Source organism: Acartia tonsa, chromosome 3, assembly GCF_053477335.1.
Source record: "Acartia tonsa isolate MP-2025a chromosome 3, ASM5347733v1, whole genome shotgun sequence".
Lineage (NCBI taxonomy): Eukaryota > Metazoa > Arthropoda > Copepoda > Calanoida > Acartiidae > Acartia > Acartia tonsa.
This window is the reverse complement of record NC_137262.1, coordinates 26,588,274-26,649,221: the sequence shown is the minus strand read 5'-3', so window position 1 is coordinate 26,649,221 and position 60,948 is coordinate 26,588,274. Positions and strand designations below refer to the sequence as shown.

Sequence of the window (60,948 nt, the reverse complement as noted above, 5' to 3'; positions counted from 1 at the left end):
TCAATTTCTGTTACCGAGGCCTAGAAAATAATGAATTTTAATTTTGTAGTTAAGCTACTCAATACAGCTGACTTTGTTATGTGCATATCTTAAGGTCTTAAGTTACTCTGTCGTATTGCGAATAAAGCAACTGTTAGTACAATTGCAAAATTTTCAGGGATTTTAAGGGATAAGACTTTTAAAAAAGAATTTTTACGACTTTTGTTAGTTGGTTGACTGTCTATTATTAATAGGGATCTTAAGGGATAAGATAAATTGAATTACATACCCCAATAACGACAAACAAAATATAATTATTTGAAAAACTTAAAATACTACTAGTTTCAAACCAACCAATAAAATTCAATAAAAGTACCCAAAGTATTTGATCCAACGAATGTGATTATAAAACTTTTAGTACAAATAATATGTATCCCTCTCCTCTGTGAGGTATTTGCTTAAAGAGTACATATAAACAATGTTACTTTTTTTTATACCTGAGAGCAAATTGAAGTCATATCTTTTTATGGATTTTTAATTTAATAGGTACACTATGAAGATTTTTTATAATTTTACTTTATTTATTTAAAAAGTGAAAGATACCTAAAATCTCATCCTTAATCATAAGACCTATAAATTTGAAAAACGTATGTAAATTGTTTCATTTTAAATGACCACGGAGCTAGTTACATTAATGTTTTTTTCAAAATGTCACGAAGAAAAAAAACTTGCCTATTAATTTATACAAATGATTGTTTACTAGGCATTTTCAAAGCTTCAACTACTGCTGTCAATTAACTGAAAAGCTTTTGTAAAACTTGCTTTAAACTCTGATATAAATCCTGCATTCTTGATTCTGAAATTTGGAAAAATATGTGCTTTAAAAGAAAAGCAGCTTGTTTTCTTTACTTTAACGAGAAAAAAAATATTTAGGTATAGAAATTAATTATGTAAAAATGTAAATAGACTAAATAATACCACAAACTTAAAACTTTTATTGTTAAAATAATGTAATTTAAAATTTTACAAAATTAAAGTTTGCAATTTCTGTTAAATTTGAATCCTGGTGTGCAACAGAATGCCGCGGAACATGATACAACAGAGTTACCGCATTTACATTTATTTAAATCTCCACATTTAAACAAAACTTAATTGTTAACCACTAAATTCGACGCAAAGTTTATTTTTTTCTGATTATATGAATTCTAATACAAAGCTTTGATTCATAAAAAAAGCTTTGATGATAAAATTTAATAAATATTTAAAAATGACTCAATTTTATTATCATTTCAGGGTTACCGCATAATATTTTTTTATATTTGAAATAACGATTAGGAGATAAAAAAAAATTGAGGTATTTATTTTTAGTTTTTATAAACCATAATTTTTATAAACTAAGATCAAGTAATCAAAAAAAAAAGGATTTCAAAGTATTTTTTTCTTAGTTCTATTTGGTGAATTGGTATGAATAACTTTTTTGTGAAATGTCACAAAAATTCTAAAATTATAAAACTAGTGACATGTCACAAATAATTTTTTAAATTGTAAAAACTAGTGACATGTCACAAATAATTTTTTAAATTGTAAAAACTAGTGACATGTCACAAATAATTTTTTAAATTGTAAAAACTAGTGAGATGTCACAAATAATATTTTTGGAGGGAATCATTTCTTTGTGAATTGGTATGGATAATTTTTTGTGAAATGTCACAAAAATTCTAAAATTATAAAACTAGTGACATGTCACAAAACATTTTTTTTTGGAGTGAATCATTTTTTTGAAAATGTCCCAAAAAATTTTAAAATTGTAAAAACTAGTGACATGTCACAAAAAAATATTTTTGGAGAGTACAATTTTTTTGTGAAATGTCACAAAAAAATTCTAAAACTGTAAAAACTAGTGACATGTCACAAATAATATTTTTGGAGGGATTAATTTCTTTGTGAAATGTCACAAAAAATCTTAAAATTGTAAAAACTAGTGACATGTCACAAATAATATTGTCACAATTATTGTGACATGTGACCAACATTTTACTGGGCCCCAAACGATTTTGGGGGTGCCGTAGGCACCCCCAAATTTTTTTGAACAATACCCCTCCCAAAAAAAAATTACCCCTACCTTGGGGGTGCCGTAGGCACCCCCAACGATTTTGGGGGGGGTATTTACCCCCCTCGAACCATTTTGGGGGGGGTAATTACCCCCCCCAAAATAAATGTTCTTTAAAAAAATTTTTGGGGGGGGGTATTTACCCCCCCCAAATTGAATGTTCCTAAAAAAAAAATTTTACTGAAAATTTTTTTTTTGGGGGGGGGGAGGGAGTAATGCCCGCCCCCCCCCCCTAAAAAAAGTCATAGTGTGACTCGAGCCTTGAGGTGTAATATATTTTATGTTCCTCGTTTGGTCTCCTAATAGTTAATGAAAAGTATATCCTTATGTTTCAATTAAATCAGATCTTGAAGACAACATTTAAACCGGCTTCCAAAAAACAGGTTTCTTACGAATACGTTCATAGCAGACAGATTGTTATTGTTTACAAATTTCATCATACACGCTAAACAAGAATAAAAAAGTGAAGTTATATTTTAATTGAAAAAAAAGATTTAAAGTTATTTTGGTAAACTGTGTTACCAAAAATAAAATAAGTAGTACATTAGTCGTTGAAATATCAAGCTTTATATCATTGCAAACTGTCAGTCAGTCATAAAATCTTTAGGGTAGGGCAGGGCCAAGTCAGTTGCTAGGCGAAATTGTTATTATTTTGACATATCTTTATTAAATGACATTTATCTCCATGTTCTAATTGATTGACAGAAAATTACATGAAACATAAGTTGTTTGTTGTTAAATTGTTTCTCTCTCTTTTTATTGTCTTTTACATAATTTGCATCGTGGCAACGCCCCTTAAGGGGCAATTCGTCGTATTTTTAAAATGGCTTTTGATAGTTTATTTTAGGATAGGTTATATTGGTTTAGGTGATTGCCCCACATGGTTAAGCAATTGGCCCCCCGCAGGGGCTAGAAATAGGAGAGAAGCTTGTGTGAAAAAAACGAAGAAACGCCCCTTAAAGAGCGTTGCCACAAAAGGGACTATACCCCAATATAGTCCAACCAGTTAAAACAGTTCTTAACCATGATAACAAAAAATTTAATAGTTTGATCATGTTTCATTTGCTTGGGCCTTTATAAGGGCTAAAACCATCCCGGGGATCTATGATGTAATTATAGAGCACTGAAGATTCCATAAAATAGATACCTAACTAAATTAAATATTTCATTAAATAATGAAAAAGAATTTCTATAGGCGATTTCTTTTGGGAGGATGTCAGGGTGTCTCAAAACTAGTTATAAAACTTACCAGGACCTATAAGACGCTTCACTTTAAAGTATAATCATATTGGTTCATTGGTTAGTGAGTTAATTATTGTATTTTTATGTTCTAAAGAATGAGATACTACTATATATTTGAACTAGCGGCTTCGCCCCTAGCCTCTAGGGGCTTTGTCCCAAGAGGTTTGATCAACCTAATTTTTTGTATTTTAGATTTAAAAAGAAAAAGTAAAAAAAAATTTTTGGGGGGAGGGGGTATTTTCATATTTTGGGAGGGTTAGGGGTTTCCCACCCCCCAAAAAAATAGCTTAAAACCATCACAGGACCAGTAGGTATATTCCCTGAAGAGTAGAGCTCAATCGGTTCAGTGGTTACTGAGATCTTAAGCTTCAGACGGACAGACAGACGGACAGACAGACAGACAGACATCGTTCTACTTTGTATTATAGATAGTAGTGGCGCCCTTAGCATCTAAGAACTCGTGTTTTCTAAAGGGTAAAAAGGGAGGAGAAAAATAGCCTAAAACCACTCAAAGGATTGACCTATAATAGTGTGGAACCATCATGGGATCTATGTGAAGCTTTCCTAAAAAGGAGAACTCAGTATTAAAAGTAATGAAATCTGAAGCTATAGTCAAATAAACCTTACTTACTACTTTATGTTATAGGATAGTACTTATTAACTTAATAGATTAGGTAGGTGCTTTTTTTACATAATTAAATTACCCCCCCCAAAAATTTTACCCCCGGGGTAAATTAGTTTGGGGGGGTAATTACCCCCCCCAACAGACTTTAGGGGGGGTAATTACCCCCCCCCAATCAAATTTTACCCCCGGGGTAAAAATTTTGAGGGGGTAAAAAAAAATTTCGGCGCGCTTCGCGCGCCATTTTACCCCCCCCAAACACGAATTACCCCCCCCCCCTAAAATTTTTTACCCCCCCCCCAAAAAAAAAGCTTGGACGCCCCTGCGATAAAGTCATGAAAATCAATAAAGTATAATTTAATAAAATATATTTATAATCATGAGACATTATATAAACATCACAGGTTAGACGTAAATAAAATATAATTGTTTTTAAAAAGATCATTTACAGAGAAATTTTTTATGGGAGTGAACAAAGGACGCTAAGATAGTGCACCCTAAATTAGAATAAACAAAATTAATTCTTATTTAGATTCCCTAATGATTTTTAGAGAATGTTATTTGTAAGACACAATCAAAATTCAATCTGTTGAGCCAACAAATGACATAAAGCGAGATAATCAACTCAAGATAACATACAGTCCCCTCCCTCCTTCGAATTCAATCTTAATGTTTGGCTAAGCTGTGTGTTTTCAGAGCATCGCTGCAACCAAATATTTGATCACAAAATGCACATTGATAAAAATTTGTCAACTTGATTTGAGCTGTATTGGATAGTTTTTCTGGCGAAATAGAATAGTTATGAACTTCTTTGGTTGCGCTTGTGCTTGTTAATGTTTCTGTATGAACTTTTGATATATGATCAGAGAAAGTTCGTTTGGTTTTCGACTTAAATGAACATAAAGCACATTTAAATTCAGAGATACAATCATCTTTGGTAAAACATGAACTTTTGTGTCTTTTCAATCTAACTCTACTCATGAAAAGTTTGTTGCATGAATTACATTTGACAGGATTGTGTAGGTACCAGTTGTGCTTGCTTAAGTCTTCGATACCCATGAAATTTTGTGAACAAATCTAATTTATAAGAAAATCAATAATGAAAATATGAATTAGAAAACTTCTTAAAAAGGAAATATTTAATTTTAGAATATCAAATAATTTCTTAGTGGAGTTAAAATGCAGTAATTCTTATTTTTGAAACGTTTCACATTTTAAAAGTGAAACAAACAAAATATTTATGGAATTTAAACAACGATTTTCTTTTCCTGACATTCGAATGTATGTATCTTGGAGTGTTCTTTGTATGTTTCATAGGAATCTGAGGCAAGTCCACACTAAAAAAATGTGATAAATGATTTTTGGTACATAACAGTGTAAAGTTTAAGATGGAAAATTAAAGTTCATGAAAAGATTTCTCATGAAAAGATTTCAAAAACAAACCTTTTTATTGTAATAAATTCTTTTCAACCACAAGTACAATTTCATCCTTTTAAATTGCATAGCGAATAGTTATAGATCGCATCGTATTATAGACAGCTTTTCTCAGATAGTATTTATTTCATGATTTTTTTATTATCATGAAAAGTTGTCTATAATACTATACGATACATAATTATTCAGTTAGGCTCAGATCCGTTTCTAATCCGGCAGACACTATTTAGTTTCGAAGCCATACTGGATTTAGTGTAAATTTATGAATGTAAACATAAAATTTCTGTAAATTTTTAAAGTAGTATAGATATTTATTGTTGTTAAGGGTTTGCCATAGTTGTTAATCTTTACTTGCATGGATGTTGCCATCCTTGTTATGTTATACCTGTTGACAGAGAACTCCAAGATTGTGATTAAGAAACATATGTCTATCCAGTTCATCAAAGGACTTAACACTTTCATTACAAGTTGGACACACACCATCATCAACACCATCAATAAGATCAGTATGGACAGCCTTTTTGCTTGATTTTCGCTTTTTATTTGGTTCTTTTTTAGTTGATTGATCCAAAGTAGTTTCTTCAAAATGATTTAACAAAACATCTTCCTGTTTCGATTTCAACCTGAATTATGAATACGATATGAATTGAAGAGTATACATATTTTACTAGGTACTATTCTTTTTTTAGCAACGAAACTACTCTGTTATTCACTTTGACTGTCTAACAGTCATTATGTCAGGCCATATATGAGGAAAATGCGACTTTTACGGCTGCTAAGATGAACAGCTGAAAATGTGGTGTAAAGATTCCCAATATCATTACCAATGAGCAAGCAGTATATAATTTACTTGGTCCGTCGCCGGTCTGTCACTAATAATAAAAAAATAAGAATTCGTGATTTTTTGCTATAAATAACTTTTTGGGTTTTGACCAATGTATTTAAATCACCTTTTCCGTATTTCTATCAATAATTTTTTGTACTTCGCTACTTATGGATGTTGTTATCCTTTTTTATGTATATATAAAACTAATAACTAAACATTACGCTCAAATAAGGATAAACGATCAAAGTTACTTAAAGGGCGAATATAGGTTCGATATGATATGAGCTTATATCAAAGGTGCAATTCCATAGATTATAAATAACTTAAAAATATTGACATATTCAATTGTATAAGTCTGTTTATAGCTTAAAACCCGTCAATCTCGAAGAAAATATTTTGTAATTAGTGTGGTTCCCTAAGAACTCAAACACCCTAGCATCACACAAGGCTTCGTGGCAAGGTTGAATTAAAAAGCTTTCGTTAAATGATAGTCGTAATAACGTGAAAACCAATTAATCAGGGGTAAATATACCCTCCTTCTACCTTCATAAAGTAAATTATTTAAAAGTTAAAAAAAACATCAAATAATGTAAAAAGTAAAAAAAAAATAATCGATAAAATTTTCTTGGAGGAAGAATGATTTCAAATCCCTGTTTTTTTGTGGCCGTGTTTGTGTGTTGAAAATGCGTACACAAGGGTTGTTTATATCATCATGAATTAATCAAAGATCTCTGTACAGAAAATAAACTTTAAGACGTATTATTTACCCTGTCAATACTCCTGACGCCCTTCTACGCAAATTATTTTTATGCTTTTTAAAAAATTAAATAAACTAGTATATAATCTAAAATAATAAACATTTAAATTATCTTTTAAGGTGCGTGCCAATGTAATAGTCAATCAAACTTAAGCAAAATAGTCAAAAAAAAGTCTTGTAAAGGGCTAAAATAAACGATTTTGTCGGCAATCTCATTTATTATATGCTCAATTGAAACAGAAAATTGCAAAATCTACTTAAGGATTTTTTTGAATTTTTAAATTTGGCATAGATATTCTAAAAGTATGTAATGGCACCTTTGATATAAGCTCATATCATATCGAACCTATATTCGCCCTTTAAGGTACAAAAACTTAGAAATAACCTATGTTGTGTAGATCTGGAAGTTAGTAGAACCATGCTTTCAGCGGCATTGCGCTCAGGTTCGTTATTTTCAGAGGCATTGGGCTCAGGTTCGTTACTTTCAAAATTAACTACATCCATTGGTAGTCTTTTTTCATTATTATCATCAGATTGTAGCAAATCATTACTTTTCACCTGATAAATAAGTCTGTTAATTTTTTTTTTACTCTTAGGCTATACAGAATTTTTTTTGTATACTCAGAGTGACCACTCAAAAGGGGGGGGGCGAAAGTGACACTTTTTGAAACCAAAACCAAGAGTCAACAAAGGAACTCAACTAAAAAAGGGGTTACAGGTCTGAGATTTTGCATGGCAGTTGCTTTATAGGGGTGCAATATGGAACTGTGAAAAAACGGCGGCGCAACCGCCGAAAACCGCCGTTTCCCGCCGTAATTTTTGTTGCCTTTTCTCGGCGGTTTTCGGCGGTTGCGCCGCCGTTTCTTCACAGTTCCATATTGTACCCGTATAAAGCAACTGCCATGCAAAATGTCAGACCTGTAACTCTTTTTTTAGTTGAGTTCCTTTGACTTTTAGTTTTGGTTTCAAAAAGTGTCACTTTCGCCCCCCCCCCTTTACAAATATATAGTACATTTATAGTACATAAAAATTTTCATATAGTACCATATAGTACACAAAATTTAAACTAATATAGTACCATATAGTACCAAAATTTTAACTAATTATGTAGTAATACCATATAGTACCAAATATTAAAAAATAGTACCTATATATCTTATTAAATAAAGTAGTAAGGGTTTTATGTCTGAAGCTTAAGATCTCATTAACTACTGAACAATTGGGTTAGCAATTTTAGGTAAGCTTCACTGAGGTTGTATGTAGGTTTTGGGCTATTTAATTTTCAGAATTTAGGAATATACATACTGATAGTTTTCCTTAAAACTGAGGACTTTTTTAAATGAAATAATAAGGTTTTTGTGAAATGATGAGGGAGCATTAAACAATTTTATAATTGGTGGAAGAACCAGGGAGTAAGGGAGGGGACAATGGGCAATTAATTCAATTTAAGAGGGTTCGCTGAAAAGCAATGAAAACTAGATTTATCAAGAAAATTTTACCAAAATTGTAAATTGTAATCTAATTTAGAACAAAATTGGTTCTAAGAAAAAAATCATTTACTTGAGAATTAAATTATCAATACATCACAATGTAGTAAACATTCTGTAATTAATCACTAGAAAAATCTTGTTTAGAGCTATGTAAACCCTTTCATATATTTTTTACTGACCCCTAAATTCAAGCGGTTCTTAGATTATTTAATACATGAATATCACAGTAGAGCTTCTATACATGAATTGACATTTTCTTGGGAAAATATATTTGTTTAAACCAGCCTGTCTGCTAGAAATTAGGTTTATTAATACTTGTCTGCAATTCAAATTTTTCTGTCTGCATATCTAAATCTAACTCAGCTAGTTAGCGGGGCATTGATGCGCTAGTACCCAAAGTGAGTCAGAATCTGCTGTATTCGTGCACATTCCCTTTAAGCCAGTACCCAAAGTCTGAGACTCTTAAAAATTGAATATTCGATCCATTGTCCCCTCCCTTACTCCCTGTGGAAGAACCGAACACTAGAAGACTTTTTTTCAAATAAGTCCTAAAAATGGACATTTATTGCGTAATTAAAGGGACTGTGAACGTAAAAATTTCTCATCAGATTATCAAATTATGTCCAGGAATGGGGAAAAATTTCCCGACTATATAAATGTGCGGTTACTTGTCTTTTTTCCTTCTATAGCTAACACTAACATAGTTCTCTATTTTTCACAACAGTTAAGCTGACTTTTAACACAATCCTTGCTCTAAACCAATGTATAGTTATTATAAATTGATAAAATAAGCAATATTTTTTATTGAATACCAAATACAATAACAAAGCTAGAAACAGTTTTTTTATTAGTATCCAAGTAACTTTAAATGGCCCACCTTTAATTAAAAATTTGTAAATAATAAAGGTGCAATATTTATTTATAAACAGTCTGATAAAAGTGTAAACTAATTCTCCAAAGTGGGTTATTTATTGTCCAACACAATAAAAAAGGATATTATTATTTTAAATAACCTCTTAGATTCAACCCTTTGTAGACAGTGAGTGTTGATAGGACGTTTTTGGTTGATCAGTGTAGTGAAATGTGCTTAGAAAATGTTAAGATTTGATAATCAGATGAGAAATTTTCATGTCCACAATCCCTTTAAAGATGTCGCACATAAAGGTATTAATTAAAATTTACAGTGAGGATCTAAACCTATACATTTCACCGACTCAGAATTACCAATTTTTTTTATAATTCAATGGGCGTGCTGTTCCAACCAGTTCCTTTCATGATATAATGACTATTGATACTCAAAAAAAGTGTTCTGGTTGCTTTTGTTCAGCAATATGTCAGTTTTGATTTTCATAAAAAAGGGAAGGGTTCCCTCTGGAGGAGAAAATTTTTTCTTCTTTCAAAGTATGGCTTTATTTACCTTCCTGAAGAGTAGATTAAGAATCAAAAAATGGTTTATAAAAATATTGACCCTTGAAAAGTTATCCTTAAATAACTCAAAATCTGCTGATTTTGCTAAAACATCCAAAATTGTCAGTCTTTTGAGGATAGCCTTTTCTATGATCAAAATCTTTAAAATTCGTTTTTTTAAATTCTTTAATATACTCTTCGGATCTACTGCAGTTCACGGTAAAATATTGCTGGTAAGCAATATTTCCAAAAATCTATAAATTTTAAAGGCTGCTAGCTGCCAAACGGCTGAACGTACAAATCATGCCCGCACACTGTTTTAAGCGGCATAAGAAGGTCTACAAATAATCTGGAAAGCCATAAATCAATAACGCATAATTATCTCGCAGTGCTGAGAAATGCGCGAAAAAGACCTATTTTACGCGTTTTTTCTTCAGTGAAGCTTTCCCTGTGCATAATTGGATCTTGGCTATTCCAGATTATTTGTAGGCCTTTGTAGGCCGCTTAAAATGGTGTGCGGATATTATCTGAACATTCAGCCGTTTGGCAGCTAACAGCTTTTAAAATTCAAAGATTTTTGGAAATATTGCTTACCAGCAATATTTTACCGTGAACTGTAGTAGATCCTACTCTTCAAAGCAAATTCAGGAAGGTGTATAAAGCCATAACAAAAATTCTTTTTTTTTATGAAAATCAAATTGACATAATGCTGAAAAAAGCTACCAGAACACTTGTTTTGGTGTCAATTGTCATTATATCATAAAAGAAATGGGTTAAAATAGTGCGCCAATTTTTTTTTGCATTTTGAGTCGGTGTACTATTCATACACCTCCAAGGTCCTACCCTAACCCAGCAGGGCATTCTTTACTTAACCTAACTTGGTCATCTAGCAATATACAGGAAAAGCACTAATTAAAAATTTAGCCTATGTATTTAGCCGCTTCAGCAATCATAAAAATATGAAGAACAAAAAGAGTTTTATATCTTATAAGAAATAATAAAAATTATTGAAACAAAAAAATATATGATCAAGGTGATTTTAAGAGTCATTGCATATTTCAAAGCTTATAATTTTACTTTACATACCCAAATCACTACTCTCTATATTAGTATGTATTAGAGCTGAAAGTACATTGTAATATTACAAACAATATTATAATACTTTGGTTGGTAATAAGTTTTAAAATAATATTAAAAAATTATTACCAAAATTTTAACTCATATAGTACATATAGTACCTAGTTTGTCATATAGTACCATATAGTACAAAATTTTGACTATATAGTACATAAAGTACATATAGTACACAGTGGTCACCCTGTATACTCCCTTATAGTGCAGTGAAGGTGTCTAGTTGAGCAATTTTGATAAAATTGAAAAGAAGAGCTTAAGGAAGAAAACTCTTTCCCCTTTTTTTCCATCTATGTAATACATAAGGGGGTGGGGGTTATTAGTGCTCAATAGGCACTTTGTGTGAAAGCACCTTAAACTTTGTGTTAAATTCTGTTTTCTTTTTCTTTTGAAAGGGGTAGGGAAATAAAATTATCACCTGAACATTTTCATCATAGGCACTTGATGTGTTTGGTGCTTCCGTTGTTAACAAATGTGGGACCAGATGTTGATCATGTTTAATAAGAATATCATCCCCATATTGTTCATCAACAATAGTAAGAAGAAAGTTGCTGTCACCTTCATCCTGCCATTTTTTAGAGGATTTGTTTAAAATTATGTAGGTACATATAACTAGAAATATTCTTTTGTAGAGGGTGACCAATTTTGGCTTTTTTACTTGCATTTTGACTCTTTGAAACTAAAAATTTTATATTGGAGTGAATTTTGTAGCACAGTATAAAAAACATTTAGCAACAATTGGTTTATTTAGTTTTTTTAGAAATTAACATGAAATCTTACATGTTCAAGAAATTGCCTATTAAGAGAACAACAAAAGTAATTTTTTATGAATGTAACAAGGAAATGTCTGTTTGTTTATATCAAAAGATTAGGCAAACCGCTCAACTGATATGGTTTCCAAGCTTCTTACAGGCCCAAGGAAGGTTTGTAACTATTTCTAGAAAGAATATCTCCACCATCCTAAGAGAAATCGCCCCTGGAAAAAATACTCCAAATCTTTTTTTACTTTTCTTTTTAAAACTAAAACTAAAGACTAGGATCGACACATCCCTCCCACCTCAATTCTCTTCCTCAAGTGCCCCTAGAGGCGTAGCCGCTAGTTTTCAATTAAAATGCTAATAATAAAAAATCTTCCTTCCTCAAAAATGACTTCATCGTCATTTAATAGTTGTGATGGTAAAATAGACTTGTCAAAACTAAAATCTCCAGACAAACATCTTCTTAAAATTAATTCCTGTTCCAAAATTTTTTCATTTTACAATCATATACTTCCAATTGTTCAATTATATCAAAAATAAAATTTCGTCTAAACATACCAACATCCGTCCTACTAGTTTTGCAGATAGACATCAAATTACTGTATAGAATGATTGGAAATTATTTCCAATACTTTTGACCGAAAAAATTTAACACTAAAAAAATGGCAAGGTTACGTAAATTAAAAAAAAAATCAATCATATTTCTTTCTACTTTTGGCAGATAAATATAAAATTTCTGCACATAACGTCAAGAAATTATTTTCTCGTATTCATTCGAATCCGGTGGATAAGAACCGGATCTCTTCCATACGAAAAAACTATGTCTAGCATCGTATTATATCCACCTTTCAAAGGAATATAGAAATGTACAATCATAAAATTAAAACCAGTTTTTTAGCCCCGAGGTGCCGAAGGCACGGGCTGTTTATAATACGATGCGAGAAATAAATATTCTAAAGCTTTTAGCGAAAAAAATAGAACGGTCGATGAAAATCTGCCCAGAAATCACGGACAGACACAGAAAACTTTATGTTGTTTGGAGGTCTCAAGGCAGAGCCATACAAATAACGAGAAATCACAAGTTTAGAAATTTGAATTGGTGGAAAAAGTAAAAATTACATGCTTTTTTCAAAACACGTTCATTTTTTTCAAGACACAAACATTGGAAATATTATCTACCTATAAATTAAAGGGTGAGCAAAAAAAAATGCGTAGATTTTTAAAATTTAAATTGCGCGGCTTGTGTTAATAGTAGAAAAACGTTATGCATACCGCTAGAACCGCTATGAAGTCTATTTTTTGGAAATATAAAAACGATTCATGTGCTACGTATAGTTTAGGAGCAATGTGGTAAAATGTCACAACTGCCTTTAAACTTGACTTGCGAGTAAATCATTAAAGATTAAAGTATATAAAAAAATATGTACCTTTTTAAAATTCAAATTGCGCGGCTTGTGTTAACAGTAGAAAAACGTTATGCATACCGTTAGAACCGCTATGAAGTTTATTTAATGGAAATATAAGAACCATTTTACTGTACTTCTTATAGTTTAGGAACTACGTAGTAGAATGTCCCAACTGGCTTAAAACTTGACTTGCGAGTAAATCATTAAAGATAAAAAAAGGGTGTGCAAAATGCGGACATTTTTAAAATTCAAACTGCTCGGCTTGTGTGAATAGTAGAAAAATGCTATGTATATCGTTAGAACCGTCATAAATTATATTTTTTGGAAATATAAGTACGATTTTTGTGCTATTTCTAGTTTAGGAGCTGTATTGATAAATGTGAGAAACGTGAAAATATTTTTTTTTGAGTTTTAAGTCAGTTGGGACATTCTAACACATAGCTCATAAATTATACGTAGCACGTGAATAATTCTTATATTTCCCAAAAATAGAGTTTATAGCGATTCCATTGGTATGCAAAACATTTTTCTACCATTAACACAGGCCGAGCAATTAGAATTTTAAAAATGTACGTATTTTTACTTGCATAACCTTTAATTCAATCTTTTATGATTTACTCGCAAGTAAAGTTTTAAGCCAGTTGGGACATTTTAACACATAGTTCCCTGACTATACGTAGCAGAGGAATCATTTTTATATTTTACCAAAAAATAGACTTCTTAGCGGTTCTAACGATATGCGTAACATTTTTCTACTATTTACACAAGCCGCGCAATTTGAATTTTAAAAATCTACGCATTTTTTTTTTGCTCACCCTTTATAACGGATTGATTCCGACAAATTATACTAGGAAATAGCTATAGAAATTACTAATAATAATAATATATTCTATCTGATGTTATTAATGAAAATATTCCTGAATTGAACTTATTAATTTAAAGTCAGTCCAACTAATATTTTCTTTGCCTGCTTCTCGTTCTATCTACAAATGGATATGTTATAAGTGGATATATTGATAGGGGAAAATTTATCGTCAATTTAGGTTGCTAATAGTGTTTTTTTATTTGTAAGTTCATTCATCCAGTAGGGATGGGGGGGGGGGTGATGGGACAAAGGGGGTGGATTCTGTAGATTAAAATTATTGGTCGGAAAGTTTAGACATTAGTTTGGAGCAACCAATAAATTAAAAAATATTATCCAGAGTTATTGGGCCAATAAATTACATAACGTGGTTAAAAAGCTCTGAGTACCCATATAATGTCCCCTTTCTCCCAGTTAATAGGTCTAGGAAAGTTTGGACAGTGACGCTGCAAAATTCTATTTAATTACCCAAAGCTTTTAGCAAACAAATAAGAAAATGTTGTAATAAAACTTTGGATACGTGGTTATAAAAATTTAGGTACTAGTGTAGCTGTAATTTATAGTCCACAGTGTCCACTTTCTCCCAGTAAATATGTCAAGGAAAGTTTGGACATTATTAAAGTACCCAAAGTTTTTAACCATTAAATAAGAAAACAAATTTAGGTACTAGTGTAATTTACAGTCCACAATGTCCCCACCCTCCCTGGGAAGTATGTTATCACTATACAATATACATTATAAAATTATAGTCAACCCAACAACAGAAAAAATATTTGATGAGAAGAGAATTCTTCGCTTACCAATTTGTAGTAATTGTAAAGTCCAGAAAATTCAGTTGCTCTAAAATATAAGAACAAATTAAAAGAGCTATTGTAAAATTAACTATCGGCTGTACCCCTAGATTTAAGGTATATAACCCAAGTAGGAGAGTTAGAAACCTTTTTCATTGGTCTTGCAGAATGAAGGGAGGGAGCAAAATAGCTTGCTAAAAATGCCCAGAACCAATATCATCATGCTTCTATTTCCAGAACAGCAGGAATTTAAATTTTCTAAGGGGAAGAAATTCAAGTAGAACCCTATCTATTTTAATCATATAAATTGAATAGGTAATGCATTTAGAAAGGGGGAGGGAAATAAATTCAAACAAGTTCAATAGTAGTTTAATAGTGAAGTGAATGATCAATTTACCTGGTTCCCAGATGTAAAAGAAATGTTCCTAGTCTTAGTTTTGGATAAAGTTTGTTGCTCTGTCCTAGTTCTAACAAAATCTCTCTAAGCAAACTTATGGCAAAATCTGATAGACTTGGAGATTCTTTGTTGTTGAGAACACCTAACTCTGTGTCAAAATAATCTAAATAGAAACGAAAACCATTACGTCTAATAAGATTAAACCTAAATATAAAAAATTATATTTCACATCCTTATATAAATATAAGTAACATAATGTCAGTCAGTTTGTTGTCTTTAGGTTGTGATCTTGATAACAACTTTACCGATATGGTTCTCCTTTATAATGAAGCTTCTTACACGTCCAGGGAAGTGTTATAACTATTTTGGGGGAGGATACCTTCCCCCTCCCAAAGGTTAATCGACAGACTAACGCAGAAAACACATAGAGCAGCTTCTCCACAAAATAAATGTTTGATATTTAAATACTTATCATTTAATCTACATATATATCAATCTTACCTATTGTTTGGTAGAACGACTTCTTCTTTAATTGAAGAATTGAATCACTTAAATCACTTTTTACATTGACATCTATTTTCATTGGTTTCTTGTATAAAAACTTTTTTAGAATTGGATTTTTTATGTTATTGTCAACAATCGAATTATTATGGTTTAAGTTTCCAGTTTCTAATTGTTTTTGGATGGCTGAGTTTGATTCGTTGTGACTTTCAACTTTGAATTCAGGATGGTCCTTAACAAAAACAGTTAAGTTTCACCATAGTTTTATATGAAAAAAACCTTGAAATGTTAGGCAAGTATTATTTGGTGCAATATCATCAAATGTTTTGATGAGTTCAAACTGTTGTTTAAAAGCTTAATGCAAAAGTATATTATTTTGATTAAAAATGTATATTTAAAAAAAAGAATTGATAACTTGTAATATTGTGAACAGTTTGATTATTGTACTTTTGCAATTTACAGCATTTTTCTTTTCTGCCGTGTTGTTTTATTTTGTGTTTTGAACTTAACAAAGCGTTTGTTGATATTGCATCAAAAAATGCTTTACATTTCAAAGTTTATTTCATATAAAACAATGGTGAACCCTAACTTTTTAGTCGATAAACCAAGTATTAAAAATAAACCTATTATATTCACTAAAAAATACTATGGCTCAATGCTGGAAGGTGCTTAGAATCACTTGCTCTCGTTCGTGGATAGTTCCCTTTGCTTAATTTCAGGATATTGTTTGAGAACATACTACATTTCCAGGACTTGATTATAGAGATGGTTTGCTAAAATTATTGTACTATGTTGTCCAAGGAATCATTAATCTACAATTTAGATGAATAGGATATCTATATCATGTAAAAATTAGTTGTTAAAAAATATTAAATAACACGATTTTTGGTAACGATTTTAGAGATAACAATTCTAAATCATAGGTATTATAAGTAACAGAAAAAATCAATAATCAGAAATAACACAGTTTCAAATCGATAGGACAATTCTAACATGTCCAAATTAACGGTGGTAGCTATGTTAATTCTATGTTATAACAAGGGATCTTTAGGGATAATACAATAGATGTTAAATCTATAGGCATTTCTAATGATGATAAACAAAATTTTCCTTTCTTCACTTAAAATTATTGGTTGATAAGTTTTGATCAACCAATTAAAATACCTAAAGCTCTTAAACCAATAAATGTAATAATTTGTATATGAAACTTTGGGTACCAATGTAATTTAAGTCAGGTCCTCCCCCTGGTTATACCTAAGTAAGATTTGTATATAAAATATTTACCTTTAACCAAGTATTGAGTGTCTTATTTCCAGGAATGCACAATATACTTTTCTGTCTAAATAAGCATAAACTAATATTATTTAGATAACTCCGTAGACCTTCAAGAATTTAAAACAACAAACCCGATAAACAGCACGATAAAATAGATTTTTGTAACCAACATTTTTAAATATAAAGTTGTTTTAGGCCATACATCGAACATTCATCTCACAGAAAACAAGTACTAAATCTTCATTAACTATTGGCTACGCTCCTAGAGGCCTAGGGGGAGGAGTAAGTTTCCATTAATTTCAAAATTTTATTTTTGAAAATTAAGCAGTGGATATTTTTTTAAGTTATAAATCTTTCTTGGGCCTTTATGAAGTTTTACTGCATAAAAGTTGAACGATATCGATCCAGCAGTTAGCAAGATACTAAGCTACAATTTTATGTAAAGGCTTACCTGACAAGGTGATATGCCTCTCTGGACATGGACCTGAGCTGTGCAGCCAGCTTCATGTCATCATCGGTGAACTTGCGGTAATATTTCTTTTCAGGCTTCATCAGTTTACTTGCCTGCCACACGAGGTATCAGAGTAATGGATATAGAATTGTTGGATATATTGATAGGGCATAACTTTTCGTCAATTTAGGTAGCTAATATGAACCTCAGTAGGACGGAAAAGAATTGGGCGGGGGGGGCCTAACATTATTTCAGCCAACTGGGAGTATCACTTTACTAGAGTACATTAAAATCTGGTGCAACATCCAACTAAATAAATCGATTATCAAATAAATCTTTCATATAACAATTATCTAATACATAGAAATCAGGGGTTTTTAAGGGATACGAAATAGACGATAAATTGATGCATATTCCAAATAACAAATTATCCCTTCTGTAGATTAAGATTATTTTTACAGTTTGAACAACTTTATCAAGATTTAGTAAAACCTCCTCAAAGTTTTCCAGTCAACAAATAAGAGGAATTTAAGGACCAGTATAAATTACATTCCAATGCCTCCCCCCCCCCCCCCATTAATAAAAGTTAACTCTGATGCCTGTGCAGTTGTGCAGTGTTGTTCTAAGTGACTTCGAATTACATTCTTCTTATACGCTTTAGATCTATTTAAACAAATAAGTTTTAAAACAAATGATATTAAATAATTAAAATATTATCTGCAGAAATAATCAAGGTGAAATTTAAAGTGCTTTCCTCTAAAAGTGCCTTCTTTTAAATTAAATTTAAAATCCTTACTAAACTCATGAGGGGAGCCCCAACACTGCAGTGCCCAAACCCTGTGAGATTAACCAGTTTCCAATAAATCCTAACCTAACCTAACTTAACCCAAAGCAATAAAAAACAACCCCCCCCCCCAAACCAGCAATTTTCAATTCATCTCAAAAATATTCTGCGCTCTTTTCATTACCTTAATGTTCTTAATTCATTTTTCAAAATTTTCTTCTCATTCTGCGCAGCTTTTATATGTTTTTCCTTTAAAATATTAAAAAATTACCTATGTTCTTGAAAATATAAAAGTTCAAATATTTCAATGTAGAAAGAAATTTGTTGTTGTTAATCTAATCTCTAATCCAATCCTAGTAAGGTTTTTAGTCTTTAAGTTTAAGATCTAAGATTTAAAATGCTTGTCTGAATTGGTTGTATTTTTCAGGGAAGCTTGACAAATGACTTGGTTTGGTTTTTGGCTATTTTCTTTACATCCACTTCCTTACCCTAGGGGCTAGGGGCTAAGCAAGTAGCTCCAAAAAAAGTAAAAACAAAATCTTACCTTAGAATTTATACTGTTGAGTTGGACTCCGACTTTCAACCTTAATTTCTTATTTTCTTCTTCTAATTCTGTTATATATTCATCCCTGTTTGATAAAAGTGTTTATTCCTATATGAAAGTAACAGGATGTCTATCTGTGAATGTCTGTCTCTTTGTACTTATCTAGCTAAACACTGGTCCAATAATAATGGTTTAATTTTACGGAGAGATTTCTCATTGGTCCAGGGAATGTTTATAATTAATTTTGGGGTAGCGTCGATCAGGGACGTACATATCGGAGGGGATAAATGGGTTTTCATCTACCTCAAACTTTGAATCCGTCATTTCTCCCTCACCCCTTGAATATTAAAAAAAATACATTATATTACCTCCATCAAAACTTTGAAACTCTTATTATGGTCCTTATAATGCAAAGCTTCAACGTCCCTGGAGTGGACTATTACCCCCCCACCCTTATCCTCCCATAAGTGTCCCTAGAACTGAGGCCTTAAGGAACATAACTGCTATTGAAAATGAAGATATTTGAAAAAATCATATTATTTTTATTTTTATCCTGTCAACTTATTAAAAAATTGAGCTTAAATTAAACACTATGATACCTAGTCCTATCAGTATTTTTTTTTGTAGTTTCATATAAATCAAAATAAACAGCATCCCTGACATAACGAAGTACATCACCATCCCCACACCCTGTCTGAGTATAGGTTTTACCAACATCAACATTTCTTTCAGTGGGAGCTTTTACTGCAGCTAGCTTTTTATAAACTATGGTAAAGCTGGCATTGGAGTTTACTTTCGTTTTTCTTCCAACTTTTGTAATTTTCTTTGTAGATTTTGGTTTACTTCCAAATTTAAAATTTTCAGTGTCCACCATTTTTAAAGTTCTGAAAAAAATATTCAAAAGTATAAAAAAAAATATTTGAAAACCTTTTTAGAGAAGGTCAATCATATTATATTTTCTAACAACAAAACATTGATAGGTTTCTGCTGTGAATCCAAGATGTGTTCCACAACATTTTCATACACATGAGTTCCGACCAGCCTTGTAAGGTTAAGATTCAAATCAGTATAATGAATGTTTTCATTAAGAGGATCTATGTATTCAAGTTTCAAGTCTCGTAAGGTTTGTGATGATGATCTTAGAACTTGGAATACAATTTCAGGTTGAACATGGCGGGCCATAAATCTTGTCAAGCTTAGGGTAGTTTCTGGACTTGTGATGACTTCACCTTCATAATCAACTTCAATTTCATTAAGTTCCACCTCTTTAAGAGTTGATGCTGATGATTCAATTAGAATTGATGCTAGTCTGGTACTGCGTTGGCGGTAAAAACAAAGTTTCTTGAGAAATAGTTGAGGAACATTTAAGTCGAAACTAACAATATCATTTATCTCAAACAGGTGTAACTCCTCTAAGGAGTCCTTGGTAGCTTCCAGTAGAGAGGTAACACACTCTGAAGACATTGACATACATTTTAATATCTTCAATTTGGGCAACTTTGGACTGTTCCGCCCTAGGATTGTAATGACACCCAGATCTAATTCTGTGAGCGTGTCTTTAGCTGATTGTATTAGAAATTGAACTAGCCAAATGCAGGAAAATGTTATAGAAAGTTTGCTCAAGTTTTTGAGGACAAGATCTCTGCAGGAGTACGTTTGAAAAAGGTCATCAAGAGAATGAACTTTAAGATCCTCAATAGTTGAATTTGATGCCTTTAAAAAGGCTATAATTAAAGCTTTTGTGCAAAAGTATGCTTCAAACTGTTTCAATTCTAGCCCAACTGATTCAATTTCCATTGCTAAGTCATAATTTCTCCAATGGAATAGTTTTAACTTTTCTAAAGTTGTTTTGCATGTTTTTATCACATTGATGGCATTTGTTTGAAGATTGGTTTCCAATTCTTTCAATTGCAATTTCAAATCTTTAAATTCAGGATTCTCAATTTCAGTTCTTGTATCTGATCTCATCCATATTAAGGTTTCAAGAGTTGTGTTACATTGTTTCAACACAGACAGTACATCTATTTCATGTGATTCAAATGTTTTGAGCCGTAGTTTTCTGGAGATTTTTACTTCTAAACTAATTAGTTTAAGATTTTCAAGAGTGTCAGCATGCTTCTCAATAAAGCCTGAACATACAGATTCTAAACCAAAGTCAACAAGCTCAGAAGTTGCAGTATAAACATAAGAATAATTCTTAAGGCTAAGACTTTTGTGGTTGCTTAGCTTAATAGTTGGATCAAGCATAAAGAATTCTGAGCCAGAAACACACATATCAAGCTTAGTGATATTATCTTTCCAATGATTGATAACAGTATCAGCATACATTAGCAACCTTTCCAAGTAATGTTCACCATAACTCATATTATTAGGATCCATTACAACAGAAAGCTGAATCTTCTCTAGATTCCCAGAAGCTGCATGTCTCAGTTTAGCTTTCATCAAAGGTAAAATTGTATCTTGATAATCCTGTCTCTCATCATTTAATTCAATCTTCCATTTTCTCATGTGTTTTCTATCCAGGGCCATGACACGATTTTCACAAGTTCTAGAGGCAAGTTTAAGATTCTTTTTATCAGCTGGACTCAGATATTTGACAAGTAAGTGCTCTAAAACGTCATTGGGTAAGAGACCAAGCATACCATCTCCAAAATTGTTAATACTTTGTAAAGGAACATGATCAAGCCTGGGAACTTTGTCACCCTTCTCAGAAGTCTGGTTTTCATTATCATGAAGTCTCTTGGTCTTCATGCTGACTGACTGACAATCTAGAAAGGAAACAATATAAGGGGGGGGTTTTAATGCAACCATCTCGTAATCAATGTATAAATGGCACTTAAAATTCGAATTTTGATCTGAAATTTTGCATGAGTAATCCTTGGTAGGTCTATTTTCCCTAAATCGAAAAAAAAGATTAAAAAGTAACGGCTAAAGGCTCAGCCGTTTAGCCGTTTTTTGGCTATTTTTAGGGCAAATTGGTCATAAATTACGTAGAAATCAACTTTTTGAAACATATTTTTGCTTTAAATCATGTGAAATGATACAAAAAAAAACATTTTTTAGATTTCTAATACCAGCAACTACCGGCTATAACTGTTTGAAAACGTTTTGGATTGGAAAAGAGCATTATATGGAGAGAGGTTTCGTGATGGATTTCGCTTGAAAATACCCAACAAATGGCTATACGTATGAGCCGCCAGCCGTTAGCCGCTACTTTTCCAACTTTTTGTTCGATTTAGGGAAAATAGACCTACCAAGGATTACTCATGTAAAATTTCAGATCAAAATTCGAATTCTAAGTGCCATTTATACATTGATTACGAGATGGTTGCATTAACCCCCCCCCCCCCCTTTTAATAACACTTATTAGATATATCATCTAAAATTAAAAAAAAACAAGGTTTTTAACTAGTGATGGGAATCCGGATCCGGAATCCGAATCCGGAATTTGCCCAATTTTCGGCCTATTTTGGAATCCGGATCCGGAATCCGTTTTTTATAGCGGATTCCGGATTCTAAATTGGTAGGCTAAAATTACCGTCTTGAGTTTTTTCTTACAACTCCCTCTTAAATTTTTTTGTACATAACAAATTTTAATAATTACTAATGTGATGTAAATGTTTAACACTTTAACACTTTAAACAAATCAAGGCTTCAACCAAGTAACATAGTGTTAAATTAATGAAAAAAGCTATCCCTCTGTGACGGACGGCCTTTTAAAATACTGCTAGAATCCAGAATCCGAATCCGGAATCCGCCAAAAATAAGAATCCGGAATCCGCAAGAATCCGTCACTTTTTTTGACGGATTCCTTCAGAATCCGGAATCCGAATCCGGCCCAAAAATTCGACGGATTCCCATCCCTATTTTTAACACTTTTTACCGTTCTCAACGGATGTGGATAGAGCAGGCAATTCTTAGTTAATCCTGTTTTGACCTGAAAGCTCAATCTCTTACCAATTATTTGTGTAGGTCGATCTTTACAAACCTACTGAAAAATTTTCAATAAAAAAAATTCGGCCGTCTTCGAGACCTAATAACTAATATCCTTAAAATTTATCTCACAAAAAAATCATTTTTTACATTATTGTAGCCAAGTTAGGTAATAACAAACAACTTTGCTTTTATGTTTTTTCTTTCATCCGACAGGAACGTGGAGAAAAATGTCATTTTATGAAAGTACATAGGTCAAAAATTACCGGATCAACCCAATACCGAAAATAGCCCCGGCCCTCCTTACTCTAAGAGTAAGCACATCTGTAAGTGGAGGGCCTCATAAAAAATTAACCTTTTAATAAAACTTCTAAAATGAAACCAACATTACCTTCAGTATTCAACAGTAATACAATCTGTTTGATCTCTATGTTTCTTTAGTATTCAGCCATTTCAAAAATTCTGAAAATAGTCTCCAATAAATAACATTATAAATCGTTTATAAGCAAAGTAACATCCAGAAATGTAGAACATGTGAAAGTATTTAACGAATAATTAATAATTTAAACTAGAATATTTTAATTTGTGTAGGTACTAAAACTAAGTATTAAGGTATATAATTTTTTAGTAGCTAATGTACTTTTTAATTTACTTTGTCTGTTTGTCAGTCAGTCAGTAATACCATCAGGTAAATGTGATTTTCTCGGCTGCTTTTGAAGAAAGATAGATAAATCTTTAGTGAAGATTCCTTTTACATATATACATCTATGTTATGTCCCTCTGTCTAATATAAAGCTTACTTTTAAAAGGTTTTTCATTGTTGAATTTTTGCATATGATATATTTTATCCGTTTGTCCATTCCATGATTTTTCTTAGCTTAGCTGCCTATAGATGTTGTCATCCTGGTTTAGTATTTTAGATAAAAATGTAAATAAATGAGTTTTCCACCATTCTTATGAGGCCTGATCTCATTTTTCTGTGACATCATCATTAGCCTCAACTTCAATAGTAGTTACAGTATACTCATCAGCAATATCCTGATCTGCTTCTCTCATTACTTCTGTCTGGGTTATTCTAAATTCAGGCAGCACTTGTGATGCATTTATTGTTGTTCTGCTTGTAGATGGAGATTTGGGGTTAGGATTGTCCTTGTTTCTCACAGCTTTATGACTAATATGGATTCTCATATGTTCCCTGAATTGTAACAAGATTAGTTTTAATCAGAACTGATACCTTTTTGAAATAAAAAAAATAGTTGCACACAGAGTAAAAACCCCAAACAATGTCTAAAAAATATTTTCTTAAACTTACAAGCTAAATAAAAATAAAATCTAATTAAAGTGGCTGTGAATTTGCAAATAACATTATATATATAGGTTACCCCGTCCCATTTTAGAAAAATTTTGTTAAAATTTTTGCCCCCAGCCATAATATGGTTGATTTATGCAAAATAATGACCCATGCAAAATAGTTTTTCTGTAATGCAAAAATTGCGATGGTACAAGCACTGCAAAGTTTTTAAAATTTGCAAAAAGACCTGTTTTTAAAGCTCTTGTACCATCTCAATTTAAAAGATTTTTACAAAATTTCAATTCTAGTGTGTCGATATAAACCTGAAATTTACCAAAAAAAATGGGGACAGTCTCAATTTTAACATATGAAGGACAAAGTAAAAATTGCCAAATTGCATACACAAACAATAGGGTTTGGCCGGATTGGACGGATACAGATATTCGACTGATTTAAGATGCTGGATATCCGGTATTCAGGTTTATATTGGCACACTAGAATTGAAATTTTGTGAAAATCTTTAAAATTGAGATGGAACAAAAGCTTTAAAAACTGTCTCTATGCAGATTTTAAAAAGATTGTACCATCTCAATTTTAAAGATTTTCACAAAATTTCAATTCTAGTGTGTCAATATAAACCTGAATACCGGATATCCAGCATTTTGAATCAGTCGGATATCCGTATCCGTCCAATCTGGCTTAACCCAATTATTAATGTATGAAATTTGGCAATTTTTACTTTGGAAAATTACTTGCTGCATCTTTGTCCTTCATATGTTATAATTGAGACTGCCCCCATTTTTTTGGGTAAATTTCAGGTTTATATCAACACACTAGAATTGAAATTTTGTAAAAAATCTTTTAAATTGAGATGGTACAAGAGCTTTAAAAACAGGTCTTTTTTGCAAATGTTAAAAACTTTGCAGTGCTTGTACCATTGCAATTTTTGCATTACAAAAAAACTATTTTGCATGGGTCATTATTTTGCATAAATCAACCATATTATGGCTGGGGGCAAAAATTTTAACAAAATTTTTCTAAAACGGGACGGGGTAATATAGGTAGATAACTGACAATTGAAGATAAATCTTTAAAAATATTGCCTAAAAAATGACAAATATTACTTTGGGGACTTTCATTTAATTTTTATTGGTTGGTTCATTACTTTGTGTGTCAAAATGTTTAAACCACTCAAAAGGGGTAATTTTGTGTATATTTTCCTTTTGGATATCCATTCATTTATCGGCCATTGTCTTATGCCTTTAGTTCCCTGGTAAGAAAGGTAATTAGGAAGGAGGAGAGTGGGGGCCTTTTTGGCTGAGTGAGTGAGTGTGTGTGTGTAATGTGTATGAGTGTTAGACTTCATAGTGTGTGTGAGTGTGTAGATACGTGTGGTGTGACAATGTGTGTGTGTTGGTTATTATAAATCTTTCATTGGCATAAAAAAAGAATATTAATTTTTATGGAAATATTTTAGTAAAATGACTAATCTTTTGCTGTAAGTGTGTGTGGGTGTGTTAGACTATGTAGTGTGTGTGTGTGTGTAGATAAGTGGGGTGTGTTAATGTGTGTGTGTGGGTTATTACTAATCTTTCATTGGCATAAAAAAAAGAATATTAATTTTTATGGAAATATTTTAGTAAAATGAATCTTTTGCTGTAAGTGTGTAGCAAATATAATGTGCTTTCACTTTTTGCACAATTCGATTGAAATAATTTTTCTTTTGTCTTCATACCAACACAAACGTATCGGAAATTGGTTAATCATTTTATAAAATATATGGAATTTTGTCGACAAATATTATTAGAGGTTTATTACCAAAATATTTCCTAAGTATTGATTTTTTTGTTTTTATCTGCAAGCGAAGAAATAGCTTATTATCTCATAGTTTAATTGTTGCTCAAATTTTAACATTAATTTCATGTGAAAAAATTAATTCGCGATCACTTTAAGAAAGATTTATGGAGGATTTCTTGCATTTGTCTTAAATAAGAACCAAGACATCCAAAATACCCCCTAAATGTTTCAGTTGAACAGAAGAACAGACAGACTAAAAGATTGCTAATAAAATACAACACAACAAATAATTACCTTAGATTAGAAGCATCCAACGTCTTAAATTGGCAGAGAGAACATCTAAACTGATTAACACCATGTGTTTGTATGTGCTTCTCTAGAACAATTTGATTTACATAAGATTTACTACATATAGGACACAAGTATGATTTTTCGGGTCTTTGATTTGTCAAATTTATTGGTTGTTGTTCTCTCTGAACATCCTTGTGCTTGTGGCTGGATTCGAAATGGTTCATCATTTGAATTTTAGATAATGATTTGAACTGACATCTTGTACATTTAAGTTCTTCTAGATGTGAAATCTTTTTATACAATTTATATGATAATAGCAGTTGCACCCCTAATTTTTAGAAGCTCCATATGTACCAACTAGTGGCTACGCCCCTAAAGGCCTTTAGGGGCACTTGAGATGGAAAGAGGTCATTGAATTCAACAACAATGTTTTTTTTAGATTTAAAAAGAATTAATTTAATTAAGTTAATTCTATTTTTTCTTTGGTTGGCGATTTCTCTTTGGGGGGTCTTTTTTAAGGGGCGATTTCTCTTTGGAGGGTGGTGGTACTCTCCCCCAAAATAATTATAAACCTTACCAGGTTCTATGAGAAGCTACCATGTAAAGGAGAACCATATCGGTTCAGTGGTTAGTGAGATCCCTTGGAACACACAGACACGTAGAATGTATATCCTGTTACTTTATTATAAGGATGGAAAGTAAAACAGAAAAAGAGCCTAAAACCGACACCAAAATTTAAATCTAAAACTTAATATTCTTCTTAGGAACTATGTCAAGCTTCAATAAAATAAAGAACGCTATGGGTTGAGTAGTTATCACAATCATAATCTAGAGACAATAATAACACACTAGGTACTTCATATAAGAGGATGAAAAACTATATTTTTTTTGGTTTATTCACAAATCATTGTGAATATTGAAATAAATAAGCTTTGATAAACATCACTGTTAGTGAAATCTTTTGGTACAGACACCCTAACTATTTTTTGGTGGATGATGAAAAACCTTAATTTTGACTGAAAAAAGGCTAAGATTTATTATGATATTTATTGTACAAAAACCTGTATTTTTATTTCTATGAGATTGGGTCATATGACTGCTCAGTCCATGTTTATGGGCACAAATCTGTTGTCATAATATTTATATAATAAATCCACTTTTCTACACAAATTATAATTAAGATAGAGCAAAATTGGGCTCACAGTAGTGTAGCAAAATTAAAATGCAATATTTTGTAGGTAATTTTATTTTTATTCGTTATTTCGTGGATTTTTAATCATAAATTCCTTAAGGCATACAGGACACTGAGTGGGTAAGTGTAGAAGGTCCAGATGTTTGTTTAGGTCAGGTACACTCCTGAACTGTTTATTACAATGTTGACAGGTGTAGGCATGCAGCTTAGAGTGCTCGTGGTAGCACTCATAACTTTCGTTTTCAATCTTGCACTGAAAAATAATAACATCAAGCTTTATTCGAGATACTATAATTATCCAAATCCATGGAGGGAGGGGACATTCGGCTGTTTATTACACTAGACCCCAAAGTTTTTATTTCATTGGCTTCCATTTTGGAACTTATTGAATTTTGATTGACTAACTTTAGTTTGAGTGTCCAAACGTTTCTACCACTAACTGTAATCTACAGATGTTACCCAAACTTTTATCAATACAATCCGTCATTTATTGGCTTAAAAACTTAAAGTACTTTAATACCTAAACCTTTGATTGGTTGTTTCAAACTAGCAATATAAAACTTTTCAATCAATAATTTTATCATCATTGGGGCTGTACAATTACATCTATTCATCGTCCACTGTCTTATCATTTAAAATCCTAGATATTCATACTTATTTGCTTATAAATTGTAATAAAATACTCACCAATTGACATAGAGCTCCTTGCTGATGTTCTGAAAACAAATGTTGATCTAAAAGTGAATAAGATTCCAGCTTTTTATCACAGAGTCGACAGTCAAGCTTGGCATTGAAATTGATTACAGCTTCACCAAATTCTTTAATTATTTCATCGCGTTTTAGCCTCTTTTTTGTTCGCAAGTCTTCAGATCTAGGAAAAAGTGCAGGTTAAGTCTCTGTATTGTCCTTTATACTAAAGTGAAAGAATGTCTTTTTTTGTATGAATTTCCAGAAAGATTTCTTAAACGGAGATCGCAATAAATTTCAGGGAAATTTAGTATTAACAAATTAAATCTGCCAATAAAGTTTAACAAAAGCATAAAAAAGTAATAAATCACTATCCAAATACTTTCCTGTTGGATTTTAAAAGTTTAATTTCTTGATAAATTAAGAAAAATTGTTTATGGAAAAATCCTATTTGATTAATTCAATTTATAATATCTGAATCTAAATGCCTAAACATTAAAATTTATTTAAAGACACTCAAACAAACCTTGTATCTAAATTCTTATCTGTCCTTTTCTTTGGAGATTTAAATGCATCTGAATGTAATTTTTCTGCTGAGAGACTTACCATCCCCTCCACAGCACTTTGTTCTAAACCTGAGATTTGCAGGAATTAAGGATAAAAGTTAGGTATGCAAACATATCTTTAAATAATTTAGGTATATACCGTTTTTACTAGAGATTAGGCCGTAAAGGCCTTTAAGGTCACTTAAGGTGGGGGTGGGAAGAAATAATGACGACCCCCATCCTTTAATTTTGATAAAACAAAAACATTTATTTTTTTTTGGGGGGGGGGATGAGGAGAATTTTTCTATTGGATAATGTTGGTCACCCGCCGGCCGCCTCCCTCCCTCTCAATAGTTATCAACCTTCCAAGGGCATACTAAAAGCTTTACTCTGTCTTACGCTAGACATCCTGTTACTTTTATATGAGGATTGGGCATTATTACCGATTGAATTCTTTATTCAAAAACTCGCAGCTTCATCATTATTTGTCTTTTTTTGTTATTTCAATATTTGTGAATATATGTTATCTATCTGTAATCCTGCCTGGTTCTAGTGTTGTATGACCAGTAGAAATATCCACATAGGTGAGTAGTACTGGGTTACCCTCCATATCTGTCACTATCATCTCGTCATCCTGGTTAGTATTTTAAGTTTCATAGTATATATTAAGATTACAATGACGTACCCTGTTGAGCCTTATATTCCCCCCCCCCCCCTCCCCCCGCCACTATTTATGAAATAAATTGAAAACAAACTCAAGGTTTTTTACTTTATGTCAGGGGTAAGGTTAGGTTACCTTAATTAACAAAATTATCTCTTTTTTAGTTATATTAAAATTATTAGTTGGAAAGTTATGATACTGCATGTTTAACCAACCAATTCAGAACTTATAAAAGTAGGTATCCAGGTTTCTGCTCTAACAAATGAGAAAGCTTAAAACTTTGGGAAACAGTATAATTTACAGCACAATATCCCCTCTCTTCCTGAATTATTGGGGTTAAAAATTATTAATATAATGATTTTAAAAAACAAGTAAAGCCCGTAGAGACTAGGCCTAAATCCAATGGGTAGCATTAAAAGAAATAGCACGAAACAGTTCCTTTTTCATGAAGTCAGGTAATATGGACGGATCATAGCTGAAAGAACCAGAATTCACTTTTTCTAATATTTTCTCTTGGAGTCTTAATAATAATTCTCTATCATTCCACTTTATATTCTCTTTTCCTGCTTCACGTTCTATCTAAATATAATAGGAAAATTGCAAAAGTAATAATTGAAGGCGGAGGGACTATTTAGAGATCCCGAAAATAAATTATGTAAAATATTTAGAAACAAAAACTTAAAAATATTTAACTCTAAACAATTATTAGGAAATTTAATTAGAATAATCATAAAATCTTTTTTTTCACGGTCACAAATGACAATTTTTTAATTGAAGGAACAGATAGGTAAAAATTATATTTTATTTTTACAAAAAGACATACCTAACCATTTGAAATACACAAATATTTGACAAAAAGGAAAAAAATAAGTACAAGATTTGTCTTAAGTTTAACTTTCCAAACAGGTTTTACAGTTTTTACAAATAACCAATCCCATCAGCAATTTACCGTGAACTGCAGCAGATCCTATTCATCCTTTAACAAATTATATTTTTTATTTAAACTTTAATAAACTTACCACTTTGAAATATTTTAATAAACCGGAGGAATTATCAGATCTCGTGCACAGATGAAGTATCATCGTTCCTAGTTCTAACTTTGGATAAAAACTGTCCCTGTTAATTCAATACTTTTATTAAGATGCAATGCTTTGCTACAAAAGGCCACACATGGTTATAAAAAAAGACGAACTCAAGAAATATCTTTGACATTGTGTTTATTAAAAACAGTGGCGTGTAATTTATTTTGCAAAGCAAACACCCTCTGTAAGTTTAAAGGGAGAGTACCTCTGTATCAGGGGGGTATATCATAGGGGGTAGACCCTTGTCGACGGGGGTATAAGGGATAGATATATAATTATACAACCCCCTTAATTATGCAAGGGGGAGGGACACATCCCCCTTTGCACGCATCTGGTTAAAATTGATACGGTAAAAGTCAGAAATTTTACCAAAAAAATATGTTTTGATCGTTCAACATATAAAAAAAATATTTGCTGATTTTGATTTACAATTCTCGGCATGAAATTATCTAATATAAGTGAAGAATGCCTTTGTAGTAAAATATAAATGATTTGATTAAAGTATTATTTCCTGGTTCCAAGGGCAAGCATGGCTTCTCTGAGCAAAGCTATTGCAAGTTCTATAGCAGTAAAGTCTGATTTGTCCTTAAGCTTCCCAAGACCAGTGTCGAAATAATCTAAAAGGAAACAAGGATGAAAATATCCATAAATGCAGTGGTGTGCAATTCATCAGGAGGTGAAAAAGATACGGCAAGTCTTTCAAAACCTATTGGTGAATATGCGAGATAACTAGTACCTACCTATGCTTTGATGGAAAGATCTCTTCTTAAGCTGTATAATAGACCCACCAACTTCAGATTTCACGTTAATATCAATCTTATCAGGTATATGAGTCATAAAATGTTTTAGTTGTGGATTTGATGAAATTAGATTAAAATTATTTTCATTTTCATCTTCACTTTCGCCACCATTCTCTTCCTCTTTCCTGCAACCAACAAAAAGTCCGGCATATTCTTTGTGTTCCTGAAACAAGATTAACAATTCTAACAAGATTTAGATTATTTAGTTTTTATGAAAACTTATTTCTTTTGTTATGAAAAAACTAATGATCCGTTCATATACTATACAGTATACATATAACTATGTAGGGCATTCAATCTTAATATGCTTTAAGTAAGAATAGGGTTCAAAACGGCCAAGATTAGAACTATACCAAAAACGCGAAGGCCAACTTTAAGAACAGTTAGACTTAATAAGCGCAATTTACTGGAAGCTTCCTTACAAATTTGCGTAATATTGCGAAAGCTACTATTCCCTTTAATAGGCATAAGAAATGCATGACAACATATGAAGCTAGATACTAAAATCAGATTATTTTTTACACCCTTTATTTTCTTTTTATAAAAATGTTAAGTACTTAAAAAAAAAGAAAAAATGTATAGTTTACCCTTAGCCATTGATTTAATACGGTTTTTCCTGGTATGGATAAAATGCTCTTCCTCCTGAAATAATGTACATAATCACAATTACAAAACTTTGTATTCTCAAATTAAAATTACTTACAAATAATGATGATAGGTTTTCACTCTCCAAAAACAATCAAATCAAATTTTTTTTACCTTTTTCATATATTTTGATCGAATTTGAAGGCACAACTGTTAATGCTTAAACAAATAAAAATTAGCTACCTAATTAATCTATACGCTTCCGGGGACATGGACTTCAGAGCTGCGGCTAATATAAAATCTGATTCTTCATATTTTCTTTGATGATTAAAATCCGGGTTCATCAATTTTCTTGTTTGAGCGGGAGTACAATGTTTCTCAAGGTGTGTTTTTATAATATTCTTCTCGTGACTTTTAGACTTTAAAGCTTTTAAATCCGTTGTCTTCTTTTTTAGCATTTCTTTCAATTCTTCAATTTTAGAGTTTTTAGATTGTATGGCCTTGGTTTGGCCACCCATTTTCTGTTTCATAGTTTTCATCTCTTTTTCTAGTTCCTCTATGTAACCATCTCTGTAGTATTGATTAACTCGGCCGTTACCAGTTCCCCGCTCTACGCAATGTGGTTTGTTTTTAGGGTCTAAAAAAATAATCAAAGATTTATATACAGTAAAGGTACTAATTTATAAAGGTACATGGGCTTCGCCTCTATAAGTCTCTAGAAGCACCTTAGTTGAGGTAAACAGGGGGGGGGGGGGGGGTATCGATCATGCACTTTTAGTTTTAAAGAAAAGAGAGACAACATTGATTTCGGGGGAACTTCTTTTCTATGGGCGATTTCTCTTGAAAGGGTAAGAGAAACCTCCACAAAACCTGTCCGGTGGTTAGCAAGAATTATAAAAATCAAACCAGACGTCAGACACATTGATGTAATATATACATGCATTATTTTATGTTTATATAAGAATTGTTAAACTTAAAAGTAAGGAAGCTTATTAATAATATTATAAGAAAATTATCTTGCTGAAATCTTAACAAAATATCATGGTTTAGACCAAAGAGACAAAGTGAGTTATAGATCTCTTCACCATAAAGGCAATCTTAAATAACAGCCGAGAAAATAAAATTTCAAAGCCATAGTTACTGATGGGCGGACAGACATACAAATACAAACTAAGTTACAAATATTATTGCAAAATCGAAAAAATACCTGAAAAATTATTCCAGTTCAATGATTCTGTAAGTTCGCTTAATTCGATTTTTATATCTTCGTCCATTTTATAAAATATTGTCAACTTTTCATCTGTAAGAGGAAGCATAGAACTCAAAATGAATCTTCCCACCAAACTCTAAAACCAGTTTTGCCGTAAAATAATCGGAGGAAAGGTTTTGCATGAAGTGTCAACACAAAAAATGATTTGTCCCAATTATTACACCTGTAATTCAAATCTACCAAAGAATTATTTGAATAAAGATTAAATAGTCGTTCATTGTCAAATACCTTATTATTCATGGTTAAATTATTTATTACTTAAAGAATTTTAACTGGTTTTTTAAAATTGAGAACAAACTAAAATGTAAACAAAAGAATGCCGCTGAATATTTTTATATGTAAATGTCGTCTTTCAAAGAAGAGTAGATAAGGAATAAGTGTTCGAATAATTAATTGTGAAACTTTTATTTACCAGAGATATCCCTGGATAATTACATTGGTACTCAAAGTTTTACAAACATGTTATCTTATTGGCTACAACACTTTGGGAACTTTTATATTAATTGGTTCTTTCCATTAACTAGTAAAGACAAAACGTTTAAAACCCAAATTTAATCTACAGAAGAAGTAATTTTGTGAATCATCATTTGGTATGTATATTTATCGTCTATCATCTTTTCATTTAGGATCACTGTCTAAACTACATGCTCAATGGGCATTAAATACTCATAGAACAGGAAATACATCTATCATAAACAGCAGCCAAGAAATTTGTATTTTTCAACACTTTATCGTTTCAGACCGACGGACGTAAAACTATATCGTCGCTACTAAATATCCTTGAATTCATATGACGAAATCAATAGTTTTATTGTTTACTTTCCCTTTAGCACCCCCCCCCCCCGCAAAAAAAATCTTTGCTGTTGACACTAAAATTTCTAGCTAAATTGATGTTTTAACTCATGTATCTAAAGGGATAAGACAATGGCCTATAAATTGATGTAAATCCCCAATTATGATACTCCTTCTATCGATTACAATTTAGGGTTAAAACGCTTGGACACTCAGCTTAATGAACCAACCAATCAAAATTCAAGAAAAGTCCCCAAAGTTATTCAGCCAAAGAATAAGAAAACATTATTATAAAGCTCAGGGGATTTGTAATAAACAGCCCAATGTCCCCTCCCTCCTTGATTCTAACTATACAAATAAAACAATGAATCATAATATGTTATTTTATTATGGCCTTGTATAATGTGACATATTTCTATAGGTTTTTTTTAAAGTAGCGAAGCTGCTCTAGAACTCCCTTTGTCTTTTCGTTCGCCAGCCCGTAACACATAAGGGGAAATGTGATTCTCTCGACTGCCATTTAAAATAGACTGCTCTGTTTTATATTGTAAAGATATAATATAGAATTATGAACATCCCTTACATAATTTACTTAGTACGTTAGTCTATCAATCACGCTCCAAAATTATGAAAATAAAAAGACACAATTTAAAGGTATTGTATTTTTTTTTGTAAATTTAATTATATTCTAGATTTATGACCACTCAACGCCTGCTCTAAAATTAACGTTGTCCCTCCAATCATGATTTTTGTGATTCCCTTCTTATGTATGTTGTCATCCTTGTTCTAGCAATATTCCGTTATCTATTTTACATATACACACACTTACAAGCTAAGCTATAACATTCATTCATTAAAAACTTTGTCATTTGATAAAATTATGAAATAACATTTTCATTTATGTCATGAAAATATTATTATTCTTTACCTATATGAGCGACAACTTCACCCTCCACTTTTAATTTCAAAAAGAACAAGGATAACAACATCCATAAAAGCGAAGCTCTGAAACGATATGACAGACGAACATTAGCTTTTGTTGAGTGTCAGAACTGAATATACAAAATATGAAAATATAAGGTTTGACAAAATTATACGTAAATTTGTTATAAAACTTCTTAAATACAGAATTCTGTTTAAGGACATACTGACATTTTAATACTTGATTATAGAGATGCTTCGGTCATAATATTGTACCTTATTGTAATAACATGTTTAAAATGGACGTACGGACATTCTGGTAACGATTATAGAGTTGCAACGCTTTCTAAATCGTACTACTACTACAGGAATCACCATGCAAAGTTTGAAATCGATAGGATAATTCTAATGACGTGTAGTAATAGCAAGAACAAACAGCTAAATATTCTCATAAAGTGTATTAATTCAAGGCAAGATTAACATACAATAATAATATTAATATTAAGACAACTGTTCACTTTTATGTTCGTGTCGTGTTGCAGAGCAATGTCTTGCTCCGAAACGGTTGACACAAGAACTAAAAGCTAAACTATAAAATACATGCATTGCTCTTAAATCAGGAAGAAAGGGATTATACATCACATTTCTCCCTGGCTTTAACATGAACCTGGATTTCAAACTGTAATATTTCAGATTAAATATAACAATAGGTTTTTACATGTTAATTATCATATATATATTATAAGTAGCGTTGAACGCTTATTAAATAGATAATAATTGATCTGGTATGACACCTGCCATATTTTTTTTGTTTCTTATATATATTTTTATTCCAGATCTTTAAACACTTCGTATACATTTTTTTTTTTTATTTATTTTGGTTCCTTAGAACTCTTTTTGTGTTTTTTTTTTTCCTTTTTTCTTTATGTGTTTTTTTTTTCTTTTTAATATTTTTTAAGAAAAAAACATTGATTAACATATAATCATTGAAAAATGCATTGATTAACACCTAATGCATTAATTACATAGTTATCATAAATACATGATATAAAAATAACATTGGTTAACATATAACCATCAGATTTAAGCATGGTATTATAGAGCATTAATATGAAACATTAATTTTAAACTTTTTTGAGACTACTACTGCCTCAACAAATATTAAATACATAAAATAAAATAAAATATGAATTAATACACATAAACTATAATTATTACTTTCTTTTTCCAGATGTTCTGCTCTTCTTGCCAGATTCTTCAATATCCATGGGCATGATAGCTTCATCATCATTCACTCCAAGTTTTGCGGTCTCATCACACAAGCCATCTTGAGACATCCTTGCCTCAGTATCACCAAGCATATGAAAACATCTTTCAAATCCACTAGTAACCGCAACCGAAATCGAGGTTGCAACGTTATCAACCTCCTCCTGATTATCCAAAATCTTTTGATGCTTACGACTAACCTCCTCTCCAAATTTATCAAGCATCATCAATATTCCAGGCGTGTGTTCCATCCTCATTTCCTCCCTCACTTGTTCATCAACACGCCATTGCTGATTTGACAATTCAAGGTCCAGACAAACAGGAATGTTCGGATTTAAGGGCTGATCCATCTGAACACAAACAGGATCCCCAAACCGAGTAACCAATTTGAAATCACCTTCGAACCACTCATTTACTTTGTGTTCAGGATTAAACTTCCACTCAATATTGGTTGTCAACAAACTTGTATAAACTTTTCCATCCAACTCCAATCTAATTTCCTTTACTACATTCTCTAAAGTGGTATCTGGATCACATAACAATATCTGCTTGGCTAGAGTCGGACGGAGACGCTTGCAGCGCATCTGCATTTCCCAGGTCAAAACTCTTGCGTCTACTTTATCATTCACCAGACTACCTGCATATGTGGCACTCACCAGGTTATCAATTATTTCTCTTTGACCATCCAATCTAACATAACGTATCTCAGCTGGCATCTCTCCACTGGTGATTAAACTCACCGAATTCACATTTACAATGCGTGGAATGTAGACTGATAAGTTCATGTATTCATTCACCTGAATAGAGTCAATAAACACTTTAGCACTCAAATCCTGTTCAGACTTTCCATCAAGCCAATCTTTCTGTAACTCGAACAAAGTTGTGGATGGCATTTGCTTCAGAATAAAGCTTACTTTATTCACGACATCTTTCCAATGTGCCAGGAGCCGGATAGCTGACACAACCTGCGTCTTCAACCTCAGATCAACGCTATTACCCACCGTTCTCAACACCGTCTGAAGGCTCATTTTACCATCTGCAGGTATGACGTCAATTTTTGAAAGTTGATGCCAATCCTCAAGTTCCCCCATATGTTTGATTATGGGTAACAATTCGCCCAACGTTTGACAGCTTTTTCTCTCATCTCCATCCAGGTATTCAATCTTAGCAAGCAACACCAAACTTGGTAAAATTTCGCAAACAAGCTTAGAGAGAAATATGGTTGCACTCAACTTATTCAAACTAGTTGTCTCGTTCCATGACAACTTTCTGTTTATAGCTTTAGAATGCTCACCAGCCGCCATCAGGTTGAGGTGTCTTGAATTCTGACTGGTAAAGATAGGGATCCTGTCCACAGGCCAGTCTATGGAGTTGATGCATCTCCCCATCTCTAACTGCACCGATAACATGTTCACTAAATTCAACTTAAACCTTGGTTCATTATAATCCTCAAAATCCTCTAACCCCTGATATTTAATAGTCTTATTAAAATCAGCAATAAACACCTTTTCATCGTTCAGAAAAATCTTTTGTCCCACATGTTCAGATTTTTCATTGGCAATGTGCAGAAGTTCGAGTCCCTGCCCCTGATTCCCAAGGAACAAATTGGCTGTCAACTTCAAAAATACCGGACTTTGCGAACAATTTAACAATTTTATATCCTCTACTGCAACAATCATTCTACTATATTCTTGTATTCCAACTGTCTCACCTTTATAATCCACCATCAAATGTCCTACTGCACATCCATAATCCACACCTAACTTTACTGGAATTTCAACCGCTGTACACTTTTCATACTTAGCAATTTCTCCCAGGTATATAATTCTGAACCCATGATGCATCTGTACATTTGATCTAACTTCTGTTTGAGCACATCTAGAAATACTAAAAAGTTCCATCATCCTCTCATTCCTTTCTCTGCTAGCCAAAAACATAGCATTCAAATCAAATCTAGCTTCCTGTTTTAACAAATCCCCAAAATAACTTCTAACAGCCGCCTTCGGTTCCTCTAAAAACTTGATACCCTCCAATTCTGTTACAAAAATGTTGAAATCCAGATGCTGCAAAGTAAGTTTCTCTGTTCCCATAATTTTAACTAAAATATTCCTTTCCAAGTTAGAAACAAAAAGTTGTTCATTCCACGTAGTTAAATTGAATGTATCTTGAAAAACTACCTTAAAATTACTGGCCGGTTTTCGTACTACATACGGAAAATATGGAGAAGTTGATGTTGCCCACAAATGATTATCTTCAGAATTCGCCACAATCGTCTTTTTATCATAATCCATAACAACATTTCCCTTGATCAAAACGGGTGTATTTTTTACTAAAATATGCAAAGTCCCAACAGCAAAACCTAAATTGAACCACATATTGTGCGCGTATATTCCCAGTGTCTTGCATTGAATATTTTCACCGCCAACATCCCAGAAAGGTGACAACGTTCCATTAACTGTGAAACTGTGAACAGTTGGCAAGTCTATGTTTACTTTAAAACTAATACCATCATGCTGATACTTGCCAGAATGAAAAATCCTTCTACATTCGTCCATACTCAACTCTACCTGTTTTTCATGTGGCACGTCTAGTACGTGCACATGACTCGCGGTACCGCAAAACCAGCGCTCCAATTTTAGTCTAACCTCACAACTAATGGCTTCCGACAGTATAAAATCGGTTTCTGCTAACCCCAATAATTCCACAGATCTGACCGGTTCCATCCTATCATGCAAACAGGCAGCTGATCTAAGTTCAACATTACTTATTTGAGAACAATCATAAGCTGCTAACCGTGGATCCTGTGACGTATACATACCACCAACAACAATCAAACAATAAGCCTGCATCACAACAACAAATAACAAAATATCCAAGTACCTGACTCCTCTATCATCCTTGGATTTCTTCACAGGTACTGGTCCAGCACGTCCACTCTTTGAACTACAAGCGTCAGGCGACCTCTTGCGCATACCACGATCTCCATCTCGTCTATTCCGGTCATGTCTATCACCACCGCCGCTTCCTCTCTTGTCATCACGCTCCCGACGGTTTTCGTGGTAATCTCTTCTCCTGCAAATATTATACAAATTATTACAAATATTATTTTTTAATCAATTTTGCGAGGTTCCTAGTTACTACATCTGCTACTGAATAACGTTCTAGTCTGTCTTTTTCTCTGTTTTGTCTATCCTCTTCCAATTTTTGTAATTGTACTTCATTTGTAGAACCTTTAGGACGACCTTTAACAGGAATAGTCTCAGACATTTTTTGCAATTTTGCATTATCTAACGATCTATCTAATTCATCCTCCTCAACATCTCTACCTCGTTTAACACTTCCCCTTCGTTGTTCCAAGTTTACAATTTTACTTTGCAGTTTTGGAAAAGTATCCTCTAAAATACTCATCCGAGACTCTAACTCTCTAGCAGATTCCATGTTAACATCCTCTACACCCAAACTGTTGTCTACTAAACTATTATCAGAGGCATAATCTCCATGAAAAACACTATCCTTACTAATAGTAGAATATGTAGAGTCTAACTTAGTTTTGTCAGTCATATCATTCGAATCTACACTATCAGAAATATGAGTACTTTCCAAAGTATCACTAAGATCCTCAACTAAATCATCTAAATTTTCATTATCCTGAGATACATTTGACCTTTGCTGTGACAACCCAACACCCAAAAAAGATTTCTCCAAAAAATCTGGTGTTACCTGTCCATCCTTCCGCCTTCCAACCACCTCTGGACTAGCGCCACAACTATTCTCCTCTTCAGAAACGCCTGAACAAGTTAAATTTCTTAAAGTATTGGGAAAGTCATAGTTTACTTTCAAGGTATTATCCACAGAGAAAAACTCATCTGTAATCACTAAGTCAATCTTTTCATCTGGAGTCAAGTCTAAAGTACTCTCAATAACATATATTTTATCTCTTGGTACAATTCTTACCCCTTTGTCTTTCAATCTACACTTTTCTAGGGGTTGAACCTCGAATAAACTATCAGAAATTACTTTTGTCACTAGACACGGACCCACCCATAGCGAGCAGAGTTTACGAGCTACACCAATCGTTGTGACGTCATAAAAAATATAACAATAGGAATTTATAGCTATCGGCCGACCTATCCTTTCTGTATTTTCTACCTGTAAATACTTCTCAGTTCTCTCTTGTCCAGTTCTCCAATTTTTGTCAAGGCACTCCAATAACTCTGAAAAATTCATATGTTTAATCTTCGAGCGGGTTAACGGATCAAATGAGTCAAGTGGAAGCTTAGGGTTTCTTAGAAACATCTTAAAATACGGGGAACATCCTAACCTCCGATTGAAAGAAGTGTTCATACAAAATTGTGTAGCTTTAAGTTTATAAGCCCAATCTCCATCTTGAAAACGTAAATCAGTCTTAAGAAACGAATACACCGATTGATTGTATCTTTCACTGTAATTCGAATTTGCTGATCTTGGAGGGATAAAAATTTGTTCAATTCCCAACCTTAAACAAACTTCCCTAAAAACTTTTGATTTGAAACTTTGTGCATTGTCAGTTCTGATTCTCTCGCATAGTCCCCAAACAGAAAATAAATTAAACTTCAAACATTCAATAATTGTTTCAGCTTTAACATCCTCAATAGCAAACAACCACACATATCTAGTACAACTGTCAACTACTATTAAAATGTGCTTACAAATGACTCCATTATATTCACACTCATTCAAAGGACCTAAAGCATCTATGGCCAACTCTGCCATAGCTTCCCCAGCCAAAGGAGAAAATTCTATATTATGATTATGTTTAGGTTTTTTACGTCTATTCAAACAAATGACACAATTTGCAACTGCCGCCGCTACATATTTAGACACATAGGGAAAATGGAAAATGAAGTGACGATTAATCCTGCTCAAAGTTTCCAAATAACCCCTATGCCCCGCCGTAACATCTGCATGAGCTAACAAGAAAACTTTATTGTACATTCCAATAGGTACCACTACCCGTTCAATAAATTGAAATTCTTTCTGGAGCCGCATAGGTGAAGTCAAGATAATTAAACCATCTTTATAACTCAAATGTTCAAAAAATCTTAATATTTGTTTACCATGATAAGGCATTTGAGACAATTCTCTGGACGTAGGTTTGACATTATTAACAATAAATTTCCTCACCTCAACTAAAACAGGATCCTTCTCCAGGCTACGACTGAATTCTCTCGCCTTCAATCTGGATGATATTTGACTGGCCGTCTCTGCTCCAATTCCTGCAATAAGACATAATTTAGGATCTTCCAATTGATATACAGTATCCAATATTAACTCTCCTTGTTCGTCTGTCGATAATTTAGATATGCTATCTTTACTATCCTTTAATGCAGTACGTGACAATATATCAACATTAGTATGCATCTTGCCCTGCCTATGTACAACCTCATAACTGAAGGTGGATAAAAAGTTTATCCACCTTATGGTGAGACCAACAAAATATCCGTTCTGCCTCCAAGTAGATAGATGTTTCAGTGCAGCTGAATCAGTTCTCACGATAAACTTCTTGTGTCTCAAATAACATTCAAATCTTTCAACAGCATTTACTAATGCACATAATTCTCCTTTATGCGCTGCATAATTGGCTTCATGAGTTGAACAAACACGTGACCAACACGATATCATCTTCTCTTGTCCATTTTGTTTTTGACTTAACACCGCAGACATAGCTGTAGATGACCAATCTGTATCCAACACAAATGGTTCAGCCTCCATCCTCCAATCCGGGAACGATTTACTTATTTCTTCACAGAACAATTCTCTAGTCTTTGTAAAGGCTTCCATACTTTTTTCATCCCATTCTATTTTACTACTGTTTCTGAATTTGTTCAATGGTGCCGTAATATCAGAAAAATTCTTGAAATATGAACCATAATAATTTATGAAACCAGTAAATCTTTGAATATCTTTACCTGTTTCAGGTACTGGCCAATTCTTAATCTTTTCAATATATGCTTGGTCCATAAATATGCCTTCTGCATTTATAATATGGCCCAGAAATTTCACTTCCTCTGCAAACAATGTACATTTTCCAAGATTAATCTTGAGGCCTGCTTCACAGAATGTTCGTAGTAGAGTATTCAAATGCTCCAGATGTTCCTCCACATTCATACTATATACAAGAACATCGTCCAAATAAACTAGGCAAAATGCCCTTAATTCAGGACTCAAATCCATTACTCTATCCATCAACTTTACAAATGCACTTGGAGCATTGGTCAATCCGAACGGAAGCCTCTTGAAACAATATTGCCGTCCATTAGAACAAAATGCTGTATATTTCCTGACAGATTCCTTCAAGTGCATTGAATTATACGCTGAAGTTAGGTCAATAGACGTAAAAATCTTCTTTCCTCCAAGTTTGTCAAATAGCTCACCAATATTAGGCAAAGGGTAACAGATCTTCTCAGTTATCTCATTTAACGAGCGGTAGTCCAGGACAAAACGGACTTTCACCTCGTTAGTATTTCCAACCTTCTTCTTAACAGCAAAAATTCCAGAATTAAACGGTGAATTACATTCTTCTATCACATCTGTTTCCAACCATAAGTCAATCTGTTCTTTTAGTTTCTCTGCATGATGAGGATTGAGTCTAATCATCCTATTTTTGAAAGGTTGAGCTCCAGGAACCAACTGAATATCATACTCCTCCAAAGTACAAGATCCAATATCCGTAGGATCAATCGATAACGCCTTGAAATTCTTTAAAAACAAACCAACTATTCTTCCTTTCAAAGAAACATTATCTTTTAAAAACGGAACTTTATCCAACTTCAATTTATCTTTAATAAAACGAATCTTCTTTAATGTTGTTGACACATCTTCTTTAACTCTGTTCTCTTGCAGCATTGCTATCTTCTCCGCCAAAAACAAATTTCCAACCAAAGTACCAGCAGGAACAGATTTCTTAACAGTTTCAAAATTCGTGATTTTAGTCATAATTTTACCGTTCTTTCCCACCTCAGTAATTCCTTCGTTTATCAACAAGTTGTTTCGGCTACAGTAACCTTGTCTAGGAGCTATATAACACAACTGTCCTTCAGGCATATTTCCCTTAGTTGAAACTTCTACCACCACTGTACTCAATGCAGGAATTTCTATTCGATTTTTCAATGAGCAAATCCATTTTTGGTCTTGTAACTCAGCTACATTAATCTCAGGTTTCTTAGTTCTTGCTTTCTCCATTTTCTCCAAAACTGTATGAACCAAATTCTTCACTACAATTTTCCGTTTAGCTACTAAATTCACACTGATTCCATGCATCTCAATCCTGTTGCCGTCTTTGGCAAATATCGTCTTCACGTTATTTTTGTTCAGCCAATAACTGCCTAGGTTCATAGGTACAGTCATGCCGGAAATAACAAAGCAATCTTCTTGAAAACTGTGACCTCCAATCTGAAATTCAACATTCCGAACAACACCATCAATCTTGATGCTGGAACCCTGCACGCCTGTTGCTTTCGACTCCGTTTCTTCAATTACACAATCAAGCTTTCTAGCCAACACTTGAGATATCAGGCAGCCTCTTGCATTGCCGCTATCAATTAAGGTCAGGATTTCCATGCCACCAATCTTCGTTGGAACATAGACTTCAGCCGCTCCAGCCGCCATCTCAGAATCTTCATGAAACTTATAAAACAGCTATCTAACTAACACCAGCAGTTATGAGGTTGTAACTATCCAATTGTCTATCAAATAACTATCTATCTGTCTACAACAAATAACAAAATAACTGAATAAAACAATTCACTCACCGACAATATTTCATCCACCAACAGAAACGTCCAAAATATCTCTTAATCCACAATCAACAAGACTTCTCTCCGGCCAACAGAAACTCCCCAAACTATTTGTTAATCCACAATCAGTAAAACTTCTCTCCGACCAATCTAAAATATTACAAACTTGTAGATGCCAATTGATGGATAAATCACTGTACATAAGAATTAATATCGATATTAATATATATATATAACCAATTTTACAAGACTATTTTTCGAACAGCAATATATATATATATAATGGTAATCAAATGTTAACAACATGAAACAAAATCTTAACAACTCACCATCAAATAAATAATGATGACAGTATCTCCCAATCACCACAAACACTCTTCTCAGCCAATCTAAAATAAAATACAATTATTTTAGATGCCATAAATAAATGTTTTCACTGAACAAATAAACTTGTAACACAATAAAAGAAGTTGTATAAAGAAATATGACATGATCAAATATTATCAATCACCAAGCAAATTAATCTTTCCAAATACCATAAGTTCAATTCTTTTGAAATTCAATAAAATATTACCTAACAAAACTATTATTGTCAGATTAAAACTGAGATGTATAAAAGGTTTAAAAGTCGAAATTCAACTAACTATATATCTCAATACCTGAGAGCACTTTGTTGCGCAGCTTTGCTTCTCTGCGCAGCTCAACTTTCTGCGCATGGCGCACTCCACGCCCGATAATCATTGCAGCTACCTCTATACACCACCCCATTTTGCGCATACCAGCTCTGAGAGATAGTGCAAATTTCTTTGCAAATATGGTCACTCCCCCTTTTTCTCAAACAAAAGAGACAGCTCCCCCATATCTGCGCATACCAACTCTGAGAGGTAGTGCAATCTTCGTTGCAAATATGTTCACTCCCCCTTTCTCCTCCAACAAAAGAGACAGCTCCACCATATTTGTGCATACCAGCTCCGAGAGACAGCCCCTCCCTTCCTTCATGGAAAGAGACTTCTCCACGATTATATCTAATGCATTATAACAATTTTGCTTCATGAAATTCTAAACTTCATTAAAAATTTTGCTGAATCAACATTACTAAATCGCAATATAATTGTTTTAAAATCGAATACTTTAAATCACAATAACTGACTCATCTTTTAAAACAATTTTCCACATTTCATCAAAATTTAATACTTTTCAAATATCTAATTTCACAATTTTATCAAATTTAATTCAATTTAAAATTCAATTTAATATTTTTCAATAGCAATTTTACAAAATTGTATTCCTAAGTCGTTTTTCATTTTCACTTTTTATTATTCTTATCTCTGTTAGACTCCACAACAGTCTGAAACAAAAATGAATTTTCCTAATTTCAACAAAACATAATCAAAAACTAAATTAATTATTTTGATTTCCATTATAACATAATCTCATAATTTCATATAGGCTTATAAACAATATGTTATCTTTTCATAATTCAAAATAAACCATCAAAATAAATTATCACAAAATTAGAGTTGCTTCGTTCACTCTTTATCATTAATTTTGTTTTGTTGTTGTTTATTTACAATGCGCATAAATCAAAACAATGCCGTGTAACAAGTAGAAAATGGAATAAGGTTTTATGATTATAATACATGCAAAACATTAAAACCATAAAATGTCATCTATAATAGCATTATTCCATGCCTCGACTTCCGCTACAAGATCGTCTTCATAATCGCTTGCCCCTAAACCATCGACATGCGCCACTTCCTTTGTATCCTCCCCTTCTTTCACCTCTCCTTCAATTTCACCAACCAATTTCTTTTTATCCATACTATTTTCATTCTTTTTAAAACTCTTTTGCCCCGTCTTATAAGGAACAAAAGGCTTGTTTCCCCACCGCAAAAAGTATTTTCCTTTAGGATTAGGCAACTTTTTATCTCTAATATCAAAACAATCCCTCATCATGTGACCCTTTCTGTTGCAATAATAACAAATAAAACCACCTTGAATTGCGCCAATTAAAGGAATAAGTTCAGCTGGTCCACCAAATTCATCAGCTAAATCAATTTCACATTGATTTATATCATATGACAAATTATCTTCATCACTAACCTGATCAATAGTTACAGGATTTGACTTGGAACCAACGCCACCAACCATCGTTTTAGCCAAAGCCATCTGGTTTGTTGTACATCCTCTAGCCATTGACCCTGAAATTTGATTAAATTGTAGCCCTTTAACAATCAATTGTGCTTTAACTATTAACTCTGTCCGAAACTTCGTTATCATTCGCACTTGTCCGTCACGCTCCAAATCCAACGCAAATTGACGCATCTGATTAGCCAATAGTGGAGATAAAACCACATTACACACTTGAGAATAGAAATCCATGAACATATCATCAGTTGGTTTCGGATACGCACGTTTCCAGAAAGATAGTATCTTATCAAAAAATGCATCAATCTTATCATTCTCATGTTGCTTAACACTCAAATACGCATCTTTACACACATTTTTCATGTCGGGTGGTAAAAATGTCTCTCGCATCTTACACAAGTACCCCTTTAATGTTAATTGTCTATTCTCCATATCAGCAGGTTTTAGTGTATAACCACAAGCGGTTCTTACACCCACACATTTATCAAACAAAATTTCCTTACACACTTGATGATTAGTCATATGATAACGTCTAGTAGTCATCCAAAATCTCTCCAAATAATCATCAAAGAAAATCACATCATCGTCAACCGCAAATTCAGGCGCATTTTTTCTGAACTGATCATCAAGTTTAGCACACGTTTCATTGTACCTATGCACATTCTCCTCCCCCTGCGAAACATACAGAGATCTATCTGGTACATAAACAAGAGATTTACACCAACTAACCTGCGAATCACTCAGTCCAGCTTCAAAAAAATTGAGAGTATTAAAATCCTCCGCATCAACCTCAGAAAGGGCTGGCCACCACATGAGAACTCCATTGTAGATATTATCCACAGCATCAACTCTAGACAATTCCCAAAGTTTTATGATCTTATCTTCATTTCCCTGCATACCACCAAAAATAGGCCGAGAACCACCAGCAAACAATTTAGGCTTCTCTTCTGATCCTCCAAATCCTCCAGATCCACCAGCCGTCCTCTGCCACGGCATAGAGTTATTTAAACCATTCTGCTGGTTATTCGACCCATTCTGCTGGGTATTCTGCTGGTTATTCGACCCATTCTGCTGGGTATTCGAACCATTCTGCTGGTCATTCAAACTATTCTGCTGGGCAATCTTTTCAAGAATTCGCTGCTGGCCAGTCATAAACTCATCCACAACGGTCACATTCTCAGTCTTGATATCATTATCAACACTAGGCTCCACCACCTTATTAAGACGATCTTCTAAATCGTCCATCCGAGTAGCCAGTCCAGTAACCGCAGCAACATTAGTATCAACATTATCCATCAACTCTTGAATTTTCGTCTCCAGTGGCGCTATACGCCCACCCAGCTCCGCCGCCACATTATCAAGTTTAGTCCCAATAGCATGAATCTCATTCTTGACCGTACCCCAAAAAGTAATCATGTACTCATCCTTCTCCACCTGAGACATTTTCCTCCATTCAGAAATGTCCATCCTGGTCACTACAAATATCCTGAACAAAAACCAAAAGCAAAGAAATAATACAATTAAAAGAAAATCTGAGCTATAGATTCGTACTACACTACTGCGCCAAAATGACGTGTAGTAATAGCAAGAACAAACAGCTAAATATTCTCATAAAGTGTATTAATTCAAGGCAAGATTAACATACAATAATAATATTAATATTAAGACAACTGTTCACTTTTATGTTCGTGTCGTGTTGCAGAGCAATGTCTTGCTCCGAAACGGTTGACACAAGAACTAAAAGCTAAACTATAAAATACATGCATTGCTCTTAAATCAGGAAGAAAGGGATTATACATCACACTAACATGCCTAAATTAACGAATAAAAGCTAACTATCTCGGACGGACGGACCAACCCTAATTATAGAAAAGCTTCGCTTTTAAAAAGTAGAAAAGTATACTTTATGGTGGGGGGGGGGGGGGGTATTTTTTTCTATGAGCCATTTCTCTTTGGAGGGTGTTGTTGATAAAATAGTTATAAGGTTTTCTTTGACCTTCACTTTAAATGAGAACCATATCAGGTAGCGAGATCCTTCAATACTCTCAGCTAGACAGACACAATTACAGACAAGCTTCTTTTTTCTTTGATATAAAGATAAATAGAAACTTTTCCTGCCTTTTGGTGTGTTTTTTATTGAAAGGTATAAAAATCATTTAAAATAAAAACAAATTAAAAGGATTTAGAGTTTTAAGTTAAACGGAGTGGGGACAAAACCGCGACAAACAAAACCGCGACAGGGACAAAACCGCGACATAACAAAACTGCGACAGTGACAAAACCGCGAAAGTGACAAAACCGCGACAGTGACAAAACCGCGACAATAACAAAACCGCGACAATAACAAAAATATAACTATGTAGGAATTTTTGTAGGAATACATGGCCGCAGCGCTCGGCCCCCTTGCCCATAACCTAACCTAACCTAAATATTGTAAAAAAAAATTTGAAAAATTTGAAAAAAATCTACCAACCACTTTTTGTAAAATCCAAGAAATTCTAAACTATAAATAAGTTAATGTACATTAAACATTCAAACATATAGGTTAGGTTAGGTTATAGGCAAGGGGGCCGAGCGCCCGCGGCTAGGCAGGCCAGGGGGCTGAGCTCTGCGGCCATGACCTTCTAGCATTAAGATTTTTTTTATTATAGATTTTTTTGCAATGTCGCGGTTTTGTCACTGTCGCGGTTTTGTCACTGTCGCGGTTTTGTCCCTGTCGCGGTTTTGTTATGTCGCGGTTTTGTCCCTGTCGCGGTTTTGTTTGTCGCGGTTTTGTCCCCACTCCAGTTAAACCTAAACTATTATACTAGACAAATATTAACAAGGATGACAACAAACACAGAAGCAAAGTTTAAAAAAATCATAGAACAGGACAAAAAATTATAAAAAAAATGGATGTTCAGTTTTTATACAGGTGCTTAAAATTCAGGATGTTTAACAGACTTTGCTTATAATTTAATGAATTGATAACCTAGGAATCGCAATTTTTAAATCAAATGTATAAATAATAAAGAGATAAGATGTTTAACTTTTTAAAAACACAAATTCGAATTTTCTAGTATTAACTGTAGAACTGATATACGCTTTCAAAATTGTCTTCACATGAATAATTAGGCAAAAATTTAATCAATAAGACGATTCTAACATGCCAAAATTCAAAATAACCCGTAAAGGACAGACGAACAGACACTTTGAGTGTAGAAAAGCTTCGTTTAAAAATTCTTATCTTTTGTATAGGTATGACATACTGCTTACTCAGGCTAGTAAGATACAGTGAATTAAAAATAATGAAATTATTAATTAAATGAATATTAGCTTTTTGATAGATTAAAGAATTGTCCTTTTAAATTGAATCTTTTCTGTTTTTAGGTTATTGTATGTATGTGTGCTCGTAATGTAAGAATATTAATATCACTATAATGAAGATTTCTATAAGGATAAGGTACAATATAAAATTTTTTTATTTGTTTTAAGAAAGATACTTGAGTTTGCTTATGTTAAGGATAATGGACTTAATAATTTATTTTCATCTCTAAGGATGATAATCACAATTATCCCTTCTGTAGATTAAAATTTGGACAAGGCTAGTATGACCTAACAAATAAAGATTCAATAAAAGTACCCAAAGTTTTTGAGCTAAGATTTTAAATCTTTTTGTACCACTATAATTTACAAAGCTACGTCCTGACTTTATGTTAAACATGCTGAATTTGAGATTTAACAACAAACTAATTATTTTATAAAGAACATTTAATTAAAAATTCCCATTTTGATAAGAAATATCCACTGTATGAATGGAAAAGTTATGAGAGATAAGAACATTGCCTTAAACAGCCTTAATATTATTCAGGGAGGGAGGGGAGTCCCCAAAGTTTTATCATAACTTTTTATTATTTGTTGGCTCATTTACTTTGATGACTTATTTTGATTGGTTGGTTCATTGAGATGAATGCCCTAAAGTTTCAACCACTAATTTAATCTACAAAAATAATAATTTTGTGTAAAATCATTGGATAATTTACAACTTTGTATCGGCCACTGTCTTATCCCTCAAGATCCCTGATATTATTCTTTAGCTCGACACTTAACTGCGAAAATACCTCATTCTGTTTACCATCCTTATCTTGCTACTTACATATTACTAATTCTTTTCAATATGTGAACAAATTAAAACATTTATTGCTGTTAAAAAAAAGTTAAGTCAAAACAATGTTGTTTTTATTATTGGTTATACAAAGTTTATTGGGTAGTGGAGCTACCCAAGGCATAAGTGAATACTCACCCCAGCTGGGCACAGTGTTTGCTGATGGTGGGGAGGCCGTGCTCACATGTAAAAGTGCTGTACCATGGTATCTCTGTATTTGGGAAGGACCAGGTATAAATAATGGTGGTTTACTCCATTTCGAATATGGAACACGATTTAAGAACAAACAAATGTATTTCGAAGTTTAATTTTATGTTAGGTTGAATAAAACTTAGAAGAGTCAATTTGGGAGTGTACCCCACTAGGCTTGGTGTATTTTGTTTTTAAATTTTAATAAGAGGGTTGGGGGGTTCTTTGGTCTAAAAATAGGTTTGAGTGAAAGCACAAAATAACAAATAAATAATATAATAATACATTTCAATCTAAATAAATATTTTGAATATTTTAAACGTGATCTGTAATACCTTTATGATATCTCTAGTTTTATATCTAACTCTAGTATTATATGGTAGTTAGATTAGATCAATAGCTTAAGATATTTTGATATGATTTTACAAATAAACGATAATTTTTTGTTTTTGTATTTGAATAAATTTTCTGTGTTTATGTAATAATGGGATGTTTGTGTTTCTGTGTAATCTCGCTAACCGCTGGAGTGATATTGTTCTCACACAAGTGTTCCTAGGTGCCTCTAGAGGCGTTGCTGCTAGTTGTAAAGTAAGAAAGAAAGTGTGATTAAAAGGTAGAAAACAGAATTATGGTTTGCTTTTAGCAAAGATTTTCTACTAATGGATTTAATCGTTATTGTTCTGTTAATCCTCAGGTGGAGTGACCTGTCAGTGCCAGCTGGGAGCCTCCTCTGGTACCTTGTGTGGAGGATATGAGAGGGTTACTCTGGCACTATTCAGTAATTATTCTTATTCTGTTCAGGTGGAGTAACCTGTCAGTGCCAGCTGGGAGCCTCCTCTGGTACCTTGTGTGGGGGATATGAGAGAGTTACTCTGGCAGGCACTGGTAATGTCTGCACTGCTACTGTGTCAGGCATCAGAATGGAAGATGCAGGTTTGTATTTACAGTTAAGATCCAAAACCGTTTAATATCAGATGGATTAGAACCGGTTCTAAGCTATACTGAAAAATAATGTATCATAACGTACTATGGATAATTTTATACAAGAAATAAAATAATTACCAGCTTTGAAGCGCGGTTTTTTGGCCCATTGAATTGAGGGAAAAAAAACCTGACTTTAATTTTTTACTATATGTGGAAATCTGTCTCTAATTTGACGCAATAAATTACTATTAAAGTTTATGCCATAAAATTAATCATAATATGTAAATATTTTTCATGCAGACCAAAACTGTTTACTGAAAAGCTTGGATACTGCTTGTTTTAAAACTATACAATGCTCTATGTTGAGAAAGCCCAATCTGTCCCAAATTTGGAACAATTTTGAAAAGTGCGATTCCTGTGATGTCATATAAAAAGGGAAGGGGGGAAGAAATCTCTTCCCTTTTCTCCCATCTCTTTTGAAGAGATTTTCTTCCCCCCTTCCCTTTTTATATGACGTAACTGGAATCGCACTTTTAAAAGTGATACAAAATCGGGACAGATTGGGCTTTCTCCTCTATGTTTATTGTTTATATTCCAACGAATTAAAGATATTTGTGTACCAGTATGATTTACATATCAATGTCCCCTTTCAATTTTTGTGTATGCTTAATTTAACCCATTAAAATTAACTAATTTCTTAATTGCAGGTGACTGGAGATGTATCATAATAGACTCCACCCCTGAAAAGAACAGAGCAAGCCAGCGTCTTCAGGTTGAGGTTGGCCACGCAGCCATTGTAGGATGGGTCAACATTGCAGGCTCTGTAGATCTTACAGAAGGAGAGAAGTAAGTAGAGTTTTGTTAAATTTTGTACCTGAAGTATTTTAGTCAAGTGAAACAAAACAAAATGTTATTAGTATAATAATAATGTATGGATTGGTAAAAATGAATGTATTTTCTGTAAGTTATTGTCTTTCATTTTGACACTAAAAAACTAGTCTTTGAGATAATTTACTAATTCTATTTCTTTACAACTAGCGGCTGCTCCCCTAGAGGCCTCTAGAAGCACATTAATGAGGGGAAGTTAGTTTGTCAACCTTCTTCAAGGGAATCTTCATATTAAAGGAACCAAATCGGTTCAGCAATTTAGAGATCTTTTAGAAAAGAAAAACAGACAGACATAAATACAAACAAGCATTCTGTTTCTTTAGTATATAGGATATCATTTTCCAGACATGAATGGACCTGCGAGGCCCTAGGGGGTTATCCAAAACCTGTGATAACTGTTACTGGGCCAGGTGGAGTTACAACCGGCAGACAGGTAAATCTCTTCTTAAATATGTGACATCAAATAAAAATTTAAATTGCATAATTAATACTCATAAAAGAAGGTGTATCAACTATTTTTTTTATAGCTAGCCGGTTCTTTTAGTAAGTAGTAGATGTAAAATTTTTCATAGAATTCAGATATGCAATCGGTTTTTTTGTAGACCTCTTATTTTTTAAGTAATTTAAGTTTTAAAAAAAAAAAATTAAGTCGATTTTAAGGTACTAAAATGCAACAAAAAAAAGAAAGAAAATGGTCATTATGAACAAAAATAGTAAGATCTTTAATTTGACACCTTACTTTTTCAATTCTGTCAGGTAATTATTGAAAAAATCGATTTTTTTAAACCCACGAGAATAAAAACTTTGAACTTAATTTTATTATTTCACAAATAAAAAAATAAGGGTTCATATATACCATTAGAATCAGAAAAATATTACGAATCCATTGTAAGCAAAATTGAAAAAAAAAGTTTACAATATAGTATATAAACTACAATAAAAGGAATTATATGAAAATATCATATTATGTTGTACAGGCAACGTCTTAATTCTTCAATTGAGTATAAAAATGGGAAGGGGGTAAAGAGGGGGTAAAAAAGGGAAGACAATAGTGTTGTCTGAACAAAAAAAATAATTGGCCATTTCTGTAATTTTTTAATTTTTTAATTTTTTTCAATTTTGCTTACAATGGATTCGTAATATTTTTCTGATTCTAATGGTATATATGAACCCATGTTTTTTATGTCTGTTTGAGAAAATATTTAGGTCTAAAGTTTTTATTATACCGAGGTTAAAAAAATAGATTTTTTCAATAATTACTCAACAGAATTTTAAAAGTAAGGTGTCAAATTAAAGATCTTACTATTTTTGTTCTTACTGACCATTTTCTTCTTTTATTTTGTTGCGTTTTAGTACCTTAAAACCGACTTAATTATTTTTTTTAAAAACTTAAATTACTTAAAAAATAAGAGGTCTACAAAAAAACCGATTGCATATTTGAATTCTATGAAAAATTTTACATCTACTACTTACTAAAAGAACCGGCTAGCTATAAAAAAAAAAGTTGATACAACTTCTTTTGGAGAAAAGAGATAAGAAACAAAAGTATAATCATCTTTAAACATAATGAGAAAGATAGTTTGTTTATTTTGCATTTAAGATAATGAGGCCAAGGCAAAATGGATTACTAATACAGCTATCAAAATAATACTGCAGAAATGTTGTTTGTTTATGTCTTTAATAAATCATAATAGAAGTTTCTCGTATTCATTCGAATCCGGTGGATAGGAACCGGTTCTCATCCATACAAAAAAACTATGTCTAGCATCGTATTATATCCAGCTTTCTACGAATATAAAATGTACAATCATAAGATTAAAACCAGTTTTTTTTAGCCGGTGCCTTTGGCACCTCGGGGTTAAAAAAACTAATTTTAATTTCATAATTGTACATTCTATATCCGCGGAAAGCCGTTTATAATACGATGCAAGAAATAACTATTCCTATCTTGAAACTAATTTCATAAAATCATAAACTTATCTTATACCAAATAATTATCATTTCAAAATTGGCAATACATTTAATAATTTCTATTTTAGGACACTGTTTCATCTGGTACTGCGCCATTGGTGGACGCCAGCATGGTGACTTACTACACTGGTGACCCATCTGATGATAACAGCCAACTTGTGTGTACTGCCACTCAATATTCTGGGGCAGGAGTTGTTCTCTATGAGAGCCAGGCTGACTTCTCACTTAGGGTGGCTCCAGCTGCTGTGGGCTGGGTGCTCAGCACTGGGGATATCATTGGTATCATCCTTGGAATTCTCATTCTAATTATTCTTCTTCTACTTTGCTGTTGCTTTTTCTTTTTCTACAGAAAAAGACAAGCTGAAAAAGGATCACATTTTGAAAATAATATCTTTATTGGCAAGGAGGGTGAAGGCTTTGTAAAGGTTGATGAGAGAAAAGTTTACAAAGAAAACTCTGGATATGATAACAAAGCTAGTGCAACTGAAACAGCAGTTTTAATTAGAACTGATGGTGCATCTGAAAAAAGAAAAAATTCAACAAGTAGTTCTAGCAGCTCATCATCAAGTGACGATTCAAAAAAGCATGTTAAAGTTGACAACAATCATCTTGCTACAAATATTATCTACAATCTAAACGATGCCAATTCACACTTCAATAAATACAACAACAACCTGAAACAAACAAATATTGACAAATATAATCACAGTCAAACTATAATTGGCAAAGCTGATAATACTTATGTCAAAGATAGCAATACAGTTGAGAAGACCTGTACAAGAGAAGAATCACAGATGAACACCCAATACTTTGAACACACTTACTCCTTCTCTAAAGAAAGAGATGTATTTGAGCAAAACAATGAAACTTTTGTAGGTATAGAAAATGTATGTGAGACAGAAGTTGTTCACAATAATGATAGAACTGATGATGATTTTATTACAGCTAAGAAATTGTCATCAAGCTCATCTTCTGCCTCATCTTCGAGTGCAAAGAGTAAGCAAAGTTCAGTGGTTGACCTAGTTGTTGAAAGTATCCAAGAGGCTGGAAACAAATTCAATATGGACAGTCAAAACAATGTTTATGTAGCATCAAATATTGGAAATACAGTGCATGTAAAAAAAGAACAGGAATTGAAGCAAAAATCAGAAAATATCAAGACAAGCTCATTTGGTCATTTTGACAAAAACAAGTCTAAAAAAAGGGTAACATCGATCCTGAAAAAGGACAAGGACTGGAGAAATAACCTCTCAAATATTGCAGAGGAAAGATTGAGTCAGATTGCCTCAATGGAAGACCTTAGAAAGTCACTTGAAGACCTCCAGAAATCACAGGAAAACCTGCAGAAGTCACAAGATAATTTAGAACAAACTGGACAAACCAAGTACATGTACTCCAATGTTCCCAGTGTTTTTGTATCTAAAGTTGATACAACTAAGTTTAATTCAAGTTCTACAGATAACTCAGAAGCTCCAAGCAAAAGAGGATCTATTCAAGTAGAAACCATAATTGAAGAAACACATGAAGAAATTGTAAACAATATTACAACAACAACAACTCAGGAGAAAAACTACAGAAGATATAATGATGAGCATTATTACATAGGTAACTCAGAGTATGCTGAAGTTGTACAGGAACATGTTAATGGAAAGTTTGAGGATGATCTTGGTTACTTTACAGAGAAGTCCAATGAAAAGATTACTGTTAATCCAAAAATTTGGAAGGTTGAAGAAATTGCATCACTTACTGAAACCCAGAGCATTTTTTCTACATCAGGAATTGGCAGAAGAGCAGAAACTCCTCTGAGACTTCCTGACACACCCCAGGATGACTCTTTCAAGCACAATTATATCCAAGAATGGATTTCAACTGAAAATGTTGCAGCTGAATTTTCACCATCATCCAATCCAGAATACGTCAACAAATTTGAATTCTCTGATCAGAAAGACAAAACAGCGGATCAAAGTAAGTCAATCAGCCTTGATATGACAGATAAATCAGATATTGAAGAACTAGATAAGTCTGATGAGTCTTGCATTGTAACCAATGAATATGCAAGAAAACCAAGTGTGGAATCATCAAAGAGCAGCAATACTTTTGAGCATGACCAAGATCACTTCATCGATAACCTGGAGTCCAGGAAACAAGAACAAGTAAAATATGCTACCAAGTTTACAAACCAAAAGAATGTACTTCAGCACATTGCAGAATATCAAAAGCTAAAGCAGGAAAATCAAAAGCAGACTAATCAACAACAGAATAATTTTTATGAAAACAACAATGTGACTCATACTTCATACAATTCAAGTACAAACAATAACTTTGTTCCACAATCCAGGACTGATTTCCACACAAACAAAATAAATGGATATGAAAAGGATGAAGTTCATGAATCTACTGTTGTCTCTTATACATCTGCTGAAAAAGAAGATAAACATTCCAGTGGATTCAATATCAACTTTTCTAAATCCCCAAGCATAACAACTTCAGAAAAAAGTACAAGAACCACGGGTTCAAGCAAGAAACAAGTTGATATATCTAAAGATACTACTTTCCTCAACAATGGAAAGAGAAGCATCTACCAAATCACTCAAAATGAGATCACCTTGTTCTCCAAGCACCCTGAAGGCAGGATAAAGATTATTCACAGGCCAATAGTGAACACTACAGCTAGAACTATGATCAAGTCTATGCCAGATTTGAGTGTCAGCCACATAGACATTGAGAGTCCTGAGGAAGAGGCATCAAACAAGGGTGAGGCTGAAGATTGTACTTCTGGACATTTACATATGACCAATGTTGGGCTCTTGCAACAGTCTCTTCCTATGAAACAGGCATGATTGTCCTCTAATTAATACTTCTATTCATTTTTTATATTTTTTTAATTTTGGAAATAAATTGATGCAATTAATAATCAATAAAGAATTTAGCATCATTTGTGTACACTAATTTATTTGTAATTTTTTCCTTCTTTCATTTAGTTTCTGAAGCTTGGTTCCAGTCACAGCAGCTCAGGATCCATATTTGATTGTGACATGAGATGTTTCACCAACAGTACTGATGTCTAGAGACACACAGCAAAGCTACTCTGAAAAACACAGGGATTTCAAGGCGTTAAGACAATGGATGATAAATTAAAAGATTATAAAATTTTGGATAACTGTGTAATTTGCAGTCAAATGTCCTCTCCCTCGATGAATAAATATATTATAGAACTTATACTAAAGTATATTATATATATCTTATGTACAGGCTTGACTTATTACCATAAAATAGAAATTAAAAAAAACACCAAACATGAAAGTTTTCTATGTATATATTGATAAATAAAGTTATTTTAAGCCCTAACAATATTTTCAGTTAAGATTTTTTAAAAATCTGTATAGACAAAAAATTATAAATTTAAAATGAAATGTAAAATATTGCAGTTAAAATTTATATGTTTAAAAAGATATTATTATATGTCTAGTTTTGATATTGTTAATTTAAGTTTTGTAAATATTACTCTTTCTAAATTAAATACCAGTGTGACTGTTTAAAGTTTAAATAAACATTACTTTAAGTTTAATTAATGATTAATGTTGTTTGCTTTGAAAAGGATTAGTAAAACATTTGTTGAAACTTTACTTTAAACAGTAACCCTATAAAAAAGGATATTTGTCTGTCAGTCTGTAGCTTAAGATCTCTCCTGGACCTACATGGTTCTCCTTTTTAATGGTGCCTTATAAAGGTCAAAGAAAGGTTATGGTGGAAGGCATCTTGAAAAATACCCCCCCCCCATGATTTTTTTTACTGAAATTGAAAGTGGAGAGTCGTCTTAACATTTTAGATTTAAAAGAAAATTTGAAAAAAAATATCTTTGGGTGGGGGGGGGGGTTGGGGAGGGGGTAGTCGACCCCACTTTTTTAATTTTAGTTTTAAAAAGAAATTTTATTTTTTTGGGGGGGGAGGGGCATTTTTCATTTTTTGGGGGGGGTTGGGGGTGTCTCACCTCCCAAGAAAATAATTATAAACCTTTCCGGGACCTATGTGAAGCTACCCTGTAAAGGAGAACCTGATCGGTTCAGCGGTTAGCGAGATCCTTTGCTACAAACAAACAGACAGACAAACAAACAGACATCGTTCTACTTTGTATTATAGATAAACTTATAAAGTATAAAGTTATATTTTCAAGTGCATGAAATAAAATTCTAAAACTGTTAAAAGTATTTTATCTTCCCCCTTCTAGTGGATCTAATAACATGGGATGAAATGATATATAAAAGAGTAGAAATATGGAAAGATACTCTAAAAGAATTTTATGTTTATATTATTTAATTAAATAACTAGAACCTAAATTTCCTCAAAGATTTACAGGTATTACCATAAAACCATACTTTTATCCAATATCCAGTCCTAAAATTGGACATTTTTCTGTTTAATTTCCGGGGGTATTTTGGAAAAGTGTATCATGATGTGAATACTTTGCAGATAAAAAAAATATTTGATGCAGAAATTGATCTTATTCTTATAATTAAAAGAAACAATAATAGATAATACATTATTAGTTTAAAGGTATCCTTATATAGAAGTAACAGGATAACTATCTGTCTGTGTTTAGCGTAAAATCTCTGAACTGCTAAACAAATATGATTCTTCTTGATAGTGAAGCTTTTTTTAGGTTCATGACAGGCTTAAACTATTTTGGTGGAGGGTTTCTTCTTTTTAAAACTGAAATGAAAGGGAGCGACTTAAGAAGCCTACAAATTTTACCAAATTTACTTTCATGAATTGAAAATATGAATTAATTTGTTAAAATTGTTAAATAAAGATCCAATATATATATGTATCGGCAGAAAAGAATGTATTTCTTACATTGTCTCAACACTCAAGATCAAATTAAAGTTTTCCCCTAAATTTTATCTTGAAACGTTTGCTTGGAGTTTGCTTAAGGACGATTTCCTGGGAATAAATATTTGCCACAAGGAAAGTTTTACAGAGAGTTGAAAAATTATTCTGTGCTTTTCCTCAGAGTGCCTATCAAGCACTTAACCCCAAAACTAAAAATTTGTATTTTTTTCCATGGAGGACGGGGACATTTGACTGTAAATTACTCTGGTAACCAAAGTTTTATAACCACGTAATATTAATCGTTGATACTATAAAATGTTTGGGCACCTTTATTAAATTTTATTGGTTGGTTCTAGTAGTGTCCACGCATTTCAACTAATAATGTAATCTACAGAAGCGATAATTTTGTTATCATCATTAAGGATGTATAGTATTATTTACCGTCCAAGTTTGTAAAAATCTAAAACTTTTTTTAAAATCTGTAAGTATGTTATCCTAGATACCATCTTTGTGACCCTTTCTGAATACTGATGGTTCTATTTACACAACAAGCATATATTTATCCACTAATGGAGGCAACAATTCAAATTCAAATTTTAAAAAATTATTCTCACAACTCTAAATTGAAAGAAGAAGCGGTTACTGTACCTTTTTAAAATTTGGCAGATATCCTGAAAAAGGCAAGAATCTAAACGGATAAAACAATGGCCGATAAATTGACAGACATATCCAATGATGATATATATAAAATTATTCCTTCTGTAGATTACAATCAGTGGCTGAAACGTTTAGACATTCAACTTAATGAACTAACCGATCAAAATTCAAAAATAGTCTTCAAGGTTCATGTGCCAACAAATACAAAATCGTTTTTATAAACTTTGGGGACTATAATGTAATAAACAGCCAAATGTCCCCTCCCCACCCTCTGAAGAAGGTGTTATTCTTTCTTGATTTGTTAAAATTGAAGAATACTTAGGGATCTGAAGGGATAAGACAAGGGATGTAAATTGACAATAATCCAAAATACCAAATTTGTAGATTAAATTCAATGGATTAAAAGTTTGAAACAAACCATTCAAAAATCATAAAAGAACCCAATGAGTTTTAGCAAACAAATAAGATAACGTGGTAATTTTCTCGACTACTATTATAGATAGGCAGCTGAATAGATTAGTGAAGATTCCTTTGACATATGCACCTTTTATCTATACATTGCTTAGTCCGTCTGTCTGTCGGTCATGCTTTGAAAGATTTAAACGTCATTCTTTTAGGTTTCGTGATTTTCCAGTTTTTGCATATTCTCCTTGTAAATGTATTAACAATGATGAAATTGTTTAAAAAGGAAATAGTACATTCATAATAATGACAGCAAAATAATATTACAAAACAGAAATTATTGCATTTTGAAATTGATTATTGAAACGTAATAACCAAATTTATATTTGAGGTTGCATGTATAATACAACTAGTTTTATCCTCTTTCAACCTCTTTCAGCCACTTCAGTAGGACTTTTGGATGATTTAAAAATTAAATCATTATTTGAAATTTAATTATATTACCATATACATTTTAAATAATTGGTGGTTTCCAGCAAAGTGCCCTTATAGCAGAGAACCAACTATTTTTCTTTTATGAATGGCCAAGTTTTTCTTGTTTTTTTTCTTCTTCTGTAGGCCCCGCAAGGACAGCCCCGCAAGGACAGACCTCTCTGTGGGGCTTATTATTGCAATATTTGGAATTATAGAGGGATATAGAGGGATCGCCATATTTGGGTAAGGTAGAGACTTCCAGCTGATTTTTAAAATTGTAAAAGGTTGACTTGCTCTTGGCTTACTTGTGGTTTAATAAACGTCATGCCTGTATAGAACCACTCAAAATAGTGTGGTATCCGCCGAGGATAAATGGCAGACACCGGAGTTCAATTAGATTACGGCAGTGTGACAGACGTGGACACCTTACTATAGAGAAGCTACGCTTCTCTAGCATTCACTAGATAATAATCAACATCTATTTCAGTTGTCACTTTATTGAAGGTTTAAAGGATACTAAAGCTATATACAACAAACATTAACTACATGGATAGGAATAAATAATCATAACATAAAAGCATTGTAATACATATACAATAGTCAGTTTGGGCAATCATGGTCCCCCATCCCTGGAAAGGGTGGGGGGAATTAAGAATACAGTTAACC

The 60,948-nt window shown here is 32.7% G+C and overlaps 6 protein-coding genes across 8 annotated transcripts; 1 reads left to right on the top strand and 5 right to left on the bottom strand.

Annotated features, from left to right (window-relative positions):
• Positions 1–4,304: 4,304 nt before the first annotated feature.
• Positions 4,305–19,672, bottom strand: LOC145313751 (uncharacterized). The gene is made up of 16 exons (XM_080153319.1): positions 19,427–19,672; positions 18,768–18,855; positions 18,408–18,472; positions 18,039–18,102; positions 17,440–17,552; positions 16,998–17,052; positions 15,714–15,945; positions 15,213–15,375; positions 14,825–14,864; positions 14,083–14,145; positions 12,139–12,235; positions 11,417–11,565; positions 7,356–7,528; positions 5,773–6,010; positions 5,224–5,290; positions 4,305–5,032 (listed from the first exon to the last, which is right to left on the bottom strand). The coding sequence occupies exons 1-16, from the start codon at positions 19,639–19,641 to the stop codon at positions 4,620–4,622; spliced, it is 2,235 nt and encodes a 744-aa protein (XP_080009445.1). The 5' UTR covers positions 19,642–19,672; the 3' UTR covers positions 4,305–4,619.
• LOC145313754 (uncharacterized) lies at positions 19,650–23,193 on the bottom strand. The gene is made up of 2 exons (XM_080153323.1): positions 23,092–23,193; positions 19,650–21,535 (listed from the first exon to the last, which is right to left on the bottom strand). Exon 2 carries the CDS (start codon positions 21,516–21,518, stop codon positions 19,713–19,715), a length of 1,806 nt encoding a protein of 601 aa, XP_080009449.1. The 5' UTR covers positions 21,519–21,535; positions 23,092–23,193; the 3' UTR covers positions 19,650–19,712.
• On the bottom strand, positions 23,161–33,037 carry LOC145313752 (uncharacterized). 3 transcript variants are annotated; one of them, XM_080153321.1, is made up of 14 exons: positions 32,839–33,037; positions 31,875–32,268; positions 31,634–31,688; positions 30,987–31,209; positions 30,761–30,863; positions 30,184–30,283; positions 29,605–29,743; positions 29,047–29,139; positions 28,485–28,593; positions 27,959–28,142; positions 27,368–27,524; positions 27,141–27,206; positions 26,083–26,353; positions 23,161–23,895 (listed from the first exon to the last, which is right to left on the bottom strand). In XM_080153321.1, exons 1-14 carry the CDS (start codon positions 32,945–32,947, stop codon positions 23,670–23,672), a joined length of 2,229 nt encoding a protein of 742 aa, XP_080009447.1. In that variant the 5' UTR covers positions 32,948–33,037; the 3' UTR covers positions 23,161–23,669. The 3 variants fall into 3 exon arrangements, with proteins under 3 accessions (XP_080009447.1, XP_080009446.1, XP_080009448.1); XM_080153320.1 differs by having other exon boundaries at positions 26,083–26,356; positions 32,839–33,034; XM_080153322.1 differs by lacking the exon at positions 23,161–23,895 and having other exon boundaries at positions 26,214–26,369.
• A 4,133-nt stretch (positions 33,038–37,170) lies between these two features.
• On the bottom strand, positions 37,171–41,182 carry LOC145314809 (uncharacterized). Its single transcript, XM_080154890.1, has 5 exons — positions 41,044–41,182; positions 39,601–40,094; positions 38,058–38,952; positions 37,592–37,724; positions 37,171–37,274 (listed from the first exon to the last, which is right to left on the bottom strand). The coding sequence occupies exons 2-5, from the start codon at positions 39,606–39,608 to the stop codon at positions 37,171–37,173; spliced, it is 1,140 nt and encodes a 379-aa protein (XP_080011016.1). The 5' UTR covers positions 39,609–40,094; positions 41,044–41,182.
• LOC145314808 (uncharacterized) lies at positions 39,659–43,527 on the bottom strand. Its single transcript, XM_080154889.1, has 5 exons — positions 42,877–43,527; positions 41,943–42,618; positions 41,044–41,159; positions 40,030–40,094; positions 39,659–39,668 (listed from the first exon to the last, which is right to left on the bottom strand). Exons 1-5 carry the CDS (start codon positions 43,525–43,527, stop codon positions 39,659–39,661), a joined length of 1,518 nt encoding a protein of 505 aa, XP_080011015.1.
• Positions 43,528–49,904: 6,377 nt separating this feature from the next.
• Positions 49,905–57,492, top strand: LOC145313746 (uncharacterized). The gene is made up of 6 exons (XM_080153315.1): positions 49,905–50,178; positions 50,938–51,069; positions 51,768–51,906; positions 52,294–52,381; positions 53,988–56,753; positions 56,901–57,492. The coding sequence occupies exons 1-6, from the start codon at positions 50,013–50,015 to the stop codon at positions 56,985–56,987; spliced, it is 3,378 nt and encodes a 1,125-aa protein (XP_080009441.1). The 5' UTR covers positions 49,905–50,012; the 3' UTR covers positions 56,988–57,492.
• Positions 57,493–60,948: the final 3,456 nt, after the last annotated feature.

What these genes read in the sequence shown, in the direction of transcription:
- LOC145313751 (XM_080153319.1), bottom strand. Translation starts at nt 19,641, where the DNA reads ATGGTGGACACTGAAAATTTTAAATTTGGAAGTAAACCAAAATCTACA. An exon ending in TCAACAGTATAAATTCTAAG is followed by an intron (nt 18,473 to 18,767) that starts GTAAGATTTTGT and finishes AATATTTTAAAG; the next exon opens with GAAAAACATATAAAAGCTGC. An exon ending in TTGGAGTTCTCTGTCAACAG is followed by an intron (nt 5,291 to 5,772) that starts GTATAACATAAC and finishes ACATTTTTTTAG; the next exon opens with TGTGGACTTGCCTCAGATTC.
- LOC145313754 (XM_080153323.1), bottom strand. Translation starts at nt 21,518, where the DNA reads ATGAAGACCAAGAGACTTCATGATAATGAAAACCAGACTTCTGAGAAG.
- LOC145313752 (XM_080153320.1), bottom strand. Translation starts at nt 32,947, where the DNA reads ATGCTTCCTCTTACAGATGAAAAGTTGACAATATTTTATAAAATGGAC. An exon ending in ATCTTTCCATCAAAGCATAG is followed by an intron (nt 30,864 to 30,986) that starts GTAGGTACTAGT and finishes GTTTCCTTTTAG; the next exon opens with ATTATTTCGACACTGGTCTT. An exon ending in TCATAGAAATAAAAATACAG is followed by an intron (nt 26,357 to 27,140) that starts GTTTTTGTACAA and finishes TTTCACATCTAG; the next exon opens with AAGAACTTAAATGTACAAGA.
- LOC145314809 (XM_080154890.1), bottom strand. An exon ending in AACCGGCCAGTAATTTTAAG is followed by an intron (nt 37,725 to 38,057) that starts GTAGTTTTTCAA and finishes TCAAATGTACAG; the next exon opens with ATGCATCATGGGTTCAGAAT. An exon ending in TTTGATGGTGGATTATAAAG is followed by an intron (nt 37,275 to 37,591) that starts GTGAGACAGTTG and finishes TTATCGGTGCAG; the next exon opens with TTAGAGATGGGGAGATGCAT.
- LOC145314808 (XM_080154889.1), bottom strand. Translation starts at nt 43,527, where the DNA reads ATGGCGGCTGGAGCGGCTGAAGTCTATGTTCCAACGAAGATTGGTGGC. An exon ending in TAAACGAAGGAATTACTGAG is followed by an intron (nt 42,619 to 42,876) that starts GTGGGAAAGAAC and finishes TTGTTTTTAAAG; the next exon opens with AATTTCAAGGCGTTATCGAT. An exon ending in AGGATCCTGTTTTAGTTGAG is followed by an intron (nt 40,095 to 41,043) that starts GTGAGGAAATTT and finishes TGAATTTTTCAG; the next exon opens with AGTTATTGGAGTGCCTTGAC.
- LOC145313746 (XM_080153315.1), top strand. Translation starts at nt 50,013, where the DNA reads ATGTTGTTTTTATTATTGGTTATACAAAGTTTATTGGGTAGTGGAGCT. An exon ending in CTGTATTTGGGAAGGACCAG is followed by an intron (nt 50,179 to 50,937) that starts GTATAAATAATG and finishes TATTCTGTTCAG; the next exon opens with GTGGAGTAACCTGTCAGTGC. An exon ending in AGTCTCTTCCTATGAAACAG is followed by an intron (nt 56,754 to 56,900) that starts GCATGATTGTCC and finishes TCTTTCATTTAG; the next exon opens with TTTCTGAAGCTTGGTTCCAG.